Source organism: Arachis ipaensis, chromosome B5 (assembly GCF_059453495.1).
Source record: "Arachis ipaensis isolate K30076 ecotype BB chromosome B5, ASM5945349v1, whole genome shotgun sequence".
Taxonomy (NCBI): Eukaryota; Viridiplantae; Streptophyta; class Magnoliopsida; order Fabales; family Fabaceae; genus Arachis; species Arachis ipaensis.
Window position 1 is genome coordinate 131,346,253 of NC_142440.1, and position 72,089 is coordinate 131,418,341.

General features: G+C 37.4%; 3 protein-coding genes, 1 non-coding gene and 1 pseudogene across 4 annotated transcripts; all 5 read left to right on the top strand.

The window, feature by feature from the left end:
• The first annotated feature begins 8,675 nt into the window (after positions 1-8,675).
• Positions 8,676-10,455, top strand: LOC148565804 (isoliquiritigenin 2'-O-methyltransferase-like). The gene is made up of 3 exons (XM_088486325.1): positions 8,676-8,776; positions 9,518-9,743; positions 10,361-10,455. Exons 1-3 carry the CDS (start codon positions 8,753-8,755, stop codon positions 10,453-10,455), a joined length of 345 nt encoding a protein of 114 aa, XP_088342451.1. The 5' UTR covers positions 8,676-8,752.
• Positions 10,456-10,458: 3 nt separating this feature from the next.
• Positions 10,459-11,550, top strand: LOC107643957 (uncharacterized). The gene is made up of 4 exons (XM_088486326.1): positions 10,459-10,466; positions 11,018-11,153; positions 11,350-11,419; positions 11,522-11,550. The coding sequence occupies exons 1-4, from the start codon at positions 10,459-10,461 to the stop codon at positions 11,548-11,550; spliced, it is 243 nt and encodes an 80-aa protein (XP_088342452.1).
• A 2,490-nt stretch (positions 11,551-14,040) lies between these two features.
• Positions 14,041-14,148, top strand: LOC148565805 (small nucleolar RNA R71). The gene has a single exon (XR_015884818.1). It is a non-coding gene; the product is annotated as a small nucleolar RNA R71 (small nucleolar RNA).
• Positions 14,149-17,793: 3,645 nt separating this feature from the next.
• Positions 17,794-22,012, top strand: LOC107640987 (uncharacterized; annotated as a pseudogene).
• Positions 22,013-37,714: 15,702 nt separating this feature from the next.
• On the top strand, positions 37,715-38,279 carry LOC148565806 (uncharacterized). The gene is made up of 3 exons (XM_088486412.1): positions 37,715-37,726; positions 37,808-38,075; positions 38,173-38,279. The coding sequence occupies exons 1-3, from the start codon at positions 37,715-37,717 to the stop codon at positions 38,277-38,279; spliced, it is 387 nt and encodes a 128-aa protein (XP_088342538.1).
• The last annotated feature ends 33,810 nt before the right edge of the window (positions 38,280-72,089 follow it).

The following is a 72,089-nucleotide window of genomic DNA, read 5'->3' on the forward strand; positions in this document are numbered from 1 at the left end:
CCACCCGATTCGGGTCCCAACTAAACCGTTCCTCAATCCTTTTCAACAGTCCAGAACCTAAAAATCAATTCAAAATCACGCTAAATCCAACAGTCGCCTCAGTGGCATATCTCAAGGAAACCATTTCAAAATCAAATCAATATCCACCAATTTAACTCATTTCCAAAGCTTTAAAGAAACGGCTCAATAACAAATCATTTGTCCAAAACCAAGTCAATTAAAGTAAACCAGGCTGAATTCAAAAGTGCGTCTGACCTTTCATATTATCAAAATAATTGACTCAATTCAAATCAATGCTCAACGGATCAAACTCAGATTTCAAATCTTTAAAGAATCAACTTCAAAACATTATATTTCACAAGCCGCACAATAATTCAGCCAAACAAACATCCACAACCATTCGAGACAATCCAATAACACACAAGGCAGATACAATCACCAAATACCAATTGTCTCACATCAGTATCCATATGTAATAATTCCAATACATAAAACATAGGTTTTTGGAAAGCGCCCCTACCTCAGAACGCAAATCCATAACTCAAACGCGTCACAGAGTCCTTTCCGCCTCAACCCGAAATCAACAACAACCGCAACCTCAGCTTCAAGCCACATTCGCAACAACCATAGCAACACTAATAGCAGCATATAATAATCAGGACTCGACCCCACGTTACCAAAACTCATATTCGTTAACTAAACATAACAGGATACTAACGCGAGGCTTCTCGACACATAACTTCTTACCGAATAACACAATGAGGCAGCTGCAATTTTGAACCGACCCCGACAACAGCTCCGACGGCGGCCAGAAGCTCTGGTGGATCAACTAGAAAAACCATGCAGCATTAAAACCTTTACGAATTCCAAAAAGGCAAAAACCTCAATTAAAACCCTTACCGGAAGAGCGTTCTTCGGCGGCAGAGTCTCGGCCGCAGAGCCTGTGGTTTAGCAGCAGCACTACTCTCCTAGTGGCCCCATTCCGCAGCAACTCCAAATCGATGGCAACAGCTCTAGCGGACAGAATGGCACCAAGTATAACCATTACACAGAGGGCAGAATAAAGCAGAACAGAGCAAGAGCAGCAGCTGCTGCAGGTCCTTACCAAGCATAATGGCGCTAGCCCTAGTCTTTTTCTCTTCTCGCAGCGAGCTTCAACGCGGCTCCAGAAGTTCTAACAGCACACGGCGGCGGGGTTTTCCTTCCGACGCGGCTCGACAGCGGCAAGAACGGCGGCGGTCGAAGTGCAACAGCAACAGAGGTCAAACGCGGCGGCAGCTCCACACGCGACGGTGACAGCGGCGGCTTCACCATTCCCGCGCGCTCTTTCTTCTCTGTTGGTGGCTGTGGGTCGCACTCCCTCCAGTTCGCAGTTCTGTCTCTGACGCGGTGCAAGGATGATCGGCGTTGACGGCCAGATCTCCAGCGACGGCACGAGGGTGCACGGCGGTGGCTTTTGCAGCAGCTCCTCGCGAGCGCTCTCCCCTTTCTCCTCCATCGATGGTGACAATGACGGCACTGGCGGCGAGGCGCGGCGGGTTGGACAGCGGTGAAGGCCCGCCCTCCCCTCCTTCTCTCCCTCAGATCGCTCTTTCTTTCTTTCTTTGTTTCCTTCTTTCTTTCTCAAGGAACAGCGTGTGTGTGTTTAGCATAGGGGCTGCGCAGCTGCTGTTGAGTTTTGGGGGGAGAGGGTAGCTGGATTATGGTTTCGGTGGCTGAGTGTTGCTTTTGGTGAGGTGTGTGTAAATTAGAGTTAGGGGCAAATTAGTAATTTCACTTAAAAATAGGGTAATATAGTAATTGAAACCCAATTTAAATCCAACACTAATTATATATAGAAAATACTATTTGCTCACCAATTTCACAAATTATTTTCAATAAAATATCCAAATCAAATAATTAGGAGTAATATAATTAAATCCCTTATTTTCCAAAGTAGCAGCATTAATATTGAAAATATTACTTATTTAATTCAAATCATATAGAAATCCTTATTATTTCACAACTACCAACTTTATACTCTGAATATAGAAAATAATCCAATAATTGTGAAATTGGATAATAATCATAACTTATCTCAAATCTTATAAATCAAAACTTGCCTTAATTATATTTAATAAAGTGATTTCCGAAATTAAGGCTATAAATAACCGTATGATTTGAGACTTGATCATAATAAGACTTTTCAAAGATTCTGGGTCTTACATGATGTTTTTCAAGTGACGCGAACGCGTGGGTCACGCGGTCGCGTGACTTGATTTGTGCAAATGGCGCGAGGGCAGCGATGCGTTCGCGTAACTCTCTGTATCAAACTTATTTTGCCAAAATATTTGGGTGACGCGATCGCGTGGATGGTCATGTTTGGAGGACGACGTGGACGCGTGGGGCATGCGATCGCATGACAGGACTGGTGCTTCTAGCATCACTCCAGCCCCACTCCATCATAACTTGCTGCCATACACCTCTTTACGTCGATTTTTAAGGGCACGCATTCGCGTGGGTGACGCGGACGCGTGGGCATGTTTGTGCCTAAGGCACGCCTCCAGCCATGCTTTCGCGTGACTCTCTGTCCAATTCTCTTTTCTTCGAAATGCACTGGTGACGCGGACGCGTCAGCGACGCTGCCGCGTCGCATGCGTGCTTTTTTTTAAATAAAAATAATATGCAGAATGCTTATGCAAACTATATGCAGCTATATGCAGGGATGATGAGAAGTGTCATTAACATCATAAAAATAAAGTAAAAATAAAACTAAGATTGTAACGGAACGATCATACTATGGTGGGTTGTCTCCCACCTAGCACTTTGCTTTTACGTCCTTAAGTTGGACGCTCTTTAGGCTCATTCTGCTTCTCTTGGTGGGTCTTCCAAGAGGAAAATCTCTAGTTCCTTTTGATTCTTCATCTTCTCACCGTGATAAAGCTTTAGGCGATGTCCATTAACCTTTAGAAATTTGGAGCTAGTAGGATGACACAGGTGGAAAACTCCGTATGGCTCTACCTTTTCTACTCTGTAGGGGCCTTCCCATCTTGATCTCAGTTTACCCGGCATGAGCCTCAGTCTGGAGTTATATAGTAGAACTAACTCCCCTGGTCTAAATTCTCTCCTTTTAATGTGCTTGTCATGGATAGCCTTCATTTTCTCCTTGTAACACCTGGAGTTGTCATATGCTTCTAGGCGGAGGTTCTCTAGTTCTGCTAGTTGTAGCTTTTTTTCAGCACCAGCTTTTGTAAGATTCATGTTGCACTCTCTTACAGCCCAGAAAGCCTTGTGTTCCACCTCCACGGGGAGGTGGCAAGCCTTTCCATATACCAAGCGGAAGGGGCTCATCCCAATGGGTGTCTTGTACGCTGTTCTATATGCCCAGAGTGCATCTTGTAGCCTGACACTCCAGTCCTTCCTATGAGATTTTACTATCTTCTCCAGAATACGTTTAATCTCTCTGTTAGAGACTTCTGCTTGCCCATTGGTTTGGGGATGATAAGCTGTTGCTACTTTGTGAATTATCCCATGCTTTTTCAGTAATCCTTTTAGTCTCCTATTACAAAAATGGATGCCTTGATCGCTCACGATTGCTCGTAGAGATCCAAAGCGACAGATAATATGGTTTCTAACAAAGGAAACAACAATGTTAGCATCATCAGTGCAGGTAGAAATTGCTTCCACCCATTTAGAAACATAATCTACGACTAACAGTATATAAAAGTACCCATTAGAATTTGGAAACGGACCCATGAAGTCAATGCCCCAAACGTCAAAAATTTCACAGAAAAGCATAATCTGTTGAGGCATCTCATCCCTCTTGGATATATTACCAAACCTTTGGCATGGGGAACAAGATTTACAAAATTCAGCAGCATCTTTAAAAAGAGTAGGCCACCAAAATCCACAGTCTAGAATTTTTCTAGTTGTTCTTTGGGGGCCAAAATGTCCTCCACTCTCAGATGAGTGGCAGGCCTCCAAAATGGACTGGAATTCTGATTGAGGCACACACCGTCTAATTACCTGGTCAGCACCACACCTCCATAAATATGGATCATCCCATATATAATAGTTGGACTCGCTTTTCAGCTTGTCTCTCTGGTGCTTAGTAAAATTTAGAGGAAAAGTGTGGCTAACTAGATAATTAGCTACAGGTGCATACCAAGGAACTACTTCAGATACTGCCTGTAAGCTATCAAATGGGAAATTATCATTTATAGGAGTGGAGTCATCCTTAATGTGCTCAAGGCGACTCAAGTGGTCTGCCACTAAATTCTGGTTACCACTCCTATCCTTAATTTCTAAATCAAATTCTTGCAGCAGTAGTATCCAATGTATTAGCCTTGGTTTGGACTCCTTTTTAGCTAATAGATATTTTAGAGCGGCATGGTCTGAGTACACTACTACCGTAGTACCAAGTAAATAGGCTCGAAACTTATCCAGAGCAAAAACAATAGCAAGAAGCTCTTTTTCAGTAGTAGTGTAATTAGACTGAGCAGCATCTAAAGTCTTAGATGCATAAGCAATTACAAAAGGGTTCTTACCTTTGCGCTGAGCCAGCACTGCTCCTACTACATGGTTGGAAGCATCACACATAATTTCAAATGGCTGGCTCCAGTCTGGTCCTCTCACAATTGGAGCTTGAGTCAGGACGGTCTTCAGCTTATCAAATGCCTGCATACAATCCTCACTAAACTCGAACTCAATTTCCTTCTGTAGCAATCTGGATAAAGATAATGCTACCTTACTGAAGTCTTTAATGAATCTCCTGTAAAAACCTGCGTGGCCAAGGAATGAACGGACTTCCCTCACGAAGGAGGGGTAAACTAGAAATAACATCCACCTTTGCTGGATCTACAGAAATGCCAGTATTAGACACAACATGTCATAGTACAATTCCTTGTTTGACCATAAAGTGACATTTTTCAAAATTTAATACAAGGTTTGTACTGACACATCTGTCTAACACTCTAGATAAACTATCCAAGCAAAGGCTAAATGAATCACCATATATGCTGAAATCATCCATAAAAACCTCCATACAGTTCTCAATAAGGTCAGAGAAAAGACTCATCATACATCTTTGGAAAGTAGCTGGTGCATTGCATAAGCCAAAGGGCATTCTCTTATAAGCATAAGTCCCAAAAGGACATGTAAAAGTGGTCTTTTCCTAATTTTCAGGAGCTATATGAATTTGAAAGTAGCCTGCATAACCATCTAAAAAGCAGTAATGGGATTTACCTGACAGGCGATCAAGCATTTGATCAATGAATGGCAAGGGATAATGATCCTTGCGAGTGGCTTGGTTGAGACGCCTATAGTCAATGCAAACTCTCCATGGATTCTGCACTCTAGTTGTCAGGAGCTCTCCATGCTCATTTCTTATTGTTGTGACTCCAGATTTCTTGGGCACCACTTCTACTGGGCTGACCCATTCACTGTCTGAGATGGGGTAAATGATATCTGCTTCAAGTAGTCTGGTTACTTCTTTCTTGACAACTTCTAAGATGGTGGGATTCAATCTTCTTTGAGGCTGACGGACAGGCTTTGCTCCCTCTTCTAAGAATATTCTGGGTTCACAAACTTGAGGGCTAATGCCTATTATATCCGCCAAGCTCCATCCAATTGCTTTCTTATGTTTTCTCAGCACACTGAGTAGCTGTTCTTCCTGTTGAGAAGTGAGTTCATTTGCAATGATAACTGGGAACTTCTGCTTGTCCTCAAGGTAAGCATACTTGAGGTGTGGAGGAAGGGGCTTTAATTCTAATTTATGCTCATAGCTAGGCTCTGGATCATCCGGGGCTGGTGATAATGGTAAAGTCTTCTCATTGTTTTCAGAAAGTGTCCCCACACTTGGACCTTGCTCCATGTACTTCTCTACTAATTCTTCCTGGTGAACTTCAGCTACAGTTTCATCAATAATGTCGCATTGGAAGATAGAATGATCTTCCGGAGGATGCTTCATAGCTTCATTTAAACTGAAACTCACTGTTCTGCCATCTATCTCAAAGGAGTAAGTTCCTGAGAATGCATCCAGCTTGAACTTTGAAGTCTTCAGGAATGGTCTTCCAAGAAGGATTGATGATGGTCTTCCTGAGTCATTAGGGGGCATTTCCAGGATGTAGAAATCAATAGAAAATGTGAGCCCCTTAATGCTCACTAATACATCTTCAGCAATTCCAACTACTGTAATAATGCTTTTATATGCTAACACAAAACGAGCTGCCGACCTTTTTAAGGGAGGGAGCCTCAAAGTATCATATATAGACAAAGGCATTATACTAACACATGCTCCTAAATCACACATGCAGTCCGAAAAATTTACACCTCCAATGGTACAGTTAACCATACATGGACCTAGATCACTACACTACAACATTTTTGAGCTATTGCAACATATAATATAAGTAACCCTTAAAAAGTGTTGTCTAAAATGGTCAAAAGCAACATTTAAAATTTGTTGCAAAGAAATAAAATTATTGCAACTCTTTGTTAGCCAACATACTGCAAACGTTCTCTTTGATCAATTTAAGATACATATAAAAAAGCGTTGCTTTATAAATTAAATAGGCAACATTTATAATATTTATCTATTTTACTTTCTAAGAGTGGCTTCTAAGTGTTGTCTAAAGTTTTTTCACTAGATTTTTTATGTTATTTCTTTTTTTAAATTACTCTTTTGCTCCTGAACTCAACCAAAAATAAGAAAAGAACCACAAAATACATCAAGTAATAATTGATTCTTCACATTCATGGCTACCATTACTTAGAAACAAAACTTGAACCATACCATTTCAGAATCAAAATCCTAACCTTAACTCAATTTTCCCCTTTAACGACATTGACGCACGTTCTGCATTCCTCTCTGCTCGTCGTCGTCGTGTTCATCACTGCTTAAGCTCGCGCCATGTTCTACTCTGTTTGCGCCGTATTCTTTTGCTCGCATCGCGTTCTTCTATAGTCTGATCTAATGTGTTCTTCTACCTGCGCCGTTTTGAAACTTTTGCTCTTCTCAGCAATTTTGAAATCTCTTCTCCACTCCACCGTTCTGAAACCTCTGATTTGCTCCGCCGTGGTGCCGTGCTCTGTCCATCGCAGGCAAGTCGACAACTCTTCGTCGTTCACCTCTTCCTCTCAAGCTTCTCGCCTCGGTCCTCGGGCATCTCTTCCTTGAAGGCGCCGTCATCCTTGAAGGCTTGCATAGATCTCTCAGGCATGACAAAAATTTCTTCCAGATTTTTTACATAATTAATTTGGTTGAATTGTTGAAATAACAAAACTATTCAGAGACTTTTTTCTACTTCTTCTTCTTCAGTGTTCCATGGTCCACACTTCAATCCTGCAGAATCAAGCCATTTTCTCCACTTCTTAATTTGAAGCCTTAAAAAATGAATATCCAGTGAGGTATTTTTTATTCATCATTGAATATTAATATAAGTTAATAAATAACAATTTTTATGTGTGTGTTTTGCTGTCCAGGTTAGAGTCGGGAACATTATTGAAAAGCAAGGTTAGGTTTTTCCTTTTGAGTTCATTCATTAGTTAGTTTCTTATTTAGATGTTCAATTGGTTTGCTCTGCGTTGCTCTAATTCCAGGGCTTTGAGGTATCTATGCATTGCTCAAATAGCTTAAACTCGTTGCCAATTAGTTAGTATTCCTTCATTTGAAATTGAATATTGTTTATCCAAAGTCACTCGCCTCTTTTGCCTTTGTTGTTAACCTCTTTTGACTATTGTAACCATTTTATGTATATTTGTTAGTTCTACTGCTATAATCAGAGAGTATAGGTTTTGTAAGTGCTTGTTTGGATTTGTTTGCATGCCTCTGATTGTTATTTAATGTATGAGTTATATAGAAAAAAATTTGGCTGAAAATTAGATTGCAGAGTTAAACCATTATTGTTATGCTCTACATGTTTCTTCTTTTTTTTCTTTTTTCCTTTTTTTAGACAAGGACTTAATTTGAATAAATTGTCATTTTCATTTATTTGTAAATTAAAGAAAAAGTATGATGTTATTCACATACTAGATATAGATCAATATGTGGTACAAATTGCACTACTGAAACAGCTATACTATATCTTAGGAAGCTTCTATTTTGTGAACACTTGTTGCTAAAGTATTGATATTATCCCTATGAAGTGTGAACCATACTTGGGCATGAGCTCTTTCTTTAGAGGGAGCTGAGTCTTGTAGGATGGACAATGTAAACAAGCTTCCTTAAACTGTAGGTAAAGTTGTCTTCTAATATCTACTAGCTAATCTTTCATTGAAAAAAATACAAGCAGATAAATGTGATTAGCTTGCCCAGTACAGCACTTGAATGATTAAGTTTTTGTTGGATGAACTCATGCCCTGCCAGGATGAACTCATCACAAATCTTAATGGAAATGAAGGCATGCATATATTACTCTCTCTGTTGTTTTTGTTGTTTGGTTGATGTTAATAGTCTATAATTTAGTACTAACTGGAATTTTTCACCACTTATTGTATTACTGATTCAGATGATATTGGATCAAGGGGATTAGAATGCTGGCGGCTACTGAGATGCCAAATCATGGAAAACAAGCTTGTGTAATTCCTGGTAATGATCTTATTTATGTTAGATTTTTGTTTTACATTTGTAATCATATTGAATCGGTACTTAACTAGGGGTGACCAGCTCAACTTGACTAAAATTTACAGGTTTGCCAGATTTTGCTGAATTTACAGCTTTATTGGAAGCGTTTTTGATCCTGACACTAGAGGCCATGTTCATAAGGTGTAGGAAATGGATCCTATAAATTTTGAAACTGTAAGTTGATACAATTTATATTATGATTGTAATCATTCATGAGCTCTTCATGAACCACCAAGGCCCTCAAATGTCATCAGTGTTTGGTAAAGCTATGGTAACATTTGTGAGAGTTGTGAACTAATTTAATCTTCCAAGTGTATTTGTTGGACAACTTATAACTACATCCCCAACTATATCTATCTTTCTGATGAATTAAAGCAGTTAGTGCAATTTGACTTTCAATGAGGTTTTAAATGCAGTTGTCAGCATAATGATCATTGCTATTTGATATTCAAACTTGATTATGCTGTTTTATACCTCATAACTTGTTCATATATGTCTATAATGATATGCAAAATGGATAAGAGTATAAGTTAGCTACCATTTTCAAGGTCAAAATACCAAAACAAGTTTTTCTTTTCAGAACTGCCTGCAATCTTTGTCAAAGAAGATCTGGTGATTATTTTTATGTTCAATGAGCCAGTGGAAACCCTTATTAAGTTTAGTGAACAAGTTAGATAACTAATTGTTTTTCAACTAATAAAATTGGTTTTCAAGATTTTTCAACAAGAAAAATAAGAATGCTATATATTCATCAACTATTGAAATATATCTCATAAGAATTATAACTAGCACTATATTTCAACAAGAAAAATAAGAATGCTATATATTCATGAAAAGTGATAATTTTGTTTGACTATATTTCAACTATAATTTATACAATGATAAATCACGATGCTAATGATAAAATTGTGGCAGGCTATTTGTCATAATTGGTCAGATGAGAAGTGCATAACAGTGCTGAAAAACTGTTATAAAGCACTCGAAGAGAATGGAAAAGTGATTATCTTTGAGATGATCATGCCTGAAGAACCAGATTCAAGCAATGCCTCTAAGCTTGTCTCTATTGTTGACAATTCTATGTTCCTTCATGCTGGAGGCAAGGATAGAATAGAGAAAGAATTTGGGAAGCTAAGCAAAGACGGTTTGAAATGTTCTTTCCTTCTTAATATTGCAATCTTCATCAGCTTAATTAGATTTTACTCTACTGTTTTGATCTGTTGCTTGCTGCGTTGCTGGATTGTGATTCAACAAGTAATTTAAGTATAGCTTTCAACAAGTAATTAGACTTTTTTATATGTAGTTGAAGCTTCTGGTATAGAATCATATCACAAACACTGATTGTGATATAAACACAAGCATGCACACTGCATTATGTGCTGAACTAGGAAGATGATTGTAGCAGGGATTGGTTATGAATTTATCAGACAATTAGACATGATCACATCACATGAATATTATTTCCAAGAATCTAGCATTTGAATGCCATATATCTGGTTCCCTTTAACCTTTCAGTTGAATTATAAGTTCACCTCCACAAGCTCCATTTCATATTCACTGTATAATCCAATATACAAACACCAAATGTGTAGTGTACTAATAGGAGCTTCAGAAGAGACTCTAATGCTTGTTGAACCTATGGCTAGTGGTTGTGCCTGCTCATACGAATTTGGTCTTTATGTGATGTGCTACTGCTTGTTTTAAATAATATTATGTAGATGAATGTTATTTAAAAGTAGTTTGCCTCCTTGGCTTGCACAGCACAACTGATCCTACTACTGGATTCATATCCAAAGAGTTGCCAAGTGAATAGTGGCTATTTTATGTGCTGCTCCAAGGAAGCCTTTAGATCCTAAAGTATGAGCTGGTAATTCCCTTTGCTTTCTTCAATTTACACTTGGAAATAGAATTGGATTTGTTTGAGTTTCAGTTACCCGATTCCAACAAATTAAATTAAGCTAATAGGAAATGACTGAAACAAAAAGAAGGGTTACTCACTATTAAAAGATTAATTAAGGGATGAAAAACTATCTCGCATTGAATTAAAAATATTAACTCGAATACAGAAAGGAAGGGATTGAAGTCCTTAGTGATAATAAACTGTCTTGAATTAGTACAAGTATACTGAATTTTGTATAATTAGTTTATATATGTAGTGTTTTTAATGTCTGAAGTGATTATAAAATATAAATACACCCATCACATACGAAATAATCACTAGTTTTAAGCATATAGCAAACCCTACTAATAAATACACCCATCAATTCAACTCATCACACTTGATTGATGGCAGCATTGCATAGTGCCATGTTTAAAAATAAGGTTGGACAAATACCCTTTTTCTAATTTTTATTTTATGAGCTTGCTTTTTGTGCTAACTGCATTTTTTTATTATTTTTACTTTTTTTCCCCTTGTAGTGTGGAGTCTGGTGACATTGATCTAAGGCTAAGGCTATTAATCCTTATTCTGCTTTTAGATGGTGAGATACTGAAGTTTGTCTTGCAAAGTCTAAGGCTATTAATCCTTATTTTGCTTCTAGATGGCACTCCACAGGTAAATTCATGCTTTCCTTCTATTCTATAGTTCTATGGTTCTTTATATGGGTTTAGTTTTCTTCTGGTCTTTTATCTTTGAAAATCTTTAATCTTGGTTCCTGAAAAATTTTCTCTTTTATACATGAATTTTTATACCAAGCCCGGCTACTTGTAACTTATAGTTACTGAAATAAAGCTATATATGTGCAATTCAGGCTGCTCTTGTCAAAGATCCAGGTATTTCTGTCAACCATGTGATTTGGAGTCCAGATGGTGCTTTATTCAGTAAGTTGAAAGTTTTTAAATTATTCGTTTATGATATTCTCTAATGTATACTTTCTGAAGTCAACGCAACCAATCATTGATATGACTTTGTTCAACAAACAGGAGTTGCTTACTCAAGGCACATTGTTTAGATATACTCTTATCATGGTGGCGATGAAGTACGACAGCACCTGGAGGTAGACACAAACATTTGCATGCATACACATTGGATAATTCTATCTTTTTACATTAGATTTTACTTATAACCATTTGCAATGCTTACAAAATTTATTTATTGCTTGTCATAAATAAATAAATTTTTATTATAATTTTTCAGTTTTAATGATAAGTTGCTTATTTTTTGTTGTGTATTATTTGCAGATTTAGCATATGGGACAAGTCAAGCATGGATATAAAATATGCAAGTAAATTGATATTTTTTTGATAAATATTAATTACTATTTTGTTATGACAATTATTGTTAGACAAAAATTTTATTATTTTATTGAGAATTATTGATGAACATGTATTTGAAATACTAATTAAACCTTTTAATATCTATTTTAATTAGAATTTTATTATTAGTTATTTTGTCTCTTTTATAAATTTTTTCTATTGTGCACAAATTTATTAAATAAAATAATTACACATGTATGAATAAAAAATTTTATTGTAAATTTTATTTGTGTATTTTTATTACAAAAGTAACTTTTATTTTTATCAAAAAGGCAACTTTTCTATTAGTTGCATATTTTGAATATTAGACAACACTTGTATGGTTGCATATCCAAAAGAAAAAAACAACACTTGTATAGGTTGCATATCCAAAAGAAAAGGCAACACTTGTATAGGTTGCATATCCAAAAGAAAAGGCAATGCTTTAAAAGGTTGCATATTCATAACTAATAGGCAACACTTCAAAGTATTGCGAATTCAAACTTATAAGCAACACGTAAATGGGTTGCATTTTATTGCAAATAGGCAACATTTTTTACTAGTGGCCAAAATATAAGAGAAAAGACAACACTGAAAAAGTGTTGTCTCAAACACACCTTTGAAGTGTTGTTGTTTTTCAACCAAAGGCAACACTTACCAAGTGTTGCTCTCAAAAGCGTTGCTTTTGAAACAAAAAAGTGTTGCCTTTATCTAAGGCAACGGCTGCATATGCAACGCCGCCCAGAAACGTTGCCTTAGGTCCAAAAGTGTTGCAATAGATCAAAAGCAACCTTTTGTCAGCCTTTAGGCAACACTTTTTAAATGTTGCCTCAACCTGAAAATGTTGTAGTGCTACATTTTTCAGGTATATTTCCCATTAAAGCAGATATAGAACTACCTAAAGGAATAGTTTCTAATTCATTAATTTTATCTTTATGTATGCACAAATCCTTTAGAAACTTTGCGTATTTAGGTACCTGTTGAATAACATCAAAAAGGGGAATAATTACCTCGACCTTTTTGAATATTTCTACCATTTTGGGATCAAGTTCCATCTGCTTTCTGGGCTTCCTTGCAAGTTGTGGAAAGGGAATAGCATTGGCACTCCTTGTAGCTTCAACATCCTTTGGTGTTTCATTCTGTGGTTGAACTGCTTCTTCTTCAACTATGTCTTGTATGTCCTCTTCCTCTTCAGCATCTTCCACTTCTACCACATCCTCTGTTGGCACGTGTACTGGTGGGCTTGGCTCTTCATGGTTTCTTTCCTGCAGTGTGGTTCCAGACCTTAGAGTGATGGCATTGATGCCACCTTTGGGATTAGGCAGTGGTTGAGAAGGAATTCCACTGGAGCTTGAAGGTTGATGTGTGGAATTAAGTGATGAATCCATTCGGGAGACGAGAGCTTGTAAAGTGACTGTCAAGCCATTCAGACTAGAGTTCAGCTGAGCCTGCATGTCTTGTTGTCCTTGCACAAGAGAACGGAGCATCTCGTCATTTGATGAGGAATTAGAATAAGTGATCTGAGGAACTTGTTGTTGGTTGTGCTGGGTTCCTTGTGACTGTCTTAGGTGAGGTGCTCTATAAGGTTGATTCTGATTCTGCTGTCTGTTGTTATTGTTGTTATTTCACCTCTGGTTTCCATTATTGTCTCTGCCTTCTCTGTTAAAGTTATCCCTCCAGCCATGGTTAGAATTATCTTTCCATCCTTGATTAGAGTTGTCCTGCCATACATGGTTATAGTTGCCTCCTTGTTGATTGTATCCTTGATTCGGGCGGTCATAGAAGTTGTGAGTGGCTGCCACGGTGTTGTCTTCTTGGAGCTGCAGACATTCATCAGTATAATGACTATAATCAGCACAGATCCCGCATACTCTTTGTAGAACTAACTGTTGGCTTTGTTGTGGTGAAGGATGAGCTTGTTGTGCCTGTTGTTGATTTAACTGCATCTGCTTCAGTAGGTTGGTCATTTCACATATACTCTGGGTGAGAGCAGTAGTCTATTTGCTAGAGGAAATCTCTGCAACAGCTTTGGGATGGTTGCACCTCTGTCTGTGATTCCTAGTGGACTCAGCTAAGTCACTGATCAGTTGCCATGCTTCATCTGCGGTTTTATACTTTTTCAGAGAACCATTACTGGCACCTTCCAATGTAGTCTTATCCTGGGGGTTCATGCCTTGAGTGAAGTAGCTGATCAATACTAGTTTACCAATCATGTGATGGGGACATGCGTCCAGGAGATTGTTGAAGCGCTCCCAATATTCATAGAGAGTCTCTGAGTCACCTTGAACAATGCAGGAGATCTCTTTTCTCAGTCTATCTGTGACTTCAGCTGGGAAATATTTTTCCAAAAATTCTCTCCTGAGTGTATCCCAGTTGGTAACAGTTGCTTCAGGTTGGGAGTAGTACCACTCCCTTGCCTTTTCCTCAAGAGAAAATGGGAAAGTAGTTAACAGAATAGAAGTTTCATCTGCACCATGACGCCTAACAGTATAACAGGCTATCTGGAAATCTCTAAGGTGCTTGATAGGCTCTTGAGCAGGTAAGCCATGAAACTTGGGTATCAAGTTGATCAGTGCGGTTTTTAGTTCAAAATCTACAGCTGCGGTCGGGTGATGCACTTGATACGGCTGCAGTGTAAAATCTGGGGCTCCAGCTTCCTGGAGGGTAATTCTCCTAGGTGCTGCCATGGTATCTACACGTGAATCAACTGAATCAGTAGTAAAGGAGCTTGTTTCGCTCTCAGATGGTGGTTCAGATTCGCCCTCAGATGAGACTGGTGAACTGATAATAATCACTTCACTACCCTCGGAGGCTAACCGACGTCGAGTTCGTCTAATATGTGAAAGAGTTCTTTCAATTTCAGGATCAAATGGGACTAAACTCGGATCAGTCAATGAACGCGTCATTCAATGAGAAAAACAAATAGCTCATGGTAACAGAAGTAAAAATAAAATATGCAAATAAAAATAAAATATATGCACTAATTAATAATTTAGCACACTATTGCAACTCCCCGGTAACGGCGCAAAAAATTGATGCATGGCAGAAATTAACCAATTTAGAGATTTCAATTAAGAGGACAGCGTTGCACGTATAGCTCTTAACCGGATCTACCTCACCAATTTAAAAAGGGTTGCCACAAATTTTAGAAAAAAAATACTGGGAGTATGAGTCCCAGGTCATCTCCCAACGAGTTGCAGGAAAGAGTGCTATTTTATTAACTAGGGGCTTTCAGAAAAAATAAGTTTTGATAACGAGTAATTAAAATGATTAAAAATTAAAGCAATAAAAATAAACTAAGAATAATTATTGATACTCTGAATAAAAGGCCTTGACTGGGGGAATAATTAAATGGAATTTCTATCCTTGTTGGGATCTTCTCAAGTGAGTGTAAAAAGGGTGTTGTTCTCACTCGGTTATCCCTTACTAAATAAGGAAAAGTATGGTGATTAAACTAACTCTTACCCTCAAATCCTAGTCCTCTCCCTTGGGGAGGTCTAATGCTAGTAGGTATGGAATTAGCTAACAATATCCAATTCAACCAAGCACTTGAGCATTCCAACTCAAGTATCTCCTCTTAATCAACCCCCATGTCAAGTAGAAATTTTACTCCATTGACATGAAATTCATAAAAATATGAGAAGACATAATTAAATAAAATAAAATAGAGAATTAAAATTAATTAAAATTAATACGTTCGCGTCATTCAGCGATTTTCCTTGTTACGCGTTCGCGTCATTCGTGCATACTCCAATCCACGCGTTTGCGTCAGGCACGCGTTCGCGTCGCTGTGAATTCTCCATTTCGCGCGTTCGCGTGGGCCGTGCGCTCGCGTCATTGCTCGCTGGTCATCTCCTTAGTTTCTTGTGTTCCTTCCATTTTTGCAAGCCTCCTCTCCAATTTCCAAGTCATTCATGCCCTATGAAGCCTGAAACACTTAACATACGGATCACGACATCGAATGGGATAAAGAAGAATTAAAATACATAATTAAAAGTCTCTAGGAGGTAAGTTTTCAACCATGGAGTGATTTTAGGAAGGAATTGTAAATACATGCTAATCATATGAATAAGTAGGTAAAGATTTGATAAAACCACACAATTAAATACAATATAAATCATAAAATAATGGTTTATCAGAATCCAACAGTATTGAGGTAGGTGGAAAGCAAGACGCGGTGGCTACCATGGAGGAAGAAGATGTACATAATGAGAGGGCTGCTGCTGGTCCCAATAATGGAAAGAAGGATTTAGTTAGTTATGTGGAGGATTCTCTTCGTTATTGTTTTTCTTTGTTGTTGTGCTTCAACAGATTTGCCATGACTTTTCATCTATGAATTATTTTAGGGTGTGTTCTTAATCTATATATGGATAACCAATAATTGAAAACATGTTTACTTTCAAGGTTTGTTCAGAGTGAAGGGTTGGGGAGTGAAGGGTTGGGGACTTGGAATGAGATAGGGTTAAAATTAGTTGGAGTTGAAATTTTCGGATGGTGTTAAGTTAAGATTAATAGGGATAGTTTGAAAATTTTAAATAATTTTTTAAGATTTGAATATTTTTTTTTGTTAATTAAAAATTATTTTTTATAAGTATAACATTAATTTCATTTTAGTTTTTGAATAAATTTATCAGCAACCGATTCTTTTAGGGTGAGAAATAGTTATTTTTTCAAAATAAACTTGGTCAATAATTACAATTTTACAAAGTAGGCTTTGTTTTGGTGGAAAAATAAAAAATTGAAACTTAGGGGACTATCTTAGAATATTCTATTTATTTATGTGGATGTTATTCGTTCTTTATGCCATTTTTATAATTTACATTAATGATCCACGAGAATAATGAATTAAAATTTGAAAACTCTTAAATGCCCAAATTGATTCCAAGTCTTGGAAATTATTTGACTCTCAATTTATGGGTCAGCTTTCTTTTGAGTTCACTAATAATTACATAATCTTTATGCTATGAAAAAAATAAACCAATTAAAATGTTACATTACGAATTTTACAGAGTAAATCCCCAAAATGGTCTTTCAGATTGGGTTCGTGTACCAATATTGCCCCTTAGTTTCTAAATGCTCTAAATGCACCCTTCAATTTGAGCTCCCTGTGAAATCCTTGTCCTTCCACTCAATTCCGGCATGACTCAGCAGCTGGAGCGCTGAGCTGGCAGTTCCACCACCTCCACGTAGGCTTCATCACCCTCCACCATCACCATCGTTCCTCCTCTTCTCCCAACGGAGCCATTACCCTTCTCTCTTCTTCCAATCCTCCTTTCCCTTTCTCCCTTCCTCAAGCATTGTAGCCCTTTCCATTGGCCTAAGGCTAAACCACCACCACAAGCCACCATAGCCTCCACCATCTGTGACCACTGCGTCCAACCTCCTCCCTCTATCCTCTCCTTTTCCGTCAGGTCCAGAGACGTCGAGCTTTCTTCTTGGCGAACCACCTCCGCCGGTCCCGAGCTTACTGTCACCGCCAATCTGCCATTTTCATCACCCTCTTCCACGCACCGAACCCTAGCCCTATTGCAGCTTCCAACATCTCCATCGCCACCACCATCACCTCCGGCCTTTACCCAGCGCCGCCACATCTTCCTCCCCCATTTCCTCTTCTCAGCTAAAGAGCCGGGTACCTTCATCTTTGTTCCTCATCACCGAACTACTGCTACCGCAATAGCCGCTGCAACCACTACTCTGCCGGTGTCCTCCCCCGTCTGCTTCTCCTTGTCATTTCCATCACCCACGATGACTAACCCTCCTCTCCTTCCTCACATTTCGGTTTGCCTTCTTTCCCTGTCTGACCACCCCAACTTCCCCTATTAGTTTAGGTTTATTTAGAATTTAATTTTAATTTTTACCAGTTTTAGGCTTAGTTTAGTTTAATTATCTGTTTTAATTGATTTTAGGTGGTTATGATAGGTTAATTTAGTTTGTTAGATTCTGATTTTTGCTGAAAGTGTATGGAAATATTCTCCAAGCTTGAGGAAGAAGAGAAAAGAAGAGAGGAAGAAGAAAAGAGAAAGGGTTACGGCGGTGGTTCTGAGGTAGTGATCTGAAGGCTGGTGAACTGGGAGAAGGAAAGGGCTATAATGCTTGAGGAAGGGAGAAAGGGAAAGGAGGATTGGAAGAAGAGAGAAGGGTAGTGGCTCCGTTGGGAGAAGAGGAGGAACGATGGTGATGGTGGAGGGTGGTGAAGCCTACGTGGAGGTGGTGGAACCGCTAGCTCAGCGCTCCGGCTGCTGAGTTATGCCGGAATTGTGGGGAAGGACCAGGATTTCGCATGGAGCTCAAATTGGAGGGTGCATTTAGAGCATTTAGAAACTGAGGGGCAACATTGGTGCACGGGCCTAATCTGGAGGACTATTTTGGGGATTTACTCGAATTTTACAAGTTGCTACACAGTGAAGTCTTAAGGGTAGTTTGATCTAATCCCCAGTTATTCCTATTTCTCATTTTTCTTTTCTTGTTCTTTTTTTATTGTACCCAAAAACAAACAAAAACCTCTCAGATTCATCACTGCAATTGCATGTCGATATTTCAATTTGTGCACTCTCCGCCTGAGGTAAGAGAAGGAGAAGAGAGGATGATGTTGAGAAATGAGGCGACGGTGACAAAGCAAAAAAAAATGTTCTCGGGTAAGAATGAGTGTTGGAGGACGAAGAAAATGGCGGAGCAAATGCAGAGCTTAGTATCGAACAATGGAGGCCATCCGGCCATGGCCTCCCAAAAAAAAAAAAGCTAATAATATAATTATAAAAGAATAAACGTAACTCAATTAGTTTTAAATCTCATACTTATTGTATACTAGACTACTTGTGGCAGTGGCGAAGCTTAAGTTAGGCAATGGGACATAACTTAAGCTTAACTTAAAACATCTAAGTTCAATCTCATTTCTTGCTCTTATTTTTATTGAATAATAATTTTTAATTAAAAATATATTAGACTTGGGCTAAAGTAGGTGAATTAACCATAAATATTATCTGAAATAGTGAAGGGTGCTTGATAATATTCCATTCCTTGAAAGCCAGTGAATACTAGAGCCAGTGAAACGGTAGCTACTAAAGCGTAAAGTGCTCGTTTTTCCTTCCCCGCGAGTATAGCATGATGAGCCCAAGTTACGGTTGCTCCGGATGAAAGGAGAATAAGGCGTCCGCCCTGTACTCTGCTTCAGCACTAAAACGAGCAACCAAACTCCGTTTTTGACTTTCAAAAGAAGTGACGAGATTTCAACCCACCAACTGAACCCTTTGCGGTAGCTGGTGTCGGCTAGCAAGTTTTGGATAGGTATGGCGTAGAGAATGAGGAGGGGCCGAGGATAAGTTATTTCGTAGATAGTGAGTAGATGAATTGACGGATTCCAGCGAGGAGCGACTCATTGGAGCTATTGGCTTCATAACACATCAAAATCAAAAAATAAAATCAAATCAAATAAAAAAAAGTCATCTAACAAAAAAAATAAAATTAAAAAAGATCATCTAACAAAAAAAAAAAGATAAGAATCATCATTCAATAATAAAAATTTAGGTATTTTTTATTTATTTAATTTAATATTATTTTATATTTTACTGTTTATTTAATTTAATTTTTTATATTATGAAAAGATATTAAAATATTCAATAAATATTATAACTTTTAATATTTATCTTTTTAACTTTTTCTATATATATTTACAGGATATATATTCAAATTTTTATACAAACATAATGATAAAAAATTAAAGAATTGATGCATTTTTTAAGAGGAAGGCTAATTTTCAAGAAGGAAAAAATATAATTTCTACAATATCAACATCTGTAGATAGTTCTTCTACTTCAATGAATCACGAAAAAAGTGAGATACAACCTTCAAAGGTTCACAGAGTTGCATCTGATGAATTTGACCTTAATTCTTTGAAACGAGACCCTAAAAAACGGCTTTAAATTTGGCAATATCACCCAACCAAAGAGATGAGGTTAGATGAACTTATCTTAAATGGAGTCCATATCAAAAGCATCTTGACAATTATCTTCTATCTAGTACAAAGCATTCAAGACAATTTCAATATGTTTGGTTTGATATTTTTTCTTCATGATTAGAATATTCACCTTCTGAAGGTGTTGCATATTGTTTATTTTGTTATTTGGTTAGCAAAAAATCTAATAGACGTAATGGGCCAGATGTTTTTATTAGTAAAGGATTTAGAAGTTGGAAAAAAGGTTAATGATGAAAAGAATTGTGATTTTCTTAAACATAATGGAGATCCTTGCTCACTGCACAATAATGTAGTTGGAGCATGTCTAGATTTATTGAATCAGGTAAGTCACATCCAAAATGTAATTGAGGATTATACTTCTGAAGAAATTCAAAAGAATAGATTGCGTCTAAAATCCTCCATTAATGCAACTCGTTAGCTTATAGTTCAAGCTTGTACTTTCAGAGGCCATGATGAGACTCCAGAATAAAAAAATCGAGGTAATTTTCTTGAAATGATAAAACTCATAGCATCTTATAATGAAGTTTCAAAAACTGTGTTAGAAAATGCTCCATATAATACTAAATATACTGCACATCAAATTCAAGAAAAATCTTGTATGTTCTCTCAAAAAAGGTGAGAAAGCATATTTGTGAGAAAATTTGAGATTTTAAGTGTTGTATTGTAGTAGATGAAGCTCGTGATAAATCCAAAAGAGAACAAATGGCACTTATTTTTAGATTTGTTGATATACATGGTTTTATTCAAGAGTGTTTTCTTGATCTTGTACATGTTAAAGATACTACGTCATTAACTCTGAAACAAGAATTGTGTGACATTCTTTCTCGATATGGTCTTGATGTCTCTAATATTCGTGGTCAAGGATATGATGGTACCAGCACTATGAGAGGGGAATGGAATGGGTTAAAAGAATTATTCTTAAAAGATTGCCCTTATGCTTACTATATCCACTGTTTTGCTCATCAATTACAACTTACATTAGTTGCTGCGTCTAGAGAAGTTATTTCTATGCATCAATTTTTTTTTTAAATTGACTTTCATCGTCAATATCATTTGTTCTTCTAATAAGTGACATGATGAGTTACATGCTGCCAAGACAGATGAAATTGCCTATTTATTAGAGATTGATAAACTTAAAACTGGTAAAAGGGCAAATCAAATTGGTACTTTGAAACGAGCAGGTGATACTCGATGGAATTCTTATTTTTCTTCTGTTTGTAGTTTGATAATATGTATGTTGTAATATTGACTGTTTTACAAAAGATTATTGTTGATCGATCAACTTATTCTCAACGTGGTGATGCAGATAGTGCTTACAATATCCTGACATCATTTGAGTTTGTATTAATCTTGCATTTGATGAAAGATATTATGGGAATAACTAATGTTCTTTGTCAAGTTTTACAAAAGTAGTCTCAAGACATAGTTAATGTTGTGCAGCTAGTTCATTCTACAAAAACACTTATCCAAAGTATGAGAGATGACAGATGGGAGGAATTATTAAAAAAAGTGAAATCATTTTGTGAGTGACATGATATTCTAATTTCTTATTTAACTTTTCTTATGTAGCAAGGCAAGGACGCTCGCGTCACCAAAAAGATCATATTACAGTTGAGCATTATTTTAGAGTGCAGATATTTTTAGTCACAAGTGATAAGCAATTACAAGAGTTAAATAGTATATTTAATGATCAAGCAATGGATCTATTAAGTCTGAGCTCTACTCTCATGCCTAAGAATGCTTACAAAAATTTTGACATTGTTAAGATTTCTACTCTTGTTGATAGCTACTATCCCGAAGTCTTTATTGAACAAGAGAAGATTAATTTGCCTTTTCAACTTCAACATTTTATTCTTGATGCTCGTCATCATCCAGAAATGAAGAATTTGTCAACTATACATGAACTATATAGATGTTTAGCAAAAGCAAAAAAGTCAAAAGTGTATTACTTGATTGATATATTGATTTGTCTGATATTAACTCTTTCAGTTTCTACAGCTACTATAGAGCGATCATTTTCAGCAATGAAAATAATGAAGATAAGGTTAAGAAACAAGATAGAGGACGACTTTCTCGCAGATAGTTTGATTATTTACATTGAAAAAGAAATTGTTGAAAAGTTTAATTCTGATTCAATTGTTGAAAATTTCAAGTCACTCAAAACTGAAGAGTACCATTATAAACTACTTTATATTTTTTATCTATAGAATTATTTATTTATTATCTTATTAGTAACAAACTTAAAAAATAATTATATTTATAAATTTTATTTATTTTGATATAAATATTATTATTAAATTTTTATGTTAAATTTTTCACCCCTCAAAATTTTGTTCCAAACTCCTCCACTGTTTATGGGATCAATTCCTATTTTCAATATTTATTCAATCTTTTTAATTTTAAACATTAACATCTTGAACTTAAATTTTATTAGACTTTCATAATTAAAGATTTTATTGGTTTATTTATACAAATTAAAATCTAATTCTCATTGTCATTTATTATTCTTACTATCAACAAGATTTTATAATTTTAATGTTGAAATTAGTTGTAATAAAATTAATATTTTTATCTATATATAGTTATTTATTTTACAATAATATCTTAGACTTAGACTTTAATAAATTTTTACAAATTAAAAATTTTATTGACTTATTTATATAAATTAAAACCTCATTGTTATTATTATTTATTATTTTCATTATCAACTAAATTTTACGATTTTAATGTTGAAATTAGTTGTAGTAAAATTAATTTCTTTTAATTATATAATTATTTGTTTTATAATTTTAATTTTAAAATTTTTAAAATATTTTATAATATTTGTCTATATAATTATTTATTTATTGTCATATGAGTAATAAACTTAAAAATAATTATATTTATAAATTTTATTTTAATACAAATATTATTATATGATTTTTATGTTAAAAGTTTTTTCCATAAAAAAAATCTCTTCAAGTTTCGCTCTAGCCGCAAGTTAGATGGCGTTGACAAATTATTTAGATTCTTTAAATTTTGATTTTTACTTGAGATGATAAAGTGTAATTTTTTATTTTTAAATATTTTTTTTATTTTTTTTGTCTTATTTATAAAATAAATAATGAAAAATTATATTTTATTTTTTAAAATAAAATTTAAAATTTAGAGAATTTAAATTCGGCGTGAACATATATTGAAAAGCTCAAAACTGGAAACTCTACTTATGCTACAAAGAACATTAATAAACTTTACTTTATTACATTATATTATGCGACAGAGGAACTCATGAGTACTAACTAGCATTACAATGGTAGAATTCATTCGAAAAGAGGTTTAATGCTAAGAAAACGATTAATTAATAAATAATTAATAATTAAAATAGTTTCCAAATTTTGAAGTTGAGAAGGGGAACTCTCTTGAGTTTGCAGTACAAAAACATATTTAGTATCTCATCATCAGCAACAAGTCATCATCAATTGTTGGATATGAGATCCTTATTCTATACAACTGCGATTTGAGCTCTTATTAAATTGGTGATGGTGGAATAGTGTGGGAAATGGTAAACTTTGGGAGCTTTCTTTATTTAAATTAAATTTTAATATTACAAACTTACCTTTGTATTTTTTCATAATTTAAAAAACACATTGGAAGTTGAAGCTCCTTAATATACTTTTCTTAGTGGCTAAGTTGGTTATGTTCAAGGGACGAATCGGGGAGTGATGTGTGCAAGGTTCTTCTGCAATTGACCATCATTGTGACCCGATAAAAGCACAGTAAATCTTATAAACATCCACAGTGAAAATGTTGTTTAACATTGTTAACTAATAAAAGGAAAATTTCAAAAAAAACAAAAAAAAAATCACCTACCTCAGCTTATTTTTATATGCTCCTAGTTTCCTCTCACTAAACTGGATATATAATGCCTAAGGACCCTCAACTACTCGCGAATATATGGTTGTTTGCCGATGAACCGGTTAGTATATTGACTTTCGATGAATAAAGTGTTCACCTCCTTTAGAAAGAAAACGAATGTGTGGTTTCCTCATCGTTGACCTGATCGGTAAATTCACATTGTGTGAACAAACCGTTCTTCGGTCGATCTAAAAAATGACATCTACTTTCCGTTTACATATACGAAACAAAAATTACATTTACACCTCCTTTAACATAAGTTTTTACAAAAGAAAAGCATATGAACCAACACTTTGAACCAGCCAACTTAAACAACATTATTTAATAATTAATTTTAAACTTTTAAAAAATCAAAATTTAAATAATTAGCATTGATTAAGTTTTGGATAATTAGGGTTAGAAAAAGTAACCTCTCTAGAGGTCTAAACACATTCTCAGTAATCACTCCCCTCCTTGTGCCGCCTCGCCACTACCAGATTGCGTCACGCACGTCGCCGCTAGAGGGAGCTCTCGCGTGAACGCCGTAGTCCCTCCACTCCACGATTCGCAGCAGCAAAAATGACCACCGCAGCTGCTTTCTCTGGCGTTGGCAGCAACGCTGCCGACCACCGCATCGACCTCTCCCTCGCGAGTCGCAGCAGCGCCGCCCGACCACTGCAGCCCCTCTTCCCCCGCGATTCGAAGCGACGCCGATCACCACAGCGCCCTTCCTCTCCTCTCATTTCCACCTTCTTAATCCTTTCTACTTTGTATTCAGTGAACCAATTCATATTCTTTTAGTTTTTCTTTTCTAATTTCCTTCTTTCTCCTGCAGTTTAATTTAAAATTCAATTGTTTTTTATTGTTAATTTTGATATTTTTTGTTCTGTTGTTGCTGATGAAGATTTAGGCATGCCATCATCTTTGGAAATTCTACACAGCAACACCATATAGTATCTAAAATTCCAAATCTTTTAATTACTAACTCCGACAATGATTTACTTGAAAGAAAATAAACAATACTGTTTAGTTTTAAAAATTATAGTACTTTGATTAGATGTATGATATCAGATCATCAAATTTTTGTAATAATTTTGTTGTCGTCTCTTCCTTCAATCAACGGATTGTAGGTCATTGATCTTACAAAAGTGTCACAAGATCTTGCTTACCTTGCCAGTGATGTAGATTTGGTCATCTTAGAAGGGATGGTAAGTTCTTCCTTGGATAATGTTGGAAACTTCTATTATATTGATCAATGCTAGATGCATTGTTGGGATTTAATACTTGAAATTAATTAAGTAAGATAACAAGGGAAGTAATATTTTGGTTAGAAGTTATATAGTGGTATCAGTCTTTCCTGATTTAAATTAATTATCAACTTACTATACAATGTAATAAGATAGTTCTTTGTTTAAAGAAAACTTTTGCATAGCAAATTCTTAAGCATTTGGATGATTATAATTAAAACATTGAAATCCTTATTTCTTTAAAATCTAATGTTAGCGGTGTATTAATTGAGTTATTTGTTCAGGCTATTTTTTTATATATTTTTGGATATTTTTTTTATATGTACATATGGATGAAAAATTATTAAGCTACTACTTCTAAGTTTTGTTTTTCTGCATATTATGATCTTGTTCTATTCCATTAAAAAAAAATTAAAGGTGTAAGAAAAGAAAAGAAAGAAAAACTTATGTGGCTTCTTATTCTTGTTATGGTTCATATACTCCTTAAATTCATTCGAATTTCCTCTATGAAATAAAATTATGAAGATTTACTTAATTTATATTTTGGCTATTTATATATTTACCTTTTTTTACTAGTTTCTGGTTGGTGTCTAGTTATCATTATATATTTTCCTTTATGAGAATCCAAAGAGTTAGAATTTGAGAGCACCATAGCTTTTTACTGGTTGAAGACATATGCAGAGCATAAGAATTATACTTTGCTCTTATATTGTGACATAAGCACTAAGACAAAACCAAGTTCCTAAAGATTTGTTCTAGTTGTTATGTGTTTTAATTTATGGGTTATTCTTGTTTTGGTGGATGTTTCATTTGTTTTCAGCTGGATATTTCTTTTTATTTTACATAGATTTTTCTGCTAATTCAATTATGTTCTCCATCTTATGCATTTTGATTGAGGTGCTTGTAGCTTGTATAAAAATTATTAAATAGTTTGTTAGTCTGTGATATATGTATCATGTATGGGATTCTAAACCTATGAAGATGTTTGAAAGAACAAATTTGGCAAATAATCAACTCATTCATTATCGATATGTCCCTGTAAAAAAATGGTTGATCTTGATTGGTATTGCTCCTGGTTCCCTGAGGTATGGTGCCTTGCATGTGTTATAGTAAGTAGGCAACTTGGTTAATTACATTCAAACTATGCTTATGTTTTTTAATTTAATAAGAGGAAGATCAACAAATTAAAGAAGCTGAGTTGTTAAGAAATCACAACGGCTCTATGTATTCTTCATTTTTACTTTTTGCAGAAGCAATGTATCACATAATCAGAAGATATGCTCAAGGATTCCAAGCTGCAGGATTACATTGAAAAATAGAAAGTCTACTTTAAGATGATTGATGAATTTGAACTGATAGACAAGGAATTTGAAGAAGTTGATGAACCGGATGAAGTGAAAAAGACGTGATCTAAGTGTAGCAAATAGAAAGTTGTTCTTTGTTTAGCTAGTTGTATAGTAATTATATAACAATTTTCTAAACAATGTAGCCTCACCCCTCTAACAAAATATAGGGTTCTTGTATTATTTTTTGTCATGATGAATTCCTGATTCTACAGTGTTGCAAATTGTATGAATAAGTTGAATAAATATTATGATTCCTTTCATTTCATTTTAGCATGATGATAAATTTATCGTTACTTATGTAGGATAAGCTTTTTTTATTTGTCATTCACATAGCTTCTGTTAAAGTAACATCCATTTAGTATGGAAAAAAAACATCCGGATGCTTGACAGAAATAATATCCACTTAGACCTTTGCAAAAATAATCAGGTATCTACACGGAGAAACATGCCGAGTAGGATTTTAAAAAAAAAAGGTCATGCAATTCTTAAACAACTACAGTCATCCACAATTGCAACACAAGAAAACTAGGAAAATATATAAAGAAACCTCCATTTAGTCTAAAGACGAAAGATGCTGCTCCTTAACAGAACAAAAAACTACATATATCTTGGCTTAAAAAATAAGGTACAAACACCAAGAAACCTGCTGAAGAATATTGGAGAACAGAAAAGACATTCACTTCCTAAAGAAAATAGGCATCCCTACTATTTAACACAGATAAACTCGGAAACATATATGTAGAAACACCCATTTAGTAAGGTAAAGGAACATCCTGATTCCTAGCAAAAGCAATATTAGTATTAACAAACTGGTATCTACACAAAGAAACCTGTCAAGTAGGTTAATTACATAAATAGACCATACAATGCTTAAAGAACTAGATACATCCACAACTGCAACATAAGAAAACTAGTAAAATATATAAATAAACTTCTATTTAGTCTAAAGATGAAAGATGCTCCTGATTAACAGAATAAAAATCCACTTATATCTTGGCAAAAAAAGAATGTACAAACACCAAGAAACCTGCTGAAGAATATTGGAAAACAGAAAATACATTCACTACCTAAAGAAATAGAGGCATCCTCTACTAATTAACACATATAAACTCGGAACATATATTCAGAAACATCCATTTAGAAGGATAAAGGAACATATATTCAAAAACATCCATTTAGTCAGGTAAAGGAACATCCTGCTGTATAATAGGAGCAACATCCACGTGGATGTTGCCAAAAACAAGCAGCTATCTGCACAAAAACACGTGATGGCCTAAAAAAGTATATACTTTAAATAGTATCACAAGTGTCTCAAACGGATACAAAATCATGATTTTTCTAGGTATCTTTCATCTTTTGTTGTCTTCCCCCCTTGCTTGGCTTTTTCATAGGTAACCCCACACCCTTCAGCATGGTCTTCGTGCTCGGTCCTGTGAAGGGGGTTCTCACTTCCTTAAGTTTGTTTCTAGGCTGGTTGCGGCATACAGGATGGTCGTCTAATGCTGAAAGTAAAGCAGCTTTCAATTCTTACCAATTGCAAACAGCAACATCAAAACTCTAACAATTGCAACTTCCTTTTCCCTAATTTCAGCAATATCCAAGTTCCAATTGCATCAACTCACCAAAATAAAGCAATTTAGAGAACAACATCCAGCAATTCATCAAAATTTAATCCTCCGTATAACACACCCTAATTGAAGATGTACATTTACAAAATCAATTAAGAACCATCCACATACACGCTAGAACGAACATATGTTTAATATGATCAGCAATATATAAACAGAAAATTTGTAGATAAAATGGCTCTGTTTCACCATGTGTAGATAACTGAACCCTTTGTGTTTTTCTATTTAAATTGCAAACCACGCATATCGATACAACACATTTTAGTATGTACATGTAGAGTAAACTAAGTAGTAATGAATTGCCTAATTTTGAACACCATCAAAGACACCAACACTTAAAATAAACAACATCCAACCTTTTTAATGGAAAACAAACGAAATTTTGTAGCAAAAAACAGTCCAATTTAAAAAACTGCACAATCGAATCTCCACACACATGTAACTTAGCAAAATCCAACTCCTAAAGATAAAGCAACTTCCAATATCTAACAATTGCAAATAGGAACTGGAAAACTCTAACAATTGCAACTTCCAATCCCTACTTTCAACAACGTCCAAGTTCCAACTGCATCAACTTACCAAAATTAAGAAATTTAGAGAACAACATCCAACAATTCATCAAAATTTAATCTACTGTAGAACACACCCTAATTGAACATGTACATTCACAAAATCAATTAAGAACCATCCACTTACCTGTTACAGCCGTTTGAGAATGCTTGTAGAACTGAAGCCGACGACTGAACTGAAGGAGACCTGTCCATGCCTCCAGCAAGCAGGGATGGCCTTCACGTGGCAGCGTTGAGTGTATCAGACAATGGACAACTGGTTGACGCAATGGTTGTTGTTGCATGCGCGGCGGAGACGCGACTGAAACCTCTGGAAGAGAGCCGCTGAGACAATTTACATTTACCATCACAATTGACGATGATAATGAGGATAGGAATTCCAATTCTTGACCCTTGCTAGGACTTTTCTTAGTTGTTAGTTTATCAAAAACTCAAAGATACTTTTCCACAACCAATAATAAGTACACTTTCCTGTAATTCCTTTGAGAGACGACCCGAGATTTAAATACTTCGGTTATTTTTATTGGTTTGCATTGTGACGAACATATTAAACATTGATTGAGGTTTAATTGTTAGTTTAGATCTATACTTGCAATGTGATTTATTGAGAAATTCTTTATCGACATTTTTCCTCTGTCAAGTTTTTGGCACCATTGCCGGAGAATTGCAAATGTGTGCCTTATTATTGGTTATTGTGAATATTGTGAATATGTTTGCTTTTTATTTCTTTGTTAGTTGTTGTTAGTTTTAGGAGTTTAATTTTATTATTTCTTGTTAGTTTTTGTTTTTATTTTCTCTTGTTACTATGAATTCTCACCCCTTTGGCTATGAGTTTGGTTACAATAGTGTTGTAGGAAATGGAAGCTTCAATGAGAATATGCATCAATGATGGAACAATCAAAGGTGGAAGTAGCCTCAAGCTTATGGACAACCTTCATGGCAACAACCTCCTCCAATATACTATGAGCAAGAGTCATTCCAATATGCATGCCAATCCAATGGTTATGGTGGATCTCCTTGCGAATATCAACAACCTCCACCATACGCCTATGAGCCCTATCCTCAATATAGCCCTCAACCACCATACTCACAAGTCCCATACCACTAAACACCTCCATATGATCCTAACCCTTATCCACCTTACCAACCACTATATAAACCAAACTTAGAACACCACAATTTCAACATCAATACTCCCAAGAACCACCACCTCAATATACACAACCTCCATGTCCTTACCAAGATGAACCACCTTCCTATTATGAGCTCTTTCTCCCACCCAATGAACACTCCTATCCACCCCAAGCCCCAATAGATGATTCTCTCACTGCACTACTTCAAGGCCAAGGAGAGATGCAAAGGACGACACTAAAACTCATGGCTACCTTGACCGAGGTAGTAAATAATTTAGCCTCCATACGCTTCAACACTCAGAGTACCCCCATAATCTAATGGGGAGTGTAGCATGAAGGAGATTAGAAACTCTGGTGGAAAGTGAGTAATGTGACTTTGTATTGGAACAATTAGAGGAAGCCATAATTGTTGAAGAGGAAGAAGTGGTTGAAGACTTAGGAGATGTTGAGAGTCCATGGGAACCTCAAGTCATAGAGCCTTCTTCCAAGAAGTTTGAATTTGATGTTGAGGAGGGTGTACAACCTCCAAAGCATATCATGGTTGAAGACTTTGAGGAGGTTGATCAAGAGATGGATTCAATAATTGATGAATTTCTATCTACAATTGAATCCTCCCCCATTGGACATGAAATAGAGGCCAAAGAAGAAGATACACAACCTCTCATACCCTTGGTACGCAATGAAGAAGAAATTGAATTGGAAGAAAGCTACCAAGAGGAAGAGGTTGAGGTTGAAGAAGCTTGCCAAGAGGTGGAAGTAATCAAGGAAGAGCACAAGGGAGTGGAACTTGCAAGATCATTAAAAACACCTCTGCCCAAGCCATTACCATCTAACATAACATTTTAGTGGGTAAAATTCTTATTCTTAAACTTTACTTTCCCACTTGAACATGGTTTGCTTGAGACGGATGGTCAACTTAGGGCTCTTTGTGGCTTTAAGAGCAAAAGGAGATGGTTAATAGTTGGAGTTGCCATGCAAGGTTCAATATGGTTGCATGCTCAAAGTTGAAGTGCAAAGATTGGTATAGAGCTAGATTGAATGGGTCTAGGAAGTTGTTTGGATACCTTAGTGAGAATTCGGATTGCTTACCACCCGGATGGAATAATGATGATCAACTTGAAGACGGGTGTAGAAACAAGATTTGGGATCCCGGCATACAAGAGGATCAACTTTGGAAGCTCAAAGCTTGTGAAGAAATTCATCAAGGCTTGGTGAATTTATTTAGAAATGTTAGAGCTTATTGGAAGTCCAAGCATTAGTGGAAGTTTCAAGATGAGTTCAAGCACAAGCCACCATGACAAGGTGCTCACTAAATGTCCAACTTAAGGACTTTAACTAAAAGTGCTAGGTGGGAGACACCCCACCATGGTAAATTCTTTTCATTTTCCCTTTTGTTTATGTTGGTAATGAATTGAATTTTCATTTTCAGTTAGGATTATTTAGTCTAAGTTGTGGTTTAGCTTGTTTAATAATGTTTAGCATTACTTTAATAGCTTGTTAGTTTATTATTAAAAAAAAAGGGAACATCCCACGCGTGCACGTGGACGACACGTACGCATCGCTGGGATGCTGTTGCTGCCTCGTATAAAAAATAGAGACTTGCGCGGAAACGATGTGGGTGGGGTGCTAGGTGCACAATGCAACCCACGCGTGCGCCTCGTTGACGCGTACCGTCACTTCATTTTTCGGCCACCCACGCGTGAGCGTGACCGATGCGCGTCGTCTCTTCATGCTGCCTCTGGTACAAAAACCAGAGAGTTGTGATGGCACTCTGTAGGTTTCATGCGTCCATCACGAATGGTTATCACACGTACCTGTGACCGACGCATACGCGTCACCTTCTGCTTTTTACTTCCCACGCGTACACGTGGACGATGCGTACGCGTCACTCCCTTCTACTACACACCACGCGTACGCGTGGTTGACGCATCCGTGTCGCATCCCTGTCTCTTCTTTCTTTATTTCTTTCCTCTTCTTCTTCTTTCTTTCTTCCTTTCTTCTCCTTCTCTTCTTCCGTTCTTCTTTCTTCTCTCCTTTTTCTTTCTTTCTACCTTTCTTCTTCTTCATTCCTTTCACTTCTCATCTTTATTCTCTTTCATTCTCTTTTGTTTATTGCATTTACAAACCTTCATTTATTGCATTTTAAATTTGCTACTTGTTCTTATTTTCTTTTCTAAGTTCGCTATCTTTCCATTGGTGTTGAATTCTCTTACATAACTGTTGAATATTTCTTGCATTATTTTGGTACTTCGTGACTTGTTTTGTATTATTGGGTGATGATATTTATAGGTCAATGCTTATCTTTTGTGACACTTGCATTATTTGTGCATTGATATGAACTCATATTGTCTTTCATGACCCACTCTTTCCTATTTGAACTTGATGCTTCCGAGTGTTCTTTTCATGCCATTTACTTATGCTTTGACTTTACTCTTGCATCAAGTGTTTGTTGATATGCCATTCGCTTATATTTCTTTCTCACTTACATGTTGTAGCTACCATGTAGTTCAGAAATCTACTCTTATTTAGCATTAGCCCCACCTATATTTTATTTGCTATGATATCTTTATTTTTGGGTTTAATTACTTGTTGGTCCCTATAGTTTCGTAAAATTTTTAATTAGATCCCTATATTTTTTTTCTTTTTAATTGGGTCCCTGTACCAAATTTTTTTTTCAATTAAGTCCCTCTTAGTAGTAATTGGCTTAACTTTATAGGGACCCAACTAAAAAAAAAGAGAATTGGTACAGGGACCTAAATAAAAGGAAAAAAAAAGTGTAGGGACCCAATTAAAAAAATTTTTGGTGCAAGGACTCAATTAAAAGAAAAAAAAAGTATAGGGACCTAATTGAAAATTTTGCGAAACTATAGGGACCAGCAGAGTAATTAAACCTTATTTTTGGGCTTAATCTTCCGTCTTTCCTCCCCTTTCAGGCCAGCCACCAAGAAGGAAAAGGAAAAGCTTCTAATTGGGGCGAACAACAAGTCCCTCCGCACAATCTTTTGAAGGAGCTCATCAGTTGTAGCCACCCTAATCCCCTTTGCTCATCTTTGCATGCACCGAGGACAGTGCAATCTTTAAGTGTGGGGAGGTCGAGACTGACTTCTGTGGGTAACTACTTCCTTTTCTAACACCAATTCTTAATTTTCTTTGTTATATTAGTTGTTGCATTGCATGATAGATTGCATGTTAGTTAGAATTTGTGCATAACTTACCACTTCTTTCTTGTTAAGACTACTTGGTTGAAGTAATCATTCCTTTTCCAAGAAACTGTTTTAGGACATTTCACTAATTTGAATAAAAAAAATTTTGAGCTTGCTTGAAGAAATTTATTTTGAAACATGGTTTTAGAGCTCGAACACACAAACACAGTGAGATTTTTGAACCTATTTGATTGGTTGCATCTTATCAACTAATATTTTATTTCGGTGTTTGTTGTTCTCTTTAAGATTGTGATCTTTATCTTGCTTGATTTTATATTTCCATTGTTTGATAAATGCATGCATTTATGTGATTGAGACCCTTGTTTCACTAAAACTCACATACCCATATGAACTTAACCTTTCATCATCCTTTGCAAAAAAAAAAAAAACAATGTTGAGCCTATTTACCCCATTTATTTCTTTATGTTAGCACATCACTAACTCTAAGCGGAAAACAATGAATATCCCTAATTTGAATCCTTGGTTAGCTTAGGCTAGTGAGAGAGTGTATGATTTAAGTGTGGAGAAATTGGATTTGAGAACATTTGGTTTGGAAATTGGGTATTGTATATTTTTGTAAAAATGTGAAAGAAATTTTGGGCGCATGTTCATGCATTCAACACCTTAATCATATGCATTGATCTTCGTATATATAATCCACCACATATATAAAAATAAAAAAACAAAAAAGAAGAAAAAGAAAAAGAAAAAAAAAGATGAAAAGAAAGCAATAAAAAGGGGACAAAATGTCCCAAGGTAAATAATGATATTAATGCATATGATTTGTATTCAAAAATATCAAGGTGCATGACTTTGTATAAAGATAGTCAATGGATAGTTAGGTTTTGCATTGTAATGAATTGGAGTGCCTTAGGTTAGGTGGGGAGTTTAAGTTAATCAAGGATTCGGATTTTAATCTACTTAACCAAATACATTCCTACCTTGACCCTAACCCCATTACAACCCTTGAAAAGACCTCTTGATATGTGTATTCGTGTATTAAATTTTTGTTGATTGGTAGAAGAAGAGCAAGTCTTAGAAAGCAAGATTAGTAGAGAATTGAGAGAATCGAACCTTAAACACTTGAGCGATTAGAGTATATACACTTCTGGTGAGGGTTCGATACTCAATTCTTTGTTCTCGGCTTTCACAAGCTTTCTTCTTGCAAGTCTACTTGTACTTTATTTTGAGATTTGAATTAGTGGAATCAAGTTCATATTTGCTCTTGGAAGATTTATTTACTTGTAACCAAGTAGGTAAAAGCATTTAGCATGTAGTTGCATTCATATAGATAAGTTGCATTGCATAAGACTTACCATTTTTCCTTCACTCTTTTGGTTCTCTTGAGTTTAGCATGAGGACATGCTAATGTTTAAGTGTGGAGAGATTGATAAACCACTATTTTATGGTATATTTTGGATTAAATTGAGTAGATTTTGTCAATTATTCTCCCACTTATTCATGTAAATTGCATGTTTTTAAGTTTCCTTCCTAATTTTGTGCTATTATTGAAAACATGCTTCTTAGGCCTTAAAATCGCTAATTGTTAATCCTCTCTTATTACCATTCGATGCCATGATATGTGTGTTAAGTATTTTCAGAGTTTATAGGGCAAGAATAGTTTAGAGGATGGAAAGGAAGCATGCAAAAGTGGAAGGAACACAAGAATTTGGAGATTTGAGAAGCTGGTCTCGACGCATACGCGTGGATGACGCGTACGCGTGACCAAGCCATAGTCTAACTGACGCGCACGCGTGGCTGACGCCTACGCATGGCCAGTGCAAAGTTCAAACGACGCGTACGTGTGACTGAAGCATACGCGTGACTGAAGCGTATGCGTGGTGAGTGTCATGCACGTGCCTCAGTAAAGGGAATTCGCTGGGGGCTATTTCTAGGCTGCTTTTGACCCAGTTTTAGGCCCAAAAATGAAGACAAGAGGCTATAGAGTGGAGCTGGAAGGCATCATGCATCATTCATTCACTTTTACACACTTTAGGTTTTAGATGTAGAATTCTAGAGAGAGAGGCTCTCTCCTCTCTCTAGGTTTTAGGGTTTCTTCTTTTATTTTCAGTTTCATCTAGGTTTAGAGACTACTTCTCATTTTAATTCAAGTTCCTCTTTTAATTTCTTGTTATTGCTTCCTTGCTTTCTTAGTTTTATATGTTGTTTCCTTTACCTTGTTGCTTTATTGTTCATGACTCCTTATTGATTTCAATTTTCTTTTAATGCATTAGAGGTATTTTATGTTTATTGTTGCTTTCTTTAATTTCTTGTTATTATTTTCATGCAACTGTTAGTCTTAGATTTTACTATTTTTTGTTGATTTTTTATGTTTTTATTTTGTGCCTTCCAAGTGTTTGATGAAATGCTTGGTTGGATTTTAAAATAGATTTTTGTGTTCTTGGCTTGGGCTGATGATTTGGAGACTCTTGAATTGTCAAAGTCTCTTGTTGATTGGTAATTGAAGATTGCCGATTAGCTTGAACTTCATTAAATATAGTTTCTCACTATAAGTTGACTAGGACTTGTGAACTCAAGTTGATTGTATGCATTTGACTTTCCTTCATTGGTTAGAGGTTAACTACGTGAAGGCAATTTATGTTTACCATCACAATTGACGATGATAATGAGGATAAGAATTCCAATTCTTAACCATTGCTAGGACTTTTCTTAGTTGTTAGTTTATTTTCTCGTTATTTACATTCCTTGTTCACCATTCAAAAACGCAAAAATACTTTCCCACAACCAATAATAAGTACACTTCCCTATAATTCCTTTGAAAGACGATCCGAGATTTAAATACTTCGGTTATTTTTATTGGTTTGCATTGTGACAAACATATTAAATGTTTATTGAGGTTTAATTATCGATTTAGATCTATACTTGCAACGCGATTTTATTTAGAAATTCTTTACCGACATTTTTTTTCCGTCATGTGCCGCCGTCGGGGATGGTGCTCGCGGTGGGTGCTGCGCCACTGTGGGAGTTGGTGTTCGTGTTTACTGATGCGCCGTTATGGGACAAGATGTATGTACGATGGCTTTGAGGTGGAGGATAAGAATCGGTGAGAATAGAAGGTGTTGGGGTACAATAATAAAATTTAAAAAATTAGAATTACAACTGAATAATTTGGGGGATGATTTTTGGTAAATTGGACTGTCGGGTCCAATTCAAAAAGAGTAAAGCTAGGGAACCAAAAGCCAATCAGCCAAAACCCAGCCAAAATGTACCTGGGCTGGGATCCAAAAGCCCAAACCACATCCAGCACCATCCAAAAAATGACCCAGGGTAAAAACATATTCACCTTCACCAAAAACCTACCTCTTTTTCACTATTTTACCACAGAAAATTCAAAAAGCATCTACATCCCGTGCCACGCCTCCGAAACCATCGCGCAACCCTCCTCCATCTCTTCACCGGACACCGCGACGCCGTGCCGAGCCTCTCCGACCATCGAGACTCCACTGAAGCTACCTGGGCGCAACCCTCTTCCCTCACTTCTCCAGCCGCTTCGACGCCGCGCCGAGCCTCTCCGACCATCGTGCCTCCAAACTTGCAATAAGAGCGACGCCACTCTGTCGTTGCATGTGGGTTTTTCCGGCACCGCCGAAACTTCCTGGTGCACCTGCGTCGTCAGGTGATTTTAACCTAGACTCCTCCAGCCTGGAATTCCCCGGTTCGGCTCACTAATAGGTAAGTATGGTAAATGTTTCCTTTGATTTCGTATGCATGTCTTGAAAAGAGAATTAGAGAGTGTAATTTGGGTGGATTCTAATTAGATATGGGATGTTGTTGATATTTTTTTCGGATGTTGCTTATTGGTAGAGTTTTGATGATGCTTTTATCTGTGATGGATGTTGTAATTGTAGTTGTTAGAGGCTATATGTTTTTGTTCTGATATATGGTTTAGATACTAGGAATGGTGTTGATATGAGATGTTCTTTGATATTGCTAAATTAAGAGACGTTTCTGTAAAAAAAGTGAAACTTGAAGGTACTAACAAGTGCAAAGGCTCTAGGGTGCTATTCTTGTTCAATTAAGACCTTCCTTTCCACTTTTTTCTGAAAGGAACATTTTGCTTCATAAAGGCTGAAGGAACTTAATTGGTGGGAGTTGAGCTATTTATTGTGAGGAGCAAATTACTGAAAGAACATACCGGATATCATTTTGATGCTTTGCCATATGTCAATATAACGTTATAAAGAATGAGGGAATGAGTTTAATTCTGTGCTATAATAGTTTTAAGAGTTTTATATTATCAACTTATCAGATTATTGTGTGTTAGATTTTTAAATTAAGAAGTAGTTTTAATTTTATCAAATACTTTGGTTGATGTCTTAGATGTCTAGAAAGCACATAATAGGGAACGTGTCCTATAAGAGACTTAGGATAGCTCAAGCTTATAATTGATGTTTGAGTTTGTAGTTTCCTCGTAACACATGCCTCTACAATTACACTTGTCCAAATTAATTAAAGTCACGCTACATAATTTATGGGGCTAAATTTAGTTTGAAATTAAATGTGGGGTTGGTTATTGAAACAGAATAAAATGAACTTAAATTTGATTTTACATTAGATATAATTAATGAAATGAGATCAATTTTATTATAAGTAGGGTGCTTTTTCTTTGTTTCAGATTTTTGACAAGCTCTTGAAAGTATGGTTTTTTTATTATGATTTCTTCTGATTTGTCATAAGATGGTGATGTTTTGTTGCATCATGTTTCAATTATGAAGGGGATGAAAAAGAGTTTCTTTTTGTCCATCTCTGTATGTTTATGGGAATAATTTATTATATGAAATGACTGTAAATTGGCTGCTGAAATTGTTGCTATTTTCCCATTATGCAATTTTGAGGGGCTGTTTCTTGTGGACCTCAGCAGGATTAATTTGAAGTAAAACCCAAGTGAAATGGGAAAAAAGGTAAAATGATTTCTAGCATTCATTTTTTACCATTCGGGCATTATCTTATGTGTGACTTATAACTAGTGTAACAATTATCAGAAATTGTTAGAGTCCTGTTGCTCGCCCAGCTACATACATGACATGATGAGCACGCTGTCAAAAAATAATTCCGTTGAGAAGCTTGCCGAGATTGATCTTATTGGCTTCGGATTCTTGAGGCTTGTTCCAAATTGGTCAGTAAAGCAAGCCATCATGGTTCACCTAGCTGAGTCATACCAAGTTAAGCCGAGAACCTTTATACTCGACATTGGCAACATCTGCCTGAATACCGAGTTAATCGAGAAGGTTTTCGGCATTCCGTCAAGAGGTAACTTATGCTACCTTGTCCTGCGTAGGCGTGCTGGTGTAAATATGTTTGATTATGCATACATATTAACATTGAATAACACATGAACATGTTGCAGGGGATCCATTTCCAGCACTGGATGAGAGTAATCCGTCCCACGTCGCCATAAAAAATCGGTTTCATAGACGGAGCACAACCGAGCTCCGGGATTTAGTCTACAGCTGACCAATGGCGACAGAGTCAGATAGGATGGAGTTTAGGAGATATTTCATACTGGTGGTGATGAAGATGTTCCTGTGCCCCACCACTCAACAGGTAATTTCTCCAGGGCACATCTACCCCGTGCTAGATGTTTCTGGTCCACGGATATTCAATTGGCCGTTGGAGATTCTGAAGTGGTTCCACACAGCAGTGGAGAAGTATAAGCTGAAAGGGAACAAAATGTGTGAAGGCTACATGTTCGTCATGCTGGTAGGACACAATCACCATTAATAAATTCTGTTTGCCTTTTTTTTATAAATATCATAAATTGTATAAAATTAATTTCCTATACATTAGTTTGGAGAGCTCAGGACCTACTACTGTTATTTGTATGTGATATACTGATATGTTGCTGAATTACTTGAATCTTTGTTCACTAATTTTAGATGATTCCATGTATGATTTCATCTGAATGTTTCTTGTGACAAGTTCTATGTCCCGTTGCTATATACCGAATCATTGCGAGCCTTATACAATCTTGAACCATATCTGATGCTAACTGTTCAACTTAAAAGTATATTCAGCGTGGTTTTTCGTCATGTATAACTTAAATTAGGTCCATCCTCTGTGTAGATACTCTATTTTTAGCGACTGCAATACAGTGTGCTTGACAACTGTCTTGAGCATGAGCTATGGCTCGATGCGTGGACCTCAGAGAGACTTGAAAAGAAGGCGCAATATATTCTATTCAAGGTACTCGTTTCTATCTCATAATCGGTTAATTTATCCCGTGTGTTTGAGATTTTTTTATTTTATATTTTTTTATTTTGCGGTTTCCGATTTTTGGTATGGTGGTGCTTTGGGGGTTGATTAAAACCATTGCTTCTCTTCGTTTCTTAATTCAGGGGCACCTTTTGACTAGACATGGGGGAGGTGACGACATAAAGGGCCGGTCACCACAAGCTTCCAGGAGGAAACCGGGGAAAAAGGAACCACAGAAGCATCGGCAAAAGGAATCGGTGCTTCAAAGGGTAAGCACATTTTACTGCTTTAGGATGTTAACTAGCTTACTTCACCATTGTTAATTTGGTTCATGCTCTTGCTTCAAACAGGGGAGGTCAGTCGGTGGAGAGAGTAAGAAGGTTTCAAAGGAAAGACGACCAAGAGGACGTACATCATCTCCACCTCCAACAGCGAGAAGTTCACGGCACGCCGAACGATCAGAAACTAGCTCGAGGGTGACTATACGATTACTGTTGTCTACAGCTTAAATAATCGACTAGCTTTGATTACGTGTACTAGGTTCATTTGAATGTACTTGGATGTTTCTTTACACAATTTAATTGTTGTACGTAAAACAGCCTAGCAGGGGAGCTGCGCAAAAAAAGGGGGGCTAAAAAGGCCCAACCACGTAGGTGCACCCCAAAAAAATCTAAGAAAAAGGATCTCCCAAGTAGCACAGATGATGATGAGGAGAATGAGCCTCTTGCCAAGCAGATGTGCCGACTCTATAATAAGGGAGTTGAAAAAACAAAACCAAAGGAGGAAGCAACAGAAGGCAACCTCAATTAGGACAAGGGAAGCCATGAAACACCAGTCTCTGTAGTTCCCGATGCAGGAAGGCTCTCTGTTGCGCTAGTGAAACATGAAGAATGGGAGTTCGACGGGCAAGTCTCCTAACCAAAACTATCTCATTTTGTGGTCTATTTTGCTTGTTAGTGAATTAGGGATTGTATCCGTATACAGCTGCCATTTCTCTAACATCGATTGAGTTGCTTGTAGTAATCCCAATTTCTTGTCGAACAGAGACCCCGAGAGTGAACGAATATGGAAATACTTTGAGCAACTGTAGAACACGAGTCCACTACAGGCCGTGATGCCAGCCAATCTGTCTTGCATGACTCCTAGCCCACCAAGCAAGCAAATCTCACTGGGCAATGCTGGGACGGAACAGAAGTATACCCAATGTACTCCTATAAAGGTGCATCCACTTCTGAAAGGGTGAAAGATCGATGAGGATGATGAGGAGAGAGTGCGACGATGGGCGGCCAATGGATCATTGGATCAAAGTCAGGTTTTGGCGTCCTATGAGGGAAGGCAGCATCTATCTTTGGTCTGAGAGGACATCTCCTCACTGCTGCCCCAGCACTGGGTCACCAGCAACGTAAGTATAACATACTAACACATTGATATAATGAATATGTTTATTAATATGTATAGTGGATAAAATAGATGACGCTAACGCAATTTAACCTTTTTTTATGCAGATCGTTCAGTGGATGTGTTCAACCTTTAATGATTCAGAATCGCTGCGCTTTAATGATGACTTTTACTGTATTCCTTCTGGAATTTTGGTATACACAAATTTGCAGATTCTAATCGATAATGATTTGAGATCTGGACCTAAATAGTGTCTTTTTTAACAGGAAACTGTGTTTCAGAAGAGGAACTTGGATTAATACAGGGAGGGTCCCACCGTTAGTTATGTGGGGCTGGGTCCTCACTTTGGTGATGATTCGAGATTTTTTGACAAGATAGCAGCTTCCATGCAAAAATGGGTAAGTTAATTCGCTACATGAAAAAAACTGTATGGTTCTTGTATTAGCTACCGCTTGAAGGTTGATGTTTTGGTTTAAGTACTTACAACTTGGTGTTTATTACTTGGATGTTCCTTGTGATAGGCAATAAGATGTTCCCCTTGAGTGTCAATTGGATGATTCTGAATATGGTTTTTGGTTTTCGTGTCTCAGTCACTTGAATTTGCGTGTGCTTAATTGAGATGTCGTTGGCTTTCATTTTAATGGATGTATTGCAACACGTTAAATGTGTTAGAAATTCTGCAACTATATCTGTTTGGTGACTAACTTGATCATGTAAATTAATATTGCTGTTTCAATCGTAGTGATTTGCCCCAGTCTGTATCGATCGACATTGGTGGATGTATGCCTTTGAGATTGCTCAGAAAAGGCTGTGGGTGCTGGATAGTATGAATACAGAAGTGCCTAACAATGAAAGATTAAAAGTACATGCTTATGCGGTAGGTATACGACAACCAATTAGTTCGACGTTAGACTTGGTAATTGAAACTGTATGATTCCTAACGTGTTGCTGATCTCCAGGGGAGACTCATTGAAGACATGGCAAAAGTCTCTATGCTCGCATATGAGCACACGGAGAACGGCCTACCTTGTTTCTATGCTAGCGTCCCACAACAGGATAACGGGTCAGTTAAATATACACCTAACAATATTCTTAATAGCACTTCACTTGATAATGATATCATGGTTGGAGGTAATATTCTGTGTTTGTATATGTAGCTGTGATTGTAGTGTATTCGTCATCAAATTCATGCAGTTTTGGGGTTTGGATAAGCCATTGCAGCATTGGGACCAGATGAATTTAAATGTCATAATAATTAGGTTGAAACCATTTGTAGTCAATTTCTTTCTCGTTTTTGAAATTACCCTCCAACACGTAATTGCCATGCAGGACGTTGTGAATGAGTTTAGGAAGGAGATCATTCTAGATATAGTGATGGGTCCTCATAATTCAGAAATTGGCAAGGCACTGCAGGCATTGAAAAGAAATCATGTGCGCCGAAACTAGCCTAGGAAAAAGTCTAACGCTGTGAGATCACCTTTCACAGCACCGAGCACGAAGAGCATGCTGCAGCGTGTGGGGTTACCCACAAGAAAGCTGAGAAAGGGGGGAAGACAATGGAAGTAGAATTTTTTACTAGGTAGGAAAAATTCAATATAGACACCTGCGTTACTACATCTATTTTTTGCTTGTGGTAGATTTATGTAGCTTAATATGGCATTTTCCGTCTTAATCTAGTTTCTTGTGAGCCTGATAATTACTGTTTCGCTGCAGGTTTATCATTTCATGTTGGTGATTTTCTCAAGTTGAGGGTGACAATGAATCGTAAACCTCTGAGTGGATGGTGTCTTTAGTAGTGATTTCACTAGTTCATTAAGCAAGTCATTGCACATTGATAATATTGAGTGAACTATGATCGGTGTATATAACCCTTTTGGTCATGTCTATGCTTAAGTAACTCTTCTGTTCATTAACTTGCGTGGTGTTAACTAATTGGAGGTGTTCTTTATTTTTTTATCATTGTTTTCTATTGGTAGAATTGCGAAGTTGCTGGTAATTAGCGCATTGCACGGACTTCGGTCGTGATCAGGCTACAGTAGGTAGGATTTTAAGTGGATGGTGTCTTTGGTAGGGACTCGGATGTTTCTTCTCATTGTAAATTGGATAGTTTTGTATATGATTTCTTTGTTTCGTGCGTTATGCATTAGCGACTGCGTGCACTGCACTGCGATATCAATGCGTTTTGTTAATTTACATTTTGGTTTTAAATTCTCTTGGTCCGTTTTCACGGCAAATTTAAACCATTTATCAATTGTGATTTTTATTGTCTTCTCTTTTGTTTCATTGAAAAGATTACAATAAAACATGATAACCATTGGTGACAAAACAGAAAAGGGAATAGTTTATTAAGTTGTATGTAAAGAATGACACCTAACTCAAACCAAGAAACCTATCTATATATGCCTAAAGGAATTCAACAGGTGCATGAATCCGCCACCTTCCGATGAGTTCTACATAGTAGAATCCTCAACTCTTTTATTAAGGGACCGATGATGATCATTATCTGACGGAAGGTCAACCTCATCCTACAAGATGCACAACGCAAATAGAACAACATACATTAATCAAGATCAACACCATTGATATATAAAAATTTAAAATATAAGCTGCAGATAACACATACCGGGTGTGATTTCCTATTCCTTTTTTGCATAGTTTTCTTAATTGACTTGTCCAACTCTGCTCTAAGTCTCTTACCCTTAGGCCGTCTGAAGAACAGATGATTGACGGTTTAGAATTCAGAATAAATTCTCATTGTAAGTATAGTTTTCAAACCAAGCAATCATCCTTTCTTACAAACGTTTTGGTTGTCACAAGTAACAAACCCCTTTAAAATTGATAACCGAAGTATTTAAACCTCGGGTCGTCTTCTCAAGGAACTACAGGGAGGTGTTCTTATTATTGGTTATGAGTTTTGTAAATTGGGGGTTTTGAAAGTAAGGAACAAGTAATTTAAATGACAAGTAAAATAAATAAATAACTGTAAAATAAACTCTTGGCAAGGTATGAAAATTCGGAAGTCCTATCCTAGTTACTCCTATGAGAATTGAAGTTAATCCCACTTAGTTAACCTTTACGAAAGTAAGGAAAAGTCAAGTGAACTAATTAGTTAGATTCCCAAGTCATAGCCAACTCCTTAGGAAAGACTAGAGTTAGTGGAATTCCAGTCAATTAGCTGACATAACAATCAATCACGATAAGTTGATAACTCAAGAGCCTCCAGTTAATCAATTAAAGCCAAGAATATAAAAAGCTAAACAAGAATCATAAATCTGAAATACCTCAATTGCATTAATAAGAGAAAATCAATCTAAACATAGAGAGTTCATAAGCCAATTTGGTAACATAAGTAATTAAATGAGAGCATTAAAATATCTGAAAGTAAAAGAGAAATATAAAGTAAAAGAAATATTGAACTTGATGAAGAGTTGAAATCCTAAATCCTTTAAGAGGAATCCTAATCCTAAAACCTAAGAGAGAGGAGAGAACCTCTCTCTCTAAAAACTACATCTAAACTATGAAAAGTGAATAATTGAAGGCCTCCTTTGAATGGATGCATTTCCCCACTTTATAACGTCTAATCTGTGCTTTCTGTACTTGGATCTGGGCCAAAAAGGGTTTCAGAAATCGCTGGGAGCGTTTTCTGCAGTTTCTGGTGCGTGGCGTCTGTCACGCATCCGCGTGGGTCACGCGGTCGCGTCATCTGGAGTTTTCCTTATCACGCGTTCGCTTCGGTCACGCGTACACGTCATCTGGAGTTTTCCTTATCACGCGTTCGCTTCGGTCACGCGTACACGTCATCTGTGTTCTGCTCAAGGCACACGTCCGCGTCAATCACGCATTTACGTCACTGCCTTTTCGCGCTAGGCATGCGGCTGCGTCGTCCATACGTTCGCGTCGCTACCAGTTTCTTCAAAAATTCAATTTTGTGCTTTCCTTTCATTTTTGTATGTTTCCTTTCCATCCTTTAAATCATTCCTGCCTTAGGAGATCTGAAAATACTCAACACACAAATCACGGCATCGAATGGTAATAAAAGGTAATTAAAATAATTATTTTTAAAGCATAGGAAACATGTTTTTCACATATATCACATAATAAGGAAGGAAAAGTAAAACCATGCAATTTCACATGAATAAGTGGGTGAAGGGTTGAATAAATCACTTAAATTGAGAACAAAATATATCATGAAATATAGGTTTATCAACCTCCCCACACTTAAACAATAGCATGACCTCATGCTAAATCCAAGATAAAGAGTAAGGTAAGGTTAAAGTGGTGGAATCTCATGCAATGCAATCTATTGTAAATGCAACTACCTAAATGAATCATGCAATTCTAATTGTTATTCACTTGTATATATAAAGCTTACATGTAGTTGAATTAATTCATATCCTCAAGGAATCATATATGCATAGCCAAACCTTAGATAATGTTAAAGCACTTTTACAATTGAGATGGGTAAAAATATTTCACAAACTTGCAAGACAATTAACAATTTAAGCAGAGATATATGGTGATGAGCTATTGAATCCTCACTGGAATTTGTGTTTACTCTCTAGTCACTCAGTGTTTATTGGGTTAATCACTCTATTCTTTTTCTATCCTTACTTTCTATAACTTTGTTCTTCATCTAACCAATCAACAATTATAGAATACAGACATACAAAAATCATGAGGTCTTTTTCAAGGTTGTAATGGGGCCAAGGTAATGGTAATGGTATATGTATAAGGCTAAGTGAGCTAATAAGCGAATCCTTGATTAGTCTAAGATCTCACCTAACATACATACTTTATAAATCAAAGTTTCTTAACCTATTTGCCCAAATTTTCCCTCTTCGTATTGCAAACTCATGCATTAAATTTTAATTTTGTCCCATGTGCATTGATTCTTTTTATTTTACAATTGGAGAATTTTTGTATCCCTTTTATTTAAACACTTTGAAAATTTATTTATTATTATTATTATTTTTTTGATGCACATGGTAATTCAATTGTCTTGATTTCTCATGAGCATTCTTCCCAATTTTTTTTTTTTATTTTGAAACATCTTATTCTTTTTAAATTCCTACTTTGTTTCTATCATCCCATGTTCCCATAAAATTTCCTACTCTTAAATTGTACACAATATCTATCTTAAGCTAATCAAGGATTCAACTTGGGATTTTTATTTTGTTTTTCTGCTTAAGGCTAGTAATGTGATTTATAGAACAAGAGGGGATTAAAAAGCTCAAGGGGGCTGACGAACGGATTTTTGACGGTTTAGAATTTCACAAATAAAATCTCGTTGAAGTATAGTCTCTAAACCAACAATAATCCTTTCATGCAAAAATTTGTTTGTCACAAGTACAAACCCCTAAAATCTATAAACCGAAGTATTTAAACCTCGGGTCGTCTCTCAAAGGACTTGCAGGGTAGTGTTCTTGTTATTGGTTAGGGACTTGTTTATTTTGGGGTTTTGGATGAGGAATGTGAATAGTAAATGGTAGGAAAACTTTATTCATAAAATGGTCTTGGCAAGGTTTGGTTGTCAAGGGTCTTCATCATTATCACTAGCCACAAGCATGGTAGTTGCAAGGATTAATCCCACTTAGTCATCCTTAAATCGATTAACAAAGGAAAGTCAAGTGAGTTATATCAATCCTAGTCCATAAGTCCTAGCTTTCCACTAATTGGATTAATGAAGGCTAGAGTTAATGGCTATCAACTATCAATCAATTGGACACTAGTGACTCAAGAAATCCTAAGTTACCTTCTCAAGCCAAGAACATAAAATTCTAGTCTAACATTCTTCCAAGCATTTAATCAAACACTTGGAAGGCACAAAAGAAAAGTATAGTCAATCACAATAAGAATGAATTCTAACTACAATTGAATGTAAAGAATTAACAACAACAATCAAGGAAATCACAATTATCATGAATTACCTCAAATTGCATTATTGAAAGAAAATAAAGAGAACAAGAGTATCTCAATTACAAAACCTAGAAACAAAATAAGAGAAATTACAACAAGAGAATAGGGATAGAGAGAAGAACCAAAGTGTAGCAATCATCAATTGAAGGTAGAAGTAGAAGGAGACTTGAATTAAACCTAGAACTATGAGATCCTAATCTAACCCTAATTCCTAATCCTAATTCTAGAGAGAAGGGAGAGCTTCTCTCTCTAACTCTAACTATTTCTAAAACTAAACTAATTGGTAACTAACATATGTTTCCCTCTTCACTCCTTGGGTTAAATAGCATCAGAAATGAGTTGGATTGGGCCCACAAGGCTTTAGAATTCGCTGGCCACGTTTTGCTTTAAGTGAACTAGGTGGCAGCAACGGCGCGTGCACGTACTTTGCGCGTGCGCGCCACCATACGTGTAGCAACTATGGCAAATCTTATATTATTTCGAAGCCCCGGATGTTAGCTTTCCAACCCAACTGGAACCGCATCAATTGGACCTCTGTAGCTCAAGTTATGGTCGTTTAAGTGCAAAGAGGTCGGCTTGACAGCTTTCCGGTTCTTTCATTTCTTCATGAGTTCTCCACCTTTTCATGCTTCTTTCTTCATTCCCTTGATCCAATCTTTGCCTTCTAAATCTGAAATCACTTAGCAAACATATCAAGGCATCTAATGGAATCAAGGAGAATTAAATTTAGCTATTTTAAGACCTAAAAAGCATGTTTTCACTCTTAAGCACAATTAAAGGAGAATATACAAAACCATGCTATTTCATTGAATAAATGTGGGTAAAAGGTGATAAAATCCCCTAAATTCAATACAAGATAAACCGTCAAATTGGGGTTTGTCAACCTCCCCACACTTAAACCAAGCATGTCCTCATGCTTAAGCCAAGAGAAAGCAAAGGGCATCAACATTTATTCAATGTAACCTATCTATATGCATCCTATCTACATGAATGCAACTAGATGCAAAATGGTTGTACCTACTTGGTTAAAAATAAATCAATCCTCCAAGTCATTCATGCACAAGTAGGGTCAAGATCATATAACGATTCATGAATCCTACCAATTCAAATATAAAAATTGAAGTTCAAATAGACTTGCAAGAAGAACGCTCGTGAAAGCCGGGAATCAAGGAATTGAGCATCGAACCCTCACCGGAAGTGTTTGCACTCTAGTCGCTCGGTGTTTGGGGTTGATTCTCTCGATTCTCCCCTAATCATGCTTTCCAAGATTTGTTTTTCTTCTAACAATCAACAATTATTCAATGCATGCATACATGTATCATGAGGTCTTTTCTTTAGGTTGTAATGGGGCTAGGGTCAAGGTAGGATCATATATGGCTAGTGGACTTAGGATTTGAATCTTTGATTAACTTAAACTTTCCCACCTAACCTATATAATGACCTATACAATTAAGTACTAATCTAACTACCCATTCCTCACTTTTTCACATACTCATGCATTTTCTTTTCATTTCACAACACTTATGCATTGATTCTTATTGAGCTTCATTTGGGGGCATTTTGTCCCCTTTATTGCTCTTCTTTTTTTTTTTTTCTTTCTTTTTCTATATACATTTTTTTTCTTTTCTTTTCTTTTTTTCTTTTTCACTTTTATTTCTTTTTCTTTTCATTTTTTCTTTTTTTCTTTCAAACTATACACAAGAACATCAATGCATAAGGTCTATACATTTAATCAATACATGAATATGTACCAATTCCCCAATATAAAAATACAAAACACAAACACCTTTTTATCCCAACCAATGTCCCAAAGTTTTCCCACTCTTGGATGACACTCACACTCACTAGCCTAAGCCAATCAAAGATCAAAATAAAGGACATTCATTGTTTTCCGCTTTAAGGCTTGTAATGTGCTAAAGTAAGAACAAGTGGGTTAAGCGTAGGCTCAAAATCGGCTAACAAAGGAGAGTAAAAGGTAAGGCTATTTGGATAAGTGAGCTAATGAAATGATGGTCTCAATCATATAAATGCATGAATACAAGGAATAATGGGACATATAGATTCAAACAAATCAAAGATTACAATCATAGAAAGAGAATAATGCACACAAGAAGGAAAAATAAGTGGTTATAAGATGTAACCACGCAATTAGGCACAAATCTCACTTGCTTATGTTCTTAGCTCAAAAACCATGTTCCAAAATAAATTCTTTCAAGCAAGTTCAACAAAAATTTTCAAATTGGTAGGTTACCCTAAAACGGTTTCTTGGAAAGAAAATCATCACCCTAACCAAGTAGTCCTAATAACAAAGAAGTGGTAAAAATATGTACAAATTCTAACTAACATGCAACCTATCATGCAATGCAATAGCTAATCTAATTAAAGAAAATAAAAAAAATTTGGTGTTGAAAAGGAAATTTTTACCCATGGAGATCGGTCAGACGACCTCCCCACACTTGAAGATTGCACCGTCCTCGGTGCATGCAAAGAAGAGCAAGGTGGATGGGTTGCTACAATTGATGAGCTTCTTCGAAAGGTTGCGCGGAGGACTTGTTTGTTGCCCCATTTAAAAGCTTTTCCTTTCTCCTTTCTTGGTGGCCAACCTAAAAGGAAAGAAAAGTAAAGAAAATTAAGCCTATAACAAAGATATCAAGGCAATTAGAACATAGGCGGGGCTAATGCCAAATAAGAGTATGATTTCCTACTACATGTTAGCTAAGCATGTGAGTGAGAAAACAATGTAAGCTAAGGCATATCATTAAGCTCGATGCAAGAGTAAAGTTAAAGTATGAAGAGTGTGTTGAGCATCAAGTTCAACTGAGAAGAAGTGGGTCATGAAAGACAATATGAGGTCATATCAATGCACAAAGACACAAAAGTCATACAAGATGAAGCATTGATTTAAAAGTTTCATCACCCAACAATATCAAACAAGTCAAGAAGCACCAAAATAATGTAAGAAAGTCTCAACAATTGAGTAGGAAAGTTCAACACCATTATTAAAATGGAAAACTTAGAAAATAAAATGAGAACAAGGTAAAAAAACAAAATGAAAATGCAATGAATGAAAACAAGCAAATGCAATAAAAGAAAATGGAGGAAAAGAGAGAAAAAAAAAATTTTTTTTAGTATTTTATTTATTTATTTATTTATTTATTTATTATTATTATTATTATTATTTATTATTATTATTATTATTTTTTTTTTTAAAAAAAATTTTCATTTATATGAAAAGAAAAAAAAAATTCTAAGAGAGGAAGAAGAAAAAAAAAATTAGAAAGAAAGAAGAAGAGAAGAGGAAAGAAGGAGAAAGGAGGAAGGAGAAAAGCAGGGAGCAAATCCGCGCGCGCGCGCACAGCGCGCTTACGCGTGGATGCAGCAAGGACGATCCGCGCGCGCGCGCACAGCGCGCTTACGCGTGGATGCAGCAAGGACAATCTGCGCGCACGGGCACAGCGCGCTTACGCGTGGATGAGCTTGTGCTCCCAGCACAATGCTGGCACAACGCGCGCACAACTCTCTGGTTTTTGTACCAGAAGTTGCGGAAGTGCAATGTGCGCGCGCGCGCACAGCGTGCTTAGGCGCCGATGCCCTTTTTTTTTTTTTTTTGCCCAAAAAACAGAAAAAATGCCCAAGAGCTCTCTATAATGTCCAAAACTCTTCCTTATTCAATCAAATATCAAACAATTCACAAAAATGCAATTTGATTTTAGGATTTATTCATCTACTACTAATGAATACAACATACTAACAACCAATCTTTACAAACAAATCAATATGAAATGAAAATCTACCTACAATGGCAACTCAAATCACTTATTAAACAAAACTAAAAGAGGAAGGATAGAGTTTACCATGGTGGGGTGTCTCCCACCTAGCACTTTTAGTTTAAGTCCTTAAGTTGGACATTTTGAGGAGCTTATTGTCATGGTGGCTTATGTTTGTACTCATCCTTGAATCTCCAAGGATCCTTGCTTCTCAATTGGTTGACAGAATTTCCAACCATTTTCGTCAAGCTTGGGCAAAGTTCTACCCAAGATATGAGTCCCCATAGTTGGTCTTCATTCAGCGAACCGGGATCCCATATCTTATCTTCACACCCATCTTCGATTTGATCTTCATACTTTTTCTTTCCGGGTGGTTGGCATATAGAATTCTCTTTAACATACCAAACCTTCTGTTGAGACCCATGCAATGTGATATTCTTCCAATCATCGTTCCTATGCCTTGAAACTTTGACCTTAATGAGCCTAATTCCCAACTCGCAACCACTACACAACTCATTCTTGCTTTTAATTCCACAAAGAGCTCTAAGTTGTCCATCCGTTTCAATCAAACCATATTCAAGCGAGAAATTAAAGTCTAGAGATAGAGATTTTACCCACTTAAATATTGTATTGGATGGTAACTTGGGAAGGGAGACCTCCCCACACGTAGACAATGCAAGGCCTACTTCCTTGTGCTCTTCTTTGTGTATTTCCACCTCTTTGCGAGCTTCCTTGATTTCAACCTTTCCCCTTTTATCACATAGCTTGGTGTTGTCTTCAAGAACTTTGATTTCTTGCCTAATGAGAGGTGGTTCAATTTTGGATAGAAATTCATTGATGAATAAATCCATTTCTTGGTCAACCTCTTCATATTCTTCAATTTCGATATACACCATGCCAACATTTTCCTCTTGGTAGCTCTCTTTCTCATTGTTCACCAAGGGTATGGGAGGTTGTGCACACTCTTTTATACTTTCAACTCTATGTCCAATGGGAGAGGATTCCATTGTAGAGAGGAATTCATCCATGATTGAATCCATTTCTTGATGAACCGCTTCCAAGTTTCCAACGATGATATGTCTTGGAGATTGCGCGCCCTCCTCAACATCAATATCAAGCTTCTTGGAAGAGTTCTCCATGATGCTACATTCCCATGGACTTTCAACATCTCCTAGATCTTCAACCACTTCTCCCCTTTTTTCAATGATCATAGGCTTCTCCAATTGTTCCAACACAAAATTTGACTCCTCCTTTTCCACCGAATTTTCCAATTTCTCCTTCATGCTTTGCTCTTCTTTTGACTTTTCACATGTGGTCACGGAAGTACCTTGAGTATTCAAGCATTGGTGGGCTAAAGTGTGCACCACCTTGGTCAAATTGGTCACAAACTCAAGTGTATCCCGCTTCATGGCTTCTTGTCCTTGGAGTAGCAAAGTGAGAGGCTCATCTATTGGGGCTTGGGGTGAATATGGAGGTTCATTATTTTGAAGAGAGGATTCATAGTAGGAAGGTGGTTCTTCTTGGTAAAGGTATGGAGATGGTGAGATTTGAGGTGGTTCTTGGTAGTGATCTTGATAGGGTGGTGATTCTAAGGGTTCTTGCTCATAATGGCCACAAGGATATGGTGTGGATGATTGGTTATATGATGGATATGGATCATAGGGTGGTGTTTGGTGATGAAAGGCTTGTGAGAATGGTTGAGGTTCATGTTGAGGGTACGAGTCATAGGCATATGGTGGTGGTTGGTTGTCATAAAAGGAGCCACCATAGCCATTAAATTGGCATGCATTAGGATGGAAATTATACCTATAAGTGTCCGGAGGTTGATGCCAATAGGAGTGATCAATTCCTTGAGGCTCCTCCCATCTTGGAGTGTTCCAACCTTGGTACATGTTAGCATTGAAGTTCACATTCCCTACAACACAATTAGAGCCAAACTCATAGCCAAAGTGAGAATTCATTATGGAAAAACAAAAATAAAGCTAACAAAATCTAGTAAACAAGCAAAAGACAAGCTATTTACACTATTCACATTTGTACAATAACCAATAACATAACACCATTGCTCATCCCCGGCAACGGCGCCATTTTGACGAACGGATTTTTGACGGTTTAGAATTTCACAAATAAAATCTCGTTGAAGTATAGTCTCTAAACCAACAATAATCCTTTCATGCAAAAATTTGTTTGTCACAAGTACAAACCCCTAAAATCTATAAACCGAAGTATTTAAACCTCGGGTCGTCTCTCAAAGGACTTGCAGGGTAGTGTTCTTGTTATTGGTTAGGGACTTGTTTATTTTGGGGTTTTGGATGAGGAATGTGAATAGTAAATGGTAGGAAAACTTTATTCATAAAATGGTCTTGGCAAGGTTTGGTTGTCAAGGGTCTTCATCATTATCACTAGCCACAAGCATGGTAGTTGCAAGGATTAATCCCACTTAGTCATCCTTAAATCGATTAACAAAGGAAAGTCAAGTGAGTTATATCAATCCTAGTCCATAAGTCCTAGCTTTCCACTAATTGGATTAATGAAGGCTAGAGTTAATGGCTATCAACTATCAATCAATTGGACACTAGTGACTCAAGAAATCCTAAGTTACCTTCTCAAGCCAAGAACATAAAATTCTAGTCTAACATTCTTCCAAGCATTTAATCAAACACTTGGAAGGCACAAAAGAAAAGTATAGTCAATCACAATAAGAATGAATTCTAACTACAATTGAATGTAAAGAATTAACAACAACAATCAAGGAAATCACAATTATCATGAATTACCTCAAATTGCATTATTGAAAGAAAATAAAGAGAACAAGAGTATCTCAATTACAAAACCTAGAAACAAAATAAGAGAAATTACAACAAGAGAATAGGGATAGAGAGAAGAACCAAAGTGTAGCAATCATCAATTGAAGGTAGAAGTAGAAGGAGACTTGAATTAAACCTAGAACTATGAGATCCTAATCTAACCCTAATTCCTAATCCTAATTCTAGAGAGAAGGGAGAGCTTCTCTCTCTAACTCTAACTATTTCTAAAACTAAACTAATTGGTAACTAACATATGTTTCTCTCTTCACTCCTTGGGTTAAATAGCATCAGAAATGAGTTGGATTGGGCCCACAAGGCTTTAGAATTCGCTGGCCACGTTTTGCTTTAAGTGAACTAGGTGGCAGCAACGGCGCGTGCGTGTACTTTGCGCGTGCGCGCCACCATACGTGTAGCAACTATGGCAAATCTTATAGTGTTTTGAAGCTCCGGATGTTAGCTTTCCAACCCAACTGGAACCGCATCAATTGGACCTCTGTAGCTCAAGTTATGGTCGTTTAAGTGCAAAGAGGTCGGCTTGACAGCTTTCCGGTTCTTTCATTTCTTCATGAGTTCTCCACCTTTTCATGCTTCTTTCTTCATTTCCTTGATCCAATCTTTGCCTTCTAAATCTGAAATCACTTAGCAAACATATCAAGGCATCTAATGGAATCAAGGAGAATTAAATTTAGCTATTTTAAGACCTAAAAAGCATGTTTTCACTCTTAAGCACAATTAAAGGAGAATATACAAAACCATGCTATTTCATTGAATAAATGTGGGTAAAAGGTGATAAAATCCCCTAAATTCAATACAAGATAAACCGTCAAATTGGGGTTTGTCAGGGGCTAACAAGGGTGATGTAAAAGGTAGGCTAATTTGGGATAAATGAGAAAAAATTCAAATGATGGCCTCAATCATCTCTTGGTATGTATCTATATTCTATAATTGGATATATAGATTAAAACAAAGTAAAAAACATCAGAATGAAAAAGAAGGGTAAAACACACAGGAATGAAATTTATGGTCTGAATGCAACCATACGATTAAGCTCAAAACTCACAGGCTATGTGTTCTCTAGCTCGAAAATCATATATTAGTTATACATGTCATGCAAGTAAAAATTAAGAGTTCTCATTATTCTCAATGTAAATCTTAGGGTGGCCCTTAAAATCTTAGTGTTGTTCCTTGATGAAATGTTGTTAACTAACTAACATGTAATGCTATATATACAAGGTGTGTGGATTGTTTTAATTTACTAAGATTCCTAGTTTACTCCTTTTATTTTCAATTAAATCAAACTATTATATGCTAAAAGGGTAAACTTTATACTAATTATTCCACATATTCTATAACTAATAGGTTTAGAATTGCAAACTAAACTAAATGGCTAAAATATGAACTAAAGTGCAAAATACGGAAAATAGGGTAGAAATACAGCAAAAGAACAATGTATAAGTACTGAAAAATAAAAATAAAAATACAAGCAAATAACAAAATAAGATAAAAGAGTCTGTAGTGGTTCACCAAAAAGATACGCCAGGGATGGCGACCTCCTGATGGATAATTTTTGGAAAACGAATTCCAACATCCAAATCTAACCGGCAAGTATACCGGGTCGCATCAAGTAATAAAACTCACGTGAGTGAGGTCGATCCCACAGGGATTGATGGATCAAGCAACTTTAGTGGGTGATTTGTTTAGTCAAGCTAACATTGATGTGAATTGTGTGAAATTGTAACCAACAGGAAGTAAAGGACAATGAATTTAAAGTTGCCGAATGTAAATTGGCAAGTAACTTAAAGAGCAAGAAATGTAAATTGCAAGAATCTTAAATTGCAAGAAATGTAAATTGCATGAAATTAAAGGGGAGTGGGTGCTGAAAATTAAAGAAAGCAATAGATCAAGCAATTGGAAATTTAAATTACCGGAAGAATAAAGGAAATTGGATGCTGGGAATTAAAACAGAATTGAGATTGTGAAGTGCAGTGAATTAAGGAATGCTCAGATGCTCAGCTCAATTACAAAATAAAATTGAAGATCTCAGGGAATCAAAGAGACTAGAAAACAAGTCTAGATCTCACTCCCTTCCTAGATCCAACAAGAGAATAATTGCAGAGAAGTTAAAAGAAACAATCGCAGAAGAAGAAGATTTTAAAACAGCAAATGAAATTTGAATTATCTAGAAGAAGAACAAAGAGATTTCAGAATGAGAATTGAAACAGAATTCCTTCAATTCTCCAATTCAAGCTAAGGTGTAAAAGTGAGCTCTCTATTCTACTTGCTCCCTATTGGAGCCAGCCTCTAATGCTCTCTATTAGAGCCAAATATGGATTGCCATATATCGTTGGAAAGCTCTAAATGTCAGCTTTCTAACCCAACTGAAATCATCTTAATTGGACATCTACAACTCAAGTTATGCTCCTTTGAAAGGGATAAGGTCGCTGGTGTTGCTGTCACCCACGTTTGACCCCACGTTTGAGGTCAAACGTGAACGCAAACGTTGGGAACATTGCCAGATTCGGAAGCTCAAACGTGCTGTCCACCCCATACTATTATATATTGTTGGAAAGCCCTGAATGTCTACTTTCCAATGCCATTGGAAGCGCATCATTTGGAGCTCCACAGCTCGAGTTATACTCCGTCGAAGGTGTAGAGGTCAGTTGGCCTCACTGCAGGTTGCCATCATGTTCGTTTATGCACATTTCGGGGCAGTTTTCTCCCTCAATTTTAGTGTCCACCATGCAGTGCCATATATGCTTGGAAAGCTCTCGATTCCTACTTTCCATTGCTTTTTGAATCACCTCATTTGGAGCTCTGTAGCTCAAGTTATTCTTGTTGGAAATATGCCCCTTCAGGCTGTGGGGAGCAACATTTCCCAAGGTATTCCTTAGCCAACGTTTGACCTTACGTTTGAGGCAAACGTTGGCACAAACGTTGAGCTCCTGGGTGGCTGTGCTGATGAAGCTTCCTTGATTTGGTCATGGGCCACGCTTTTAAAAGCGTGGCCTAAGGCTCCAAAGTGTGCTCCAACTTCAAAGTGTGCCCCAAAGCTCTTTTTTTCTCCTTTTTAGCTTATTTTATGCTTCTTTGCTTCTTTTTCTTCTTATTTCCTACAAAGTTTATCAAATCAAAAGATCAAAGAAATATACCATTTAAGCACCAAAGAATGCAATATTTAAGCACTAATCATTAATTTCTTGTATGAAAAAGCATAGAAAAACATGACATGATGACATGTCATCACAACACCAAACTTAAACCTTGCTTGTCCCCAAGCAAGAAAAGAATCATGCAATTAAGATTGACAACCCAAGGAGAGAATGATAGCAACTCAATTATTCATGGTTAGCTAGTTTTCTATGCATGCTACAATCACAAAAGAAATGTAAATGATTGATGCTTCTATTTAGCTCATTTTATGAAATCTTTTCTTTATGTTTCTTCCTTGAAGCAAGCTTTTGATTTTCTTGTTAGCTTCTCCTTTTGGGTGCTTTGCTCCACGAGTTAATAACAAAGCTACGATTCTAAATGCTTTGTTTTCAAGTATTACCATTTGATACATAAGCACCACAAGCATTTGAATTAGAGGACTTCATTAAGCTCATTTGTTTCTTTTCTTTACTCTCTAATCATTGATGCTCAGAACCTTGAGCTTTGAGGGAGTGCTTTTGCACTTGAGCCTAGCCTTGACTTCTAAGTGTTTTGTTTTCAAGCATTTGGCTTGATACATAAACACCACAAGTACTTAACAATATAATTGTCATTGGTACTCAGAGCCTTCAACTTTCTCATTCTTTCCCTTTTTCTTTTCTTGCTTTATTTTGCATTTGCTTTCAAGGTTTTCATGATTTTAAAAGATTTCACAAAACGTGCTAGATGAAAACTTCAATTAAATAACATCCAATGCAATTGAGCAACAATTAATCATACTAGCCTTCCAATACTTGTATGCACATGCTAAATTCTTCTTTAATTCCTTGTTTGTTTATGATCATGATACTTGACAAACCCCAATTTGACGGTTTGTTTTGTATTGAATTTAGAGCATTTTGATAACCTTTTGTCACATTTAGCCTAGGAATTAGCATGAATTTGTTATCTCTCCCATATTTGTGCTTAAGTGTAAAAACATGCTTTTTAAGCCTTATTTTGATGAATTCTAGTTCTTCTTTGATTCCATAAGATGCCTTGATGTGTTTGCTAGTAATTCCAGGATTGAAGTAGGCTAGGCATGGATCAAAGGAAGCAAGGAAGGAAGCATACAAGTGGAGAGAAGCATAAAAAGTCAAAGAAGCAAAGTCAGCCATGCACGCGCACGCGCACAAGGCGCTCGCGCGCACATCGCAGAATTAGCCAGGGACGCGCACGCGTACCGTGCGCGCACACGTCGATGAGGGCACATGACCTCACTAATGCAACACGTGCCTGGCGATTTGAGAGGGTTTCTGAACCCATTTTTGGCGCCAAATTGCTAAGGGAAAGGAATAAAAGGATGAAGGATTAAGGGGAAGGCATCACTTTTTTGAATAATCATCACTTCCAACCACTAATCACTTTTAGTTTAGAGTTTTAGAGAGAGAAGCTCTCACTTCTCTCTAGAATTAGGATTAGGATTAGGTTTAGTTCTTAGATCTAGATTTTTAATCTTTGCTTTCTTCCACTTCTATCTCTCAATTCTTTGTTGCTACATTCATCTTCTTCTATTCTTTTATTGTAATTTCCTTTATGTTGTTCTTATATTTTGTTGTAGATCTAGTATTGTTCCTTCTACTTTCTTCCAATTCAATAAGAGGTAATTCATAATAATTGTTCTTCTTTGCTTTTCTATTGTTGATCTCTTGCCTTTGTAGTTGTAGATTCCTTTAATTCTTGCATTTAATAATGTTTACTCCTCTTGCACTTTATGTGTTTGTTGAAATGTCTCTTCTAGTTCTAGTGTAGATTTTGTTCCTCTTGGCCTAGGTAGAGTAATTAGTGACACTTGAGTTATCTAATTCCTTTGTTGATTGATAATTGGAGGGATTGCTAATTGGTTTGGGGTGCACTAAAGCTAGTCTTTCCTTGGGAGTTGGCTAGGACTTGTGGCTCAAGTCAATTCATCCACTTGACTTTCCTTTAATTAGTAAGGGTTAACTAAGTGGTAGCAATGAACAATTCTCATCACAATTAAGAAGGATAACTAGGATAGGACTTCTAGTTCTCACACCTTACCAAGAGCCTTTTATAGTTGTTAGTTTATTTTCATTGCCATTTACTTTTCATGCTTCTTATCCAAAACCCCAAAATAACTCATAACCAATAACAAGACACTTTATTGTGATTCCTAGGGAGAACGACCCGAGGTCCAATACTTCGGTTTATAAATTTTAGGGGTTTGTACTAGTGACAAACAACTTTTTGTATGAAAGGATTATTGCTTGGTTTAGGAACTATACTTTACAACGAGATTTTATTAGTGAATTTCTAAACCGTCAAAAATCCAATCGTCAATACTTTACTGCTTTTGAATTCACAAAACTCAAGTTGGTAATCATAATGCCACAGCAACATGTTACAAATCAAGATTCAAGTTATGCTTTATTCATACACACATGTAAACAGAAAGGATGAAGACAATCATGCAATTTAAGTGCTGGAAATAAATGAGAGGAAAAGGAACTCTACAACCTTGTAGTTCATCTTTCGTCATTGTTGTCCTTTTTTCCTCTATTCTTCCTCTTTCCCTTGCCAACTCAGAATGCTTGCTCATCCTCAAGCAACAATTAGAATAATGGCTATGGGGCTAAGATAGATTATGAATGTCTTACACAATGAAATGTTTGTGACACATGCGTTTCAAGCAAGCAAAATTAAAGATATGAGGGCACAGAGAAACAGAGACATTATCTTTGCAAATATAAGTTGGTGTGCATGATACATTGCATAAAAGTATAAGTGGCACACCAAACTTAGTGTGACACTTTCTCTTGGAATTGATGCAAGCATCTAGTAAATATTGGAAGCAAATTTTTGTTGCATAGCAACACCAAACTTAGAATGCAACCATATGTCAATTTATTGAAATTTAAAAAAGCAAAGAAAGAAAACAAAGCAGAGAAAAATGTTACCTACGGTTGGGTTACCTCCCAACAAGTGCTCTTTTAGTGTCATTAGCTTGACATGCTGTTCTTCACTTTCTTCCTCTTCTTCCAGTTTGTTAAGAGGAATGACCTTAAGGGGGGAGAAGATTCAGCTACTGTCCCTTGTCTTGGCCTTTCCTCAGCAAGCTTCTTTTTGCAAATGACTTGATTGATCTTGCTTGCTGGATCAGGGACAGGATTGGTGCTCTTGCTAGTTGCCTTCACTTCTTTGATTTCAAGACATGATTGCTGTGTGATTATTGGAGTTTTGTATTCATCAAGAGTCTTTTGAATTGGTGGTTCCATGAACTCTTCCTTCATGTACTTCTCTGCCTCACTTGAGTGTAAATTTTCTGGAATGACTTCCTCACTTTCATGCTCCTCCACTCCTTTCTTTGCACCCAACATTTGACTTAATAGTTCTTTTATGGAGGAGGTTTGTTGTTCTTCCCAAGATTTCTTCATCTCTTCTTCATATTTTTCGATCACAGATTCAAAGGAAGTTTGTGAGGGTTGTGAATGTTCCCTTGTTACCTCAAGTGCAGTTTCATTTTCAACCACCTCATTCTTTATTGGAAGTTCACTTGATGCAGTAGCCTCCTCATCTTGCTCTTCCACTTTCTCCCTTGCACTTAACATTTGGTTTATCATCACTTCTATATTTTTGGATGAATTCTCTTGCTCATTCCAGGATATTTGTGCCTCTCTCTCATATTTTTCACACATAATCTCAAGCTTTGAGAGGCTTTGGTTCATGGAAGTTTGTGTGGGTGGTGAGTTTTGATAGGGGCTTTCTGTTGAAGCATGGTCAAGTGATGGCATCTTTGGATGAATATCATATGGAGCATTATAATTCTCTTCCCAGCCACCATTAGAATCATGACTAGCATCATTTTGTAGTGGAAGAAAATATCCCATATGGTTTTCTTGCTCATCTTGTGTCTGTGAAGCAAATCTCCATGGATTGGAGTGCTTAGAATTTGTATTTTCTTGGTGATATTCCCAGCCACCATTAGAGATTGGTGATGGTGGGTGATATCCCATAAAATTTTGTTTGACCATAAGATGAGTTGAACTCCATTTGTATTTTGTAAACATCAATGAAAATTGAAAATCATATCACAGAGAAAGAATTTCTTAGTGAGGCAATAGCTCAAACACCTTGCTATCAATTTAAAACGGAGAACAAAAACAAAGAAAATACTTGATCTAGACTTCTCACCCACTTAATCATTGTTGATCTAAATCAATCCCCAGCAACGGCGCCAAAAACTTGATGGATAATTTTTGGAAAACGAATTCCAACATCCAAATCTAACCGGCAAGTATACCGGGTCGCATCAAGTAATAAAACTCACGTGAGTGAGGTCGATCCCACAGGGATTGATGGATCAAGCAACTTTAGTGGGTGATTTGTTTAGTCAAGCTAACATTGATGTGAATTGTGTGAAATTGTAACCAACAGGAAGTAAAGGACAATGAATTTAAAGTTGCCGAATGTAAATTGGCAAGTAACTTAAAGAGCAAGAAATGTAAATTGCAAGAATCTTAAATTGCAAGAAATGTAAATTGCATGAAATTAAAGGGGAGTGGGTGCTGAAAATTAAAGAAAGCAATAGATCAAGCAACTGGAAATTTAAATTACCGGAAGAATAAAGGAAATTGGATGCTGGGAATTAAAACAGAATTGAGATTGTGAAGTGCAGTGAATTAAGGAATGCTCAGATGCTCAGCTCAATTACAAAATAAAATTGAAGATCTCAGGGAATCAAAGAGACTAGAAAACAAGTCTAGATCTCACTCCCTTCCTAGATCCAACAAGAGAATAATTGCAGAGAAGTTAAAAGAAACAATCGCAGAAGAAGAAGATTTTAAAACAGCAAATGAAATTTGAATTATCTAGAAGAAGAACAAAGAGATTTCAGAATGAGAATTGAAACAGAATTCCTTCAATTCTCCAATTCAAGCTAAGGTGTAAAAGTGAGCTCTCTATTCTACTTGCTCCCTATTGGAGCCAGCCTCTAATGCTCTCTATTAGAGCCAAATATGGATTGCCATATATCGTTGGAAAGCTCTAAATGTCAGCTTTCTAACCCAACTGAAATCATCTTAATTGGACATCTACAACTCAAGTTATGCTCCTTTGAAAGGGATAAGGTCGCTGGTGTTGCTGTCACCCACGTTTGACCCCACGTTTGAGGTCAAACGTGAACGCAAACGTTGGGAACATTGCCAGATTCGGAAGCTCAAACGTGCTGTCCACCCCATACTATTATATATTGTTGGAAAGCCCTGAATGTCTACTTTCCAATGCCATTGGAAGCGCATCATTTGGAGCTCCACAGCTCGAGTTATACTCCGTCGAAGGTGTAGAGGTCAGTTGGCCTCACTGCAGGTTGCCATCATGTTCGTTTATGCACATTTCGGGGCAGTTTTCTCCCTCAATTTTAGTGTCCACCATGCAGTGCCATATATGCTTGGAAAGCTCTCGATTCCTACTTTCCATTGCTTTTTGAATCACCTCATTTGGAGCTCTGTAGCTCAAGTTATTCTTGTTGGAAATATGCCCCTTCAGGCTGTGGGGAGCAACATTTCCCAAGGTATTCCTTAGCCAACGTTTGACCTTACGTTTGAGGCAAACGTTGGCACAAACGTTGAGCTCCTGGGTGGCTGTGCTGATGAAGCTTCCTTGATTTGGTCATGGGCCACGCTTTTAAAAGCGTGGCCTAAGGCTCCAAAGTGTGCTCCAACTTCAAAGTGTGCCCCAAAGCTCTTTTTTTCTCCTTTTTAGCTTATTTTATGCTTCTTTGCTTCTTTTTCTTCTTATTTCCTACAAAGTTTATCAAATCAAAAGATCAAAGAAATATACCATTTAAGCACCAAAGAATGCAATATTTAAGCACTAATCATTAATTTCTTGTATGAAAAAGCATAGAAAAACATGACATGATGACATGTCATCACCTCCCCACACTTAAAGTAAAGCATCGTCCTCGATGCTCGCTCAAGCCAGGTGTGAAGAAGTGTCATCACCGGAAGGATGGGCTGCTGGAGTCTCGGTGGTGGCCCGAAGGTCTGCAGACTGGATGAGGGTATGAGGATCTGTCTGCTGCAATGGAGGCTTTGACTGTATAGGAATCTCTGGGTCTGCGGCCTGAATCTGGTGTGGCTCCTCCTGCTGTGGCGCAGCTTGCTCTGGTCCTGCTTGCTCAGCCTCTCTCTATGCATGTGTCTCCTCCTCATGCTCATTCGCCTCCTCCTCGGATGGCTCTGATGGTGTGTCAGGCTCGGAGGGGATGTCGCCGCTAGATCGGATCATCAACTTGAGGTGCTCATAGCGTCGCTTGTTGCGATGCTCAGATCGCTCATATCGCCGCTGATTGCAGCGCTCCATCTGGTCCAACTGCTGAAATAAGCGGTGCACGAGGTGATAAACGGGCCCTGAGGCAGGTGGAGGTGCAGTGGATGGGGCTGGTGCAGCAGTGGATGAAGAAGGGGCAGCTGAAGATGTGGCTGCCTTACCAGAAGCTGTGAAGAATGGAGGTCTGTAGCCTAAAGCCTGAAACTTCCTGCTGTGAGGAAGATCTTCTTGTAATCTGCAGCAGGTGGCTTCTCATCAGCAAGCTCCCAAGGCACGTCAGCTCGACGGCCGAGCTGGGTAATCAGATAAGGGAAAGGGAGAGTGCCTCGGACATGGACCCTGGCCATGTAATACCGGATGAATCGTGGAAGATACAGGTCCTTACCCTCCATCACACACCAGATGAGGGTGATCATAGTAGCAGGCAGCTCCATCTCATGAGTGTTTGGCATAACAAAGTTGCTTAGGATCTAGTGCCAGAGCCAAGCCTCATCATTCAGATACATCAGCTTGATACCCTTAGGCATCGCTGTGTTCTTCCCCATGACCCATGGGACAGTAGAATCAAGGGCTATCCTCTACTTGACAGCATCCCAGTCAAATCTCAAAAAGCGCATGTCCTCGTCAGCCTTTTGGTAACCGTCAGGCTGATCTAACTTAAGCTGAAGGCGGAGGATATCCTCAATAGCTTCCTCAATTACCAATATCTGTTTTCCTCTGAGGTGCACTGCATCCAGGGTAGTCTTGAAATAGTTGCAGTAAAACTCTCTGACCCAGGAAGCATTGACCTCTGTCAAGTTTCTCTCCAAGAAGAACCAGCCTCTCTGTATTATCTGATCGAAGGTGTACTGATGTAGTTCTTCTGGAATTTTCAGAGTTCTCTCTAGTACAGGTTTCTGGAGGTGGCAAACACTGGATTCTTCAGCTCACAGTATCTGTTTGCAAATTTTACCGGATCATTGGCAGTGAGGAGCTGGTCAGCCTTCTCCTGCGGAGTAAAGTGCTTTTCCTGCCAGGAGTCATCATGCATAATGTCTAAGATAGACATAGAGGATTCTCCTCTTTTCATTTTACCAGTGGTTGCCTTGCCTTTTCCTTTTCGTTGAGGGTCAAACATCCTGAAAAGCAGAAATTCCAAGATATAAATGAAGAACAAAGCAGGAAAACAAGTAGGCAAATAGAATAATAGCAATATAAGCACATAGTGGCAAAAGAGCAGTAGAATAATGAAATGAGTTAAATAAATGTACATTTTGGATTGTTTTGGAGTTAAAAATCTGAGATGAGAAATCACAATCCAAAATATATTATAAGTAGAATACATGTTAATTAGGAGAAACAATAATCATGCCTTGAGTTAAAAAGTTGAAAGAGTTAGTTAAAAAGCAAAGGGAGAAGTTAGAAAGTTAAAAGTGGTTAAAAGTGAAAAAGAGGTTAGAAAGTGGAAAGCATTGAGTTAGGAGAAAGAAAGTTAAAGTAAGTGGCATGATAAATGTTTCCTAGGTAACAAGAAATTCACAAATTTAAAGAATAAGCAACTCATATTCAAGCAAGGATATCAGGTTGATGATGATTCATATAGATATAGAAATAGCAAAAATTGAAATCGAATCATCAAAAGTGCAATTTATGAACCAGGAAATTGAAAGGAAAAAGAATGTTGGCCCGTGCATTCATGAATTGGTTTGGTTGTAGCTAAGTAGTGCAGAATTGAAAATTGTCAAAACCAATTCCTGAATGTAAAAATGAAACAATTTGCAGAAAATTGGGCAGCATTCCGGCTAAAATTGGATATTCCCGGGTAATAAACAGCAGAAAAATCGGTTCATATAAATGTAAATAAAGCTGCAAATAGACACAAACAACATGAACATGAAAGAGCAGCACGAAACATGGAAGAACAGCATATGAATAGTATGAACATCACAGCCAGATCAAAAGTGTAGAAATAAGTAAAACAAGAAACAAGTACGGCGTAATTAACAGGCCTAAATCCACTAACCACATCCTAGCTACCTAACCACCTAGAATCCACTACAAACATGCATCTCTAACTAGCCTAATTTGAACATAATCGGAAAAATAAGCAACTAACTATGAAGGAAAGAGAAATTGGCGTTCGGCGGAACCTGGGGTGTGGAAGAACAGATTTATGGAACAGAGAGACGATGGGGGTGTGGTGGTGGTGGTGCTGACGCAGCGGTGATCGGCGGTTGGCGCGGCGGTGGGCGGCTGTTCGGTGGCAGGGGGGTTCGGGTAGGGTTTAATGGTGGAGGGGTAGGTAGGTAAGAAGAAAGGGGGTGAGGGTGGTGGTGGGGGGCGGCGCTGGTGGCGGGGCGGTCGTGGCTGGCCACGGTGGGGGGGGCAATGGCAGAGGAGAGAGAAGAGAAGGGAAGAGAAGGAGGGGAGAAGGAAGAAGGAAAGGGGGTGGTTGTCGCGGTGGGTCTGGGTGGTTGGGGGTGGTGCGGCGGTCAGGGGTGGTCGGCGGTGGTGATGGCTGCAGAGGAGGGAGTTACAGAGAAGGGGAGGAGAAAAAGGGGGGGTATGGGGGGTGCGATGGGGTTAGGGTTCGCGTGACTGGGGGTTAGTGGATTTAAATCCACGCGAACGCGTGGGGCACGCGATCGCGTGATTAGGGCGAAATGGGGTTGACGCGGTCGCGTGGTTGATGCGATCGCATGGAATGGGTAAAAGATGGATGACGTGGACGCGTGAGGCACGCGACCGCGTCGCTGCGAATTGTGCTAAACGCACACTTCCAACGTCGTTTCAGCGCAACTCTCTGTCTCTATTTAGGGGGCCATAATATCCATGCGACGTGGACGCGTCGCTCACGTTTTCGCGTGGGATGGGTGTTTTGCAAGTGACGCGTTCGCGTCAAGGATGCGAACGCGTGGGCCATTTTGTGCTAAACGCACACCAGCCGCACGATTCCAGCCCAGATTTCTGGGTGTTGGATTTTACGCCGATTTCCAGATCACGTGTTCGCGTGATTGACGCGGACGCGTGGGAGGTATTTTTCGCGACTGACGCAAATGCATTAGCAACGCGGTCGCGTCGCGCGCTTTTCTTTTTTTATGCAATTATGCAATTATGCAATTATGCAGTATGCAATGCTAATGAATAATATTCAGGTTCAATGAAAAAAAACAAACAACACAAAATAAAATTGAAAAAGAAATGACCATACCATGGTGGGTTGTCTCCCACCTAGCACTTTTAGTTAAAGTCCTTAAGTTGGACATTGGATGAGCTTCCTGTTATGGTGGCTTATGCTTAAATTCATCTAGAAATCTCCACCAATGTTTGGAATGCCAACAGCCTCCGGGGTCCCAAACTAGGCATGTAAAGCTGTTGAGCAGCTTCAAACAGATTCTCAGACTCCCGGGTGACGAATGTCAGAATTTATTCCAGGATTCTAAACTTTACTTTTAAATCCGCCGTTGTCTTGATCTATATTCTTCGATCTGGGCGGTTTAGAAATTGTATTCTCACCAAGATGACCAAACGTCTTCTGAGACCCATTCAATTGAACTTGATACCAATCCTTGCACTTCGAATCAAAGCGTGGAACCTTATTGAACCTTGTACACCAGCTCTGAGTACGAGTCATTTCCCTCTTACTCTTAAAGCCGCAGAGAGCTCTAAGCTGGCCATCTGTTTCAAGCAAACCATATTCAAGTGGAAAGGTAAAGATAAAGGTTAAGGATTGTACCCACTTGAAGCTTGTATTAGGTGGTAATGGCCTTGGGACAGGTGTTTCCAGTGGTTCTGTAAGTTCTACTCCCTTGTATTCTTCTGTGAATTCCTCCACTTCTTTGCAAAATTTTTCAACTGCAACTGCAACTGCATCCTGATCAAAGTCTTCTATGTCTTCCTCATCACTCAAGTCATACGTTGGAGGTTGAGAGAAATCTACCTTGACATCATCTTCATATTCACTTGGATAAGATTCTTCAGGCTCAAAGAGTTCAGTTGCGGATGTGAGTTCGTGATTAGGAGAGCTTGATTCATGATCATCACTGCCTATGGAATCAACTTCTTGGTCTGTTCCGCCCAATTTCTCACAAGGTATATGCTTTGGAGGTTGTGCACTGTCCTCTTTGGCATCAATTTCGAACTTCTCAGCGGAATCCTTTACAGTTCTCGATTCCCATGGAGGTTCAGCATCTCCTAAATCTTCAACCACTTCTTCCTCTACAACTATCATGGCTTCCTCCACTTGTTCCAATACAAAGCCATGCTCCTCATTGTCCACCGAATTTTCTAGTGTTTCCTTCATGCTATGCTCTTCTTTTGATTCTCTACATGCAGCCATGGGAGTATTTTGAGCGCTCAGATGTCAGGAAGCTATTATATTTACTACCTCAGTTAAGGCAGTAGTGAGTTCCAATACGCCCTTTTGCATCCTTGCTTGCCCTTGAAGAAGAACATGAAGTTTGTCATTTATTGGAGGTTGGGGTGGGTATGAGGGTTCATTGGTGGGGAAAGAGGGTTCAAAATAAGAATGTGGTGGTTCTTGGGAGTAATTGGATTGGAATTGTGGTAGATAAGGGTCATACGGTGGTGAATGGTGAAAAAGAGATTGTGAGTGTGGTGGTTCAAAGCTACGTTGAGAGGATGGTCTATAAGCATAGGGTGGGGCTTGTTGGTAATTATAAGAGGGTCCACCATGTCTATCAGCTTGGTATGCATTGTAGAGTGGTCCTTGCCCATGATATCTTGGGGGGTGTTTTTGCCTAAAGGGTTGATCAGGGCCTCTTGGCTCCATCCATCTTTGATTGCTTAGACCTTGATGCATATTCCTGTTGTAGCTTCCACTCCTTTCAATAGATTTAAAACCAAACTCAAAGCGAGAGGGGTGAGAATTCATAGTAGCTAATAGAAATAAAAGAGAAAAAACAAAAACAAATAAACAAATAAAAGAAAAATATTTACAATAACCAGTAATAAGGCACACGTTTGCAGTTCCCCAGCAACGGCGCCACGCATTTTGAAGAACGGATGATTGACAGTTTAGAATTCAGAATAAATTCCCATTGCAAGTATAGTTTCCAAACCAAGAAATCATCCTTTCTTACAAACGTTTTGGTTGTCACAAGTAACAAACCCCTTTAAAATTGATAACCGAAGTATTTAAACCTCGGGTCGTCTTCTCAAGGAACTGCAAGGAGGTGTTCTTATTATTGGTTATGAGTTTTGTAAATTGGGGGTTTTGAAAGTAAGAAACAAGTAATTTAAATGACAAGTAAAATAAATAAATAACTGTAAAATAAACTCTTGGCAAGGTATGAAAATTCGGAAGTCCTATCCTAGTTACTCCTATGAAAATTGAAGTTAATCCCACTTAGTTAACCTTTACGAAAGCAAGGGAAAGTCAAGTGAACTAATTAGTTAGATTCCCAAGTCCTAGCCAACTCCTAAGGAAATACTAAAGTTAGTGGAATTCTAGTCAATTAGCCGACATAACAATCAATCACGATAAGTTGATAACTCAAGAGCCTCCAGTTAATCAATTAAAGCCAAGAATATAAAAAGCTAAACAAGAATCATAAATCTGAAATACCTCAATTGCATTAATAAGAGAAAATCAATCTAAACATAGAGAGTTCATAAGCCAATTTGGCAACATAAGTAATTAAATGAGAGCATTAAAATATCTGAAAGTAAAAGAGAAATATAAAGTAAAAGAAATATTGAACCTAATGAAGAGTTGAAATCCTAAATCCTTTAAGAGGAATCCTAATCCTAAAACCTAAGAGAGAGGAGAGAACCTCTCTCTTTAAAAACTACATCTAAACTATGAAAAGTGAATAATTGAAGGCCTCCTTTGAATGGATGCATTTCCCCACTTTATAACGTCTAATTTGTGCTTTCTGTACTTGGATCTGGGCCAAAAAGGGTTTCAGAAATCGCTGGGAGCGTTTTCTGCAGTTTCTGGTGCGTGGCGTCTGTCACGCGTCCGCGTGGGTCACGCGGTCGCGTCATCTGGAGTTTTCCTTATCACGCGTTCGCTTCGGTCACGCGTACGCGTCATCTGTGTTCTGCTCAAGGCACGCGTCTGCGTCAGTCACGCGTTCGCGTCACTGCCTTTTTGCGCTAGGCATGCGGCTGCGTTGTCCATGCGTTCGCGTCGCTGCCAGTTTCTTCAAAAACTCCATTTTGTGCTTTCCTTCCATTTTTGTATGTTTTCTTTCCATCCTTTAAATCATTCCTGCCTTAGGAGATCTGAAAATACTCAACACACAAATCACGGCATCGAATGGTAATAAAAGGTAATTAAAATAATTATTTTTAAAGCATAGGAAACATGTTTTTCACATATATCACATAATAAGGAAGGGAAAGTAAAACCATGCAATTTCACATGAATAAGTGGGTGAAGGGTTGAATAAATCACTTAAATTGAGCACAAAATATATCATGAAATATGGGTTTATCACCGTCCTTTTGTTTTGACTCTTGAGGGTCCCTGTATGTCATGTACAATCGCACCGCCTGTGCTCTGTGTGGGCACGGTAATCAATCAGCTTGGACTTTGCATCCCAAAGGGCAGCTCGCAAGATGGCTGCTTCCTCATCAAAAGCAACAAACTCCTGCACAACGTTATAGAACTCTGAACACAGATGCCTGAACAAGTTGTTGCTTTCATCACTCCGAGCCACGTCATGGCTACTCTTGATGTAAGTGTGCTTGCGGATGACATTCTTACTCCATCAAGGAAGAAGATAGCAGCTCGGTACTATGTCAAATCTGTAGTATGACCAGACCGCAAGGGTGTGGCAACACAATATACCAGCGGATTCAAATTTGTTGCACTCGCACTGACCCTTTCGACTCAAAGGGTCAAAGTCGACCCTGAAAGTATGGTTGACCGGCTTCCCCCAGAATACCTTCTGCTCGTCCACTGTAATAGAAATTGTATCTCCCTTTTGTTCAATTAATCGAACCACGCAATCGGTTTTTTTTCTTACCTCCAGTTGAAGAATCCTGAACATACTACTGGTGTATTCCAGCTGAAACTGTCTCTCAATGCCGGTGCTCCCTATACATGGGATGACCCCTTTCGAGTCTGCAGCATCATCTTCCAGCTCCTTTTGCTCCTTGGTTCCAAGGACATTGTCGTATTCATAGACGAACTGAACCAACCCACTCTTGCAATGCAGGTATCCACCAAAAAATGCGTGCATACTTTCACTACGCTGTGTACTCCTCATGCCTGCCCAAAATTCACTCTTGAAAAATATTGGAACCCATTTCCGTCGATTCGAGTAAAGTTCTGCCAAAAAAGAAAAATAAATGCATAAGAACATCCAGACACACTACGAGAAAAAACATCTGTTTATATACTGAAAGGAACATCCACTATCGTTAGAGGTGGAAAACTCAGTTATATTTCTCATAAAAACAATAGGAACGGAATCAAGGTGGCACAAATAACATGAGGTGAATAAATAGACAACTAGAAACCAACAGACGGGGTTTTTTTAACATCACCTACCTGCTAACCATCTGTTTTGGCCTAACTTAAACTGTTTGATGAAACCAGCCCAATCAGACTCGAATGATTCAGTCGTAGGAGAATTCCACACAATGTGATTCATCATTGCATTCAGTTCTCTGTACCTAGAGTATCCACCAAGCTTGAATTGTGATTTCTTCATTATGTGCCAGATGCACCATCGATGGACAGTGTCAGGTAGGACATTCCTAATAGCACCAGTCATCGCCTTGCACTGGTCAGTGATAATCCCCCTTGGTGCAGTCCCAACGTATCTCACCCACTGCGTGAACACCCACTCAAAACTAGAGATCTCCTCGCTCCCAAGTAAAGCACAGCCAAGAAGAGTAGACTTCCCATGGTGGTTTACACCTACAAAGGATGCAAACGGCAGACCATGCCTGTGAAAAGAGTAAAAACAACTGTGAGGCAACAAGAGAAATTTAAGAAATAACTGCTCTTGCTATTCACAAATACATATACGGACCTATTTCTTCTGTAACCACATCTCCGTAATATTCATACGAAGCCCTGCACCTTGCATCTACCCAAAGTGCGCTCCTAAATTTATTGGCATCGTCAACATCTATTGCATAAAAGAAGTTGGGATTGATCTCCTTCATTCGAACAAAATAATTCATCATCCCCTGGAAGTCCTCATTGTCATCGGAGCATCGGAGATTGCGTGTGATGTAATTTCTGACATCCTTTTCTGAAAAACCCAGGTTTGTGGACCCACCAACCTCGTTTGCCAGTGCTAGATACGTCTTGTTGGGTCTTATTCCAGCCTCATCGTTATACGTAATGACACACTTAGCATGCATGGTCAGCTCCCGGTACTCATGATAGTGGACAACTTTCTCAGCTGAACAGGGGTGAGAATACCTCAGTTCTAATCTAGACACAACCCAACATTTATTCTCATTGTCCAACACGACATACATCCTTGCTCTGCATCTCATGGCTATAATTCTGTTTGCTCGAGTTGCTGCGTTCACCCTAGACTCTCGATAACCTTCTCGCGTGCAATAAATAGATTGATTAACCGGTATCTTTGATTCCTTCCGCGTCTTGTCGAAATTCGTGTTCCTGATTTTAGTAACGAACCCAACTTTCTTTGCGTAGTTTGCATAAAATTTCTGTGCGAGAGGCAACGAACCAAAACTCATTCCTACGACTGGAATTTCCTCTTCGCCTACGCCACTATGATCCGGCAACTGTAACGTCAATACACAGAATTAGATACGAATTAAACTAGCCCTAACACAGTAAGTATTTAATAGAATTTCTTAGCATACTGATGATTGGATTTTTGACGGTTTAGAAATTCACAAATGAATTCTCGTTGTAAAGTATAGTTTCTAAACCAAGCAATAATCCTTTCATACAAAAAGTTGTTTGTCACTAGTACAAACCCCTAAAATTTATAAACCGAAGTATTGGACCTCGGGTCGTTCTCCTTAGGAATTACAATAAAGTGTCTTGTTATTGGTTATGAGTTATTTTGGGGTTTTGGATAAGGAGCATGAAAAGTAAATGGCAATGAAAATAAACTAAAAACTATAAAAGGCTCTTGGGAAGGTGTGAGAACTAGAAGTCCTATCCTAGTTATCCTTCTCAATTGTGATGAGAATTGTTCATTGCTACCACTTAGTTAACCCTTACTAATTAAAGGAAAGTCAAGTGGATGAATTGACTTGAGCCACAAGTCCTAGCCAACTCCCAAGGAATGACTAGCTTTAGTGCACTCCAAACTAATTAGCAATCTCTCCAATTATCAATCAACAAAGGAATTAGATAACTCAAGCGTCACTAATTACTCTACCATAGCCAAGAGGAACAAAATCTATACTAAAATCCAACCAAGCATTTCATCAAACACTTAGAAGGCATAAAAGAAAAGCAAAGTAATTTGATAACAAAAATAGAATCTAACAACAATTATGGCAAGGAATTAACAACAACAATCAAAAGGAACACAATTATTATGAATTACCTCTAATTGAATTGAAAGAGAATAGGAGGAACAAAAGTAGATCTACAACAAAGTATAAGAACAACATAAAGGAACTTACAACAAAAGAATAGAGGAAGATGAATGTAACAACAAAGAATTGAAAGGTAGAAGTAGAAGAAAGCAAAGATTAAAACCTAGATTTAAGAACTAATCCTAATCCTAATCCTAGAGAGAAGTGAGAGCTTC

Coding starts and splice junctions, on each gene's coding strand:
- LOC148565804 (XM_088486325.1), top strand. CDS start 8,753: ATGGATCCTATAAATTTTGAAACT. Junction 8,777..9,517: donor ATCCTATAAATTTTGAAACT/GTAAGTTGATAC, acceptor AAATTGTGGCAG/GCTATTTGTCATAATTGGTC. Junction 9,744..10,360: donor TGGGAAGCTAAGCAAAGACG/GTTTGAAATGTT, acceptor TGGCTTGCACAG/CACAACTGATCCTACTACTG.
- LOC107643957 (XM_088486326.1), top strand. Junction 11,154..11,349: donor TTCTAGATGGCACTCCACAG/GTAAATTCATGC, acceptor TGTGCAATTCAG/GCTGCTCTTGTCAAAGATCC. Junction 11,420..11,521: donor TCCAGATGGTGCTTTATTCA/GTAAGTTGAAAG, acceptor TTCAACAAACAG/GAGTTGCTTACTCAAGGCAC.
- LOC148565806 (XM_088486412.1), top strand. Junction 38,076..38,172: donor TTTCGGCATTCCGTCAAGAG/GTAACTTATGCT, acceptor AACATGTTGCAG/GGGATCCATTTCCAGCACTG.